This window comes from Pempheris klunzingeri, chromosome 2 (assembly GCF_042242105.1).
Source record: "Pempheris klunzingeri isolate RE-2024b chromosome 2, fPemKlu1.hap1, whole genome shotgun sequence".
Taxonomy (NCBI): Eukaryota; Metazoa; Chordata; class Actinopteri; order Acropomatiformes; family Pempheridae; genus Pempheris; species Pempheris klunzingeri.
Window position 1 is genome coordinate 2,165,267 of NC_092013.1, and position 71,080 is coordinate 2,236,346.

At 44.1% G+C, this 71,080-nt stretch overlaps 3 protein-coding genes across 5 annotated transcripts; all 3 read right to left on the reverse strand.

The window, feature by feature from the left end:
* Window positions 1–9,137: 9,137 nt before the first annotated feature.
* On the reverse strand, window positions 9,138–26,093 carry LOC139212797 (DDB1- and CUL4-associated factor 1-like). Its single transcript, XM_070843333.1, has 29 exons — window positions 25,649–26,093; window positions 25,445–25,521; window positions 25,178–25,251; window positions 24,724–24,837; window positions 24,424–24,561; window positions 22,955–23,581; window positions 22,143–22,244; window positions 20,910–21,068; window positions 20,419–20,598; window positions 20,222–20,331; window positions 19,483–19,582; window positions 19,224–19,393; window positions 18,982–19,106; window positions 18,807–18,883; window positions 18,232–18,387; window positions 17,814–17,969; window positions 16,572–17,273; window positions 14,969–15,246; window positions 14,601–14,799; window positions 13,780–13,862; window positions 13,609–13,693; window positions 13,118–13,351; window positions 12,519–12,612; window positions 12,322–12,426; window positions 12,035–12,108; window positions 11,158–11,253; window positions 10,706–10,867; window positions 9,976–10,102; window positions 9,138–9,430 (listed from the first exon to the last, which is right to left on the reverse strand). The coding sequence occupies exons 1-29, from the start codon at window positions 25,840–25,842 to the stop codon at window positions 9,363–9,365; spliced, it is 4,866 nt and encodes a 1,621-aa protein (XP_070699434.1). The 5' UTR covers window positions 25,843–26,093; the 3' UTR covers window positions 9,138–9,362.
* A 1,780-nt stretch (window positions 26,094–27,873) lies between these two features.
* Window positions 27,874–43,072, reverse strand: smpd4 (sphingomyelin phosphodiesterase 4). Of its 3 annotated transcripts, none has more exons than XM_070847103.1 (20): window positions 42,995–43,072; window positions 42,529–42,621; window positions 41,780–41,866; window positions 40,193–40,329; window positions 39,998–40,073; window positions 39,801–39,909; window positions 38,959–39,011; window positions 38,585–38,736; window positions 38,316–38,448; window positions 37,628–37,699; window positions 34,706–34,795; window positions 33,194–33,348; window positions 32,499–32,589; window positions 32,135–32,232; window positions 31,858–32,021; window positions 31,173–31,378; window positions 30,786–31,016; window positions 30,262–30,393; window positions 30,021–30,149; window positions 27,874–28,943 (listed from the first exon to the last, which is right to left on the reverse strand). In XM_070847103.1, the coding sequence occupies exons 2-20, from the start codon at window positions 42,565–42,567 to the stop codon at window positions 28,623–28,625; spliced, it is 2,475 nt and encodes an 824-aa protein (XP_070703204.1). In that variant the 5' UTR covers window positions 42,568–42,621; window positions 42,995–43,072; the 3' UTR covers window positions 27,874–28,622. The 3 variants fall into 3 exon arrangements, with proteins under 3 accessions (XP_070703204.1, XP_070703197.1, XP_070703212.1); XM_070847096.1 differs by having other exon boundaries at window positions 34,658–34,795; XM_070847111.1 differs by lacking the exon at window positions 34,706–34,795.
* A 2,084-nt stretch (window positions 43,073–45,156) lies between these two features.
* On the reverse strand, window positions 45,157–65,648 carry LOC139211254 (semaphorin-3D). Its single transcript, XM_070841544.1, has 14 exons — window positions 65,607–65,648; window positions 65,084–65,174; window positions 63,483–63,611; window positions 62,548–62,690; window positions 62,219–62,333; window positions 61,821–61,890; window positions 60,419–60,563; window positions 58,687–58,909; window positions 53,239–53,327; window positions 51,642–51,683; window positions 50,942–51,099; window positions 48,262–48,326; window positions 46,576–46,736; window positions 45,157–46,165 (listed from the first exon to the last, which is right to left on the reverse strand). Exons 2-14 carry the CDS (start codon window positions 65,160–65,162, stop codon window positions 45,680–45,682), a joined length of 1,905 nt encoding a protein of 634 aa, XP_070697645.1. The 5' UTR covers window positions 65,163–65,174; window positions 65,607–65,648; the 3' UTR covers window positions 45,157–45,679.
* Between the last annotated feature and the right edge of the window lie 5,432 nt (window positions 65,649–71,080).

A 71,080-nucleotide genomic window follows, 5' to 3' on the forward strand; every position in this document is an offset into this window, starting at 1 on the left:
TCTGAACGTCTTCAGCGGTTACTGTTAAAATATGTTACAGCTTAAATACCCCATCCTCTACTTACTGTACAATGAAACCCATCAAACAGTATCATTATTTTTACTTGTCATACATTTATTCATTGTGTCCTACATATTTAATCAGTGTTTAGACTGCTGGAGGACTGTTTTAGCTCTAGTTTTGAGTGTTACAGGGTCTTTGGGTTGTCCTGGGTATTTCACAGGTTGTAAAATGTTACTGTAAAGTTCATGCATCATTTAAAATTTGAAAGTGTGTTGGTAATCTTATATTCATGAACAATGTCGGTGTGGTGTTTGGGCCCCTATTCTGAAGCTCCAGGTAGCTTGTGGTGGTTTCCCATTTCACACAGTTCCATTATTTCATATATGACTGTGTGTCTATATTTTAATGTTCTGTGAATAAAAACTGAAGTGACTAAATATAGTCCAGCACAACAGCACTAACTGTGACCTCGAGAATATCTCTCTTATGAAGTAAACCTGGTCATTCTTAGTTTGTAAAGAACATGGATCACATTATCACACTGCTTGAGGCAATTCAAAGGCTACCTCCGTCTTTTAGATTGATTTTAAAAAAGTTGTTTCACTCATTTGTAAAGCTGTAAATGACCTTCCTCAACCACACATCGAAGATTTCCTTTCATATTATGTCGACATAATATGAAATAATATAATGATCCACATTAAACAAATCACTGTCGTTATAAAATTCAGCGTCTCTGCAGTCAGTCACATTCATTAAGTCACAGAAGTCTCAGGCGTCAAGTTACCTAACAAAACAATGAGTGTTTTAGTTTTGGGAAAAGGAGAGAAATTGGGAATCGCCACCAGCAGATAACGTGCGTCGATGTGTCGGAATCGGCACAAGGAGGGCAGTTTACAGCATCACAAAACCAAAACAAATCTGATCTATGGAGAAAACCTGCTGCAGGTGCTACAAGCCGGCTCTGCAGACGACCCAGCGGGTGCAGAGGAGAGAACATGCAGCTCACAACAAAAAGGAGGATAGAGAAGCACGAGGGTGGATGTAGAGATGCCAGAAAACGTCAGCAGTGTTACAAAACAGGCCTACAAGTGTGTGTGGAAAGGAGTGTGTACAGTACGAGGGGTGGGGTGACTGATGGAGAGACTCGGAGAGAGAATAATTGAATGGTGGATCATTGGCTAATGGCTCCTAATCCACCAGCTCTCATCTGAAGACGTTCGCCATCATCATTACTCTGCAATATTGGTTGATAAATCACTGCTGCCCTGCTGAAGAGTCTCCTGCACTGTCCATTAACACACACCTGATGCACACAGTATATCCACCCATTTCACCGCAGCCACAGGAAGCAGCCTCTCCACTCAACCTGCTCAGCCTTATATTTACAGATGACAGCTACTGTGAGACTCTATAATACTGAGACACTGACAGATGCTGTCAGAGTCCCACAGACTGGTCAGATTAGACCGCTGATGACAGAGAACATGAGGCGGGAGGTATAGAAAGGCCCACTCTCCGGTGCCTCACACAGCACAGTGACATTTCTCAAAGGGAATACTAAAGAGGTTTTACAAGATTATTGCAGAGGCAGCACAGAGAAAACACCATCAAAGTCCCCACAGGCGCCCCCCCCACCCCCCCTCCCTTTAGAAGTATTACAGGGGAAGACGACCAGGATCTCATCACTAACCACCACACAGTCCACAGAAGCACCGGGATGAACCACAGTTACCAAATGAGCTTAAAACAAGCATTCAATGCTCCATCTATCAGGTCCGTGTGTCCTGTGCACAAACACACACTGGTGTACTCACCCACTCCTATTTTCTCGTCCTCCGTCGGCGTCCACATGATGTCCCGATGTGCAAAGAGCAAAATCCCCAAGAAAGTAAAATCACCCGGTGCGTCGCTTCATGGAAATCCTACGGAGGTTACCACCAGAGAGAGGGGGGGGGGGGACAGGGGAGGAGGACCGGAGAGGAAAAGTTTACTTGGATTGTTCAGGATGATGGGAGAGGGAGAGAGGTAATGTCGACGTGGAACAGGCTGAAGTTGTTTTAAACGCTGGGAAAACCACACGGTGTCTCACATCGTGTCGGGTTTGGAGTGACGCATGGCGCGATGTGTGTGTCCATCTCTGCGGAGGATCCTACAACAGCACTGCACAGGAGACAGCACACCAGGAGGAATCTGGGGTTGTTTTTTTTGGGGGGGGGGGGGGTATTATAAAGTACAATGAGTTCAAGGCAATCGGCTCTGCAGCTCCCTACGCCGACAGTGCTGCTGTGGGTTGTTGGGTTTTTTTTTTTTTTTTTAACGCGCAGTGGACGCACGGCTCCGGTCAGATTCCTGCAGCAGCGTTTCAGCTAATGTACAAACTCCGAGTCCATAAGAGGAAAGCACATCATCATCAGCACCACGGTTCATCCGTCAAGTTCAGCCCAGCCCAGGATCCCCTCTCAGTCAGTGCAGCATCTCTCAGCCTCTCCGGCTCCCTGCTTTGCTTGTTTTCCTATTTACATGTACGCACGCACGTCCCCCGCTGTGCCGTGTTCCTCCTCTTCATATATCTCTGATTCGTGCCCGTTGTCAAACTTGTTGTGAGCAGATAAATAAGCCAGTCCGTCCGCTCCCGCCTGAGTTCGGTGTCGGTATGAACCGACCGACCGGGAGAGTCGTGCGCAGCAGCAGCAGCAGCAGCAGGGAAGCCTACATCAGTTTAAGAGGATCATGGGGAGCCGACAGACAGAGAGGGTGACACGGCCAAGAGAGGGAGATCAAGAGTGTGTGTGTGTGTGTGTGTGTGTGTGTGTGTGTGTGTGTGTGGTCTGTTACGCCACCTGATCGTTAAAGGTTATCATTGGTGACATGACGCGCGTAAAATTGCAGTTAAAGTGGATACGTCATTGTACAGTATGGGTGATTTACACAGAAACACACAGGGATGCATGTTCAACACACACACACACACACACACACACACACACTGTACTGTACAAAGCCATATAATCCACAATAAACACACACACACACACACACACACACACACACACACACACACACACACACACACACACCAGTATATGACTCATGGAGAGATCACCAGTCCGCAACATGACACCACAGTGACATCCCTTCTCTCATGTGGTCACAGTGATTTACAGTATGACACTGGTGTGTGTGTGTGTGCGTGTGTGCGTGTGTAGATATTCCGCAAAGAAAAGCACCAGAAGTATTTGTTGTGTGTATTGTGCCCCCATGTGTATGTTCTGGGCCAGCACAGTATTTCACACCATCATTAGACTCCAGATGTTGTTCCTCTGGTTATATCATATACATGTACACATATGCAAATAATTAATTTAAATAAATAAATAAATAATGGCTGGCTGCAGGGTTTAATCCTGGTGAAATACACTGAAATTAATCGATCACTGGCTAATATTTATTGGATGTTTAGCTGATGAATCCCATTAAGTTTAATCAGAATAATGGAGCTAGTGAAGAAGTTTCTGGAAGACCAAGTTAAATGGAAAAGTTCAAGAGCAAAGGGAGGAAGTTTGAAAAACTTTTTCCTTCAGAGGTATGATGAAGCTAATTAGCTCGAGTCAATTAGCTACAGTTAGCTAATCTGTAACTAGCCTACATAGCTCGTTACTCTTTCAATAACAGTCAGCAGTACGGTTATATTAGAGAGAAGGAGGCAAAGATGGCGTTTCAAAGCTCAGAGAATATTAGATTTGTATGTCAGAGAAGATGTGATGAGATATTCCTATTGCTGCCTTCCTTCAAGTCCACTTAAAGTCAGCAGGCTAACGTTTGCTAACATTAGCTAATCTTATCAAACAGTAGCTGACATTAGCTAACGTTAGCTAGCATTAGCTAACGTTAGCGAACATTAGCTGACATTAACTAGCATTAGCTAAGGTTAGCGAACATTAGCTGACATTAGCTAGCATTAGCTAACGTTAGCGAACATTAGCTGACATTAGCTAACGTTAGCAAACTTTAGCTAGCATTAGCTAACGTTAGCGAACATTAGCTGACATTAGCTAACGTTAGCAAACTTTAGCTAACATTAGCTAACATTAACAACGTTAGTTTACATTAACGTTAGTTAACGTCAGCTAACATTATCTACTTTAAGTCAAAGCTCCCATTCAACAGGTTATAAATTGGAGCTCTGTTGCTAGGCGACAGAGCGGAAACGGCCACTTCCTACATTAACTGTTTATTACACTAAATAAATAAATCTGTGATCGTGAGTGACGTGGTGAATTTACCTTTCTCCTCCCTTCCACAGCAGACTGTGGGACTGCTGGCTGCAGGTAAAGCACAGGTGTCACTAACGGTGAGCGATCAGGTGAACGTCAGCTCTGGTGGACAGACACACAGACACAGAGAGAGACAGAGAGAGAGAGAGACAGACAGACAGACAGACACACACACACACACACACACACACACACACACACACACACACACACACACACACACACACACACACACACAGCAAGCATGAACAAGTATATTTTTTAATAATTTTTTTTAAACAGTGAATCTGACTAAAATGTGGGCTGATCATTATTATATACATGTGGTGGGTGGATATGACCGTGTGGGAGTGAATACAGTATAAACAGCATTTTAATATCTGTGTTTGATGATGATGATATTCTGAACAGCTGTTCATGAAGTACAGAACACAGTTTAAAAAGAAACAGGCACAGTGTGTGTTTAGTGTTATGGAGTGCAGTCATTGTTGGCCATTAATGTAGGAGCAATTTATTTATTGTCAGTATGTAGCTGGTGTGCTAATAGAGTTTAGTGCTGCTGCTTTAGTTACATCAGATCTGACAGTAGTGTTGTTGTTGGTCATCAAGTTTCTTGTTTAACGTTTTTTTCTTGCATAACTGATTTTTTTTTTTTTTGCGGGGGGGGGGGGGTCATTGTAAATTGTGTAATAAGTGGGTAGACGCACCTGAAAAAATAAAGCCACACGCCACCAAGAATGGCCCCCAAATTTCTTTCTGCTTCGTGCATCACTCGCCCACAGGGCACCCATGGGTGGCTCTGATCTGATTTCCCTCTTGACGAATGGCCACTAAAAACTAAAGTTATGAAGCACAGCTGTGATCGATAACGTCACTTATGGCCGGACTCCAATCTGGTTTGAATTTAGGTTCATATCAGGCTTCCTAGCACTGCTCACAGAGCACCTGTCTGTCTGTCTGTCTGTCTGTCTGTGTGTCCCATAGAGGATAAAATGATCATGTAGTGAAGTTAAACCACCATGTTTGATCCCCTGCGACATCATTACCGCCATCAGAATTGGGAAAGCGTCCTTTAACAGCCTTTACAGCTGTTGTCTCCACCTCCAGTCCTTTTATAATCATCTCCTCCGCACGCTCACATTGGAGAGTGTGGCCTGCTGGGAAGGAGCAGTCGTGATTGTTTCCAAATAATTCCCAAAGTGAGCGAACACCAACGCGCTCTTAGAATAATCGAATGAAATAAATGTCCAAAAAAATCAGCGTTATGAGCCACAGCAAGTCCGAGTATCAAAGCAGAGCCTGTGACTGTGAAAAGCTTTTTATTTAGCACGACTCTGTAGCTTTATGTACATGTGTTCTTTACAGGCCTCCATTCAGCAGCCAGAAGAAAAGAGTTTCAAACACTGAGAGAGAAAACAACAAACGCACACAAACAAAAAAAGCCTTAGTATTCTGGTGTGGTCACAGCGGCGGGGAGAAGGACAGGAAGGAGGAACAAATGAAACAGAAAAGAGGAGGAAGTAGCAGGCGAGGGGAGAGGAAGAGATTGAGAGTTGCTTGAGAGCGAGGGACCTTTCCAAAGAATAATAACTCAGACATCTTGACACCGTGGGCCAACGGCGGAGACCTCAGAGCGGTTCATCACAGAGAGGAGAAGAAACAGACGTCTAAACTCTAAACAGAATCCTATAGGATGATAAACAGGCAACAAACAGAGAGCTCCACCTGCACAGACTGTTAAGGAGAGAACAGGCTGGTGGCCCTTTATGTCAGTAACAGCAGTGATACTGTAGTAAAGTGTGGAAACATCAGGGTGTGAAGAACTTAAAACTAAGAGTAAAACTCAGGACACCCAAGTCAAAAGTCTGCAGACTCTCTCAGGATTTATCCTCATATCTAAATTGTTTCTGTAAATGTGAACCTTTAAAGATACCTGGCTCTCAGAGCGGCAACGCTCCAAACGTGTGATAATCATATGGACCATGATGCATTGCTACTCAACCGTGTGTAGTTAATAAAACGAGCTCAAGCGCGAACATCAACGGCTGTAAACTGAAAAATACACAACAATGCAGCAGTGACATAAACCCAGAAACACTGATAAGAAGTCAGAAGAACTTTAATTCTAAAGTTTGTGGATAAAAGTGGATGATTTTTTTTTTTTTTTTTCCAGTTTTCACTGAATGTGTCTAAAATGTCACATCAGGCTGCACAGAACAAAGCATGTGAGAAAACACCTCCATTAGTCGTTGTAGTTAGAATATAAAGAGACCCTGATGAGGACCCTCGCTTTGTCCACCGCTCCCACACAGGACTCAGTGTGTCTGAAGTGTGTGGTGGTGCTTTATGTTCCTGTGCTCGGTGGATGGTTGTGTGGTCAGAATAACCGTGCAGCACTGACCTCTAGCTACGGACTCAAGTAGGAACACGGCAAGCAGACAGCAGCTCACTGGGGGGGGGGGGGGGGGGGGAAGTGAAGTGAGACTGAAAACAGTTTCATGACTAAAAGTTCTGTCACCTATAAATGGACAGTAAAAACAAACAAACAAGCATTTTAAATACACTTTAAATTAGAGATCCTGGAGGTTTGATGCTGACTTTCCCCATCAGGAGGCTCCTGAGACTGGAAACAAGCTGAAGGGGAAAACATACTGTTATATCATAATGTTGTAACGTAACAGAAAATATTGGTTTTCAGAAAACAGATTTTGTTTTAAACAAATCACACAAAAAAAACACTGATTTTCCAGGACTTGATGCAATAATTCAGTCCCTGACTTCCATCTGGACAAGTCTTTTATTAAATCCCTCCGCCTGTGGACGCTCTGCATGTACTTCCACTTCCTGTCGTGACGCCCGTCAACACAACACACTTAATTAAATCTGTTGGGTCAAAAAGAATCCTGTGATGGCGAGGCAGCAGCTTTATCTTACGATCACTATTATGAGACAAAGCGACAAGAAGGGAGAAGTGTCTTTTATTATTAAAGTAGCACTTAACTAAAGTTTCATTCAACATTTACAGTTTAGACAGATTTAGAGACAATACAATCTGTTGGAAAACTAGAGTTTCTATGGCTCTGAAACGCTGCTGTGGCATGAAACTCTTTTAAAACTTCTCATGAAGCACAAGTTTAGGATGTAAATGGCGCATGAGGCCTTTCAGGCTTGTGACGTTAGAGGATTTCATCCAACAGCAGCAGCAGCAGCAGCAGCAGCAGCCTGGCTCAGCACCAGGACCATCGTTAGGAAAGAAACCAAAAAACACACACACACACACACACACACACACACACAACACTCCCCAAACAGCTGCGACACATTTTCAACAGAGTCAAAAACAGCCTCAAGTTGCTCGTCAAGTTTGTAGCTTGTGTCAAGTTGGAACAGCACGTGTCATTTACCACATGGGCTGTTAATGTGTGGGGAGGACAGGAGCCGACTGCTCAGTGCCATCAAACAGAAGAACTCTACTAAAACAAACAGAACTTTCCCACCTTGTGTTTGAAGCCGTGCAGCTGCTCAGAATGAAATGACTGTCAGATTATATCAAATATAAATGTAACAACGTTCTTCTGAAAAACCTGAAAAATGTAATAAACGGTCACCTTTGCTGTTTATTCCTTCATAAGGGGGGGTGGACATTTCAATAACTGTATGAAATAATAACTAATTGAAGTTTAAGTCAGTGAACTATGAAGAATTAAGACATGAGAGCCGAACATGAACACGTCTGCAGCAACAAGAACTAGAACATAACATCGTTTATTCCATTACTGTATGTGAGCCACAGTATCAGCTGCTCCAAACTGGGGATTTATCCTCTGAGGAAGTGACCTTCTGACCGCTCTGCAGCTGCTCTGTCCCCACATAATCGGCACTTTAAGGCTTTTTGATTTTCACCAAAAGTGCACCAATAACTTAAAGGATTTCCAGCCGTCTGAGAGGCTCGACCTAAAGATACGGGGGCTAAAAGCATGGAACCCAACAACTCCTTCCATTTCCCCAAAGAAATCTTTTCAGAAATAAATTAAATAAAAAAAAAGAAAAAGACAGAATAACTTAAACCGGGACATTTGCAAACACAAATGAGGTTCTAGTAAAATAGTAAAGTGTGATTTTGTTGGTTTTGAGGGGAAATCAGAAACACGTGTGGTTCACAGGGAGTCGAGCTTCAGTGCAACACGAAGGTTAACGACAGGGGGAGACAGCAGATAAACAGAAGAGCTACTGTCTCCTCATTATGTGAGAGTATTTCTAATATCTGTGAGTCAAAGAGAGGCTTTTCTAGGACTCCATGGGGGGGTGGGGGGGACCCATCGATCCACAGCCAGACATCGTTTGTGATCATCTTTAAATCTGCGCCTGACGTTTTGGCTTCACGTGCTCGCTGAGTGTCGGCTGTGTTTTAAATGAGTAATTTTTATTGCTGCAAAGAGAGGGAGGGGCTAAATCCATTTCTGTAGGAACATTTGGGAATATTTGACCATTTGAAAATAAAAAAAACACCTCAAACTGTTCTCCACGGCAGTTTTACTAGAAAGAGCGGCCAGCGGATAAAGCACCTTTTAACTTATGGCTCCGAGTGCAGTGAAGTTCAGATTAGACCTGAATTACTCGTCTGATTTTTGGGGAAAACCGTAAACTGGAGTTGACGTAAGCTGACGCTCTTTGGTGGTTCGGCCGGTCGTGTTCCATGAGCTCGACGTGAGGAGACAGAAGAGTTGGTCAATTACAAAATGTCTCTCTTTCAACACAAGAAAGACTTTTCATTCAAAGTCTGCTCCGTCTCTCCTACGGACACAAAGCAGGAAGCCGGACTGAATGAAAAGTCAGCGGATTCATCGGAGCCTTAATGATCTTTGGGAAATATTTATTCATCATCACTGTCTTCTCTCCAAAGTTTAGAATATAAAGAGGGAACATCACAGGTTGTTCTGCGGGCCTCCAGGACGCCCATGTGCATATCAGTGTGTTCACAGTCAGTGTGCCTCGTTCACAGAGGAGAAAAGATGGTTTCAAAAAAAGAAAAAAGTCCCTGTTGAGGTTCACATTGTCAGCAGAGGAGCATCTCCTCCCGGTCAGGAGAACCACCGGTCGGTCAGCGCCTGGAGGAGCCGGCTTTCATCGTCTGACTCCTCTGGGTAGTCTGCAGGAGGTAAAGATGACATTCACAAAAAAAACACTTTAGATTTGCACACACTTTAGATTCGAGGTCTCTGGTCCTCATGACCGACTAGAAGACACAAGAAACAGCCTGAAGAAGAAGAAGACGACTAATGTTACAGAAAGTATTGCTGCATTATAGCCTGCTGCACCCGTCACTACTGATCACTTCATCATCGTTACTCAACTCATGGACAACCGTGCAATAATCCATAGGATGTTTCCATCCCATCCCACCCTGCTGTTGTTCCTTTGGAATTCTTGTATTCTGTGTATATAATGTTTCTTTGTTTATATATTATGTTTATTTAATTTTTTATTTCTTTAACTGTGTGCTTTGTCTGTTTCTCCTTGAGCTGCAGTAACAGCAAACTGTCCCCACTGAGGGATCAATACAAGTTTATAGTAAGTTTATAATAATAGCGCCCCCTGTTGGTCGTCACATCAAACCCCTTCCATATTAGATGAACACACAGGGCCGGCCGGCAGGTGTTTGAGGGTGAAACAGTGCTAAACTCTGATACTTACTGTATTCAGGGTCAGATGATTCAGACCTGTAATCACTGACTCTGTATGAGCGGTTCGAGTCTTCTGACTCGTCATCATTGTCATCACTGTTGTCTTCGTCGCTGTTGCTGCCAAGAAGATCTGCAATCTGGGAGGAGGAGGAGGAGGAGGAGGAGGAAGAAACGTTACTGGGGAACCAGCTGTGACACTGGAAAGCACAGCACAGGAATGGTCCAGTAGATTTGTGGTCATCTTGCTGTTTCTATCATTAGGGCCTCAACTCATTATCAGCATCACAAGCAGACACGGAAAGCAAGACCCGACTCGCTTTGTGGTTTGTTTTCTCTCTTTCACAGGACGTAAACAGAAACCTGACACCATCAGACGGGACTTGAGGCACGTTTCCATGTGGTCCTGGATCAGCAGCCTCATCCACGACCAAGCATCGACACCAACCTCAGAAAAACCCCACAAACTGACTGAATCCCTCAGAAAACATTTGGTCCTTTAGGACTTTCACAGTGTGACTGACATCAGTGGTTTTCAGCTAGAAACTAACCAGGAAATTCTATCTGTTCAATGAAAAGTCCAAACGGTGCTGCAGAATACAAAGGTGATCCCTTCTTTTCCTAATCATAATCATGTTAAGAGGAACACACCCTTTAAATGACTCTAAGTTCTTTGTAGAAAATGTGTGTAAACCCGATGGAGAAGAAGCAGATGGGAAAAGCTCGTCCCGTCAGACCTGTACCTCTTCATCTGTGGGGGAGTGGGGCTGCTCCCCGTTCTCCGGGTCCCCGTTATTACCCAGCTCCTCGATGAGCGGGTCTGTGTCTAGATCGTCGTCGTCGTCATCGTCATCGTCGTCGTCATCCGTGTCCGAGGAGTCATCGTCGTCCTGGTCTTCGTCATCCTGGAAGAGCATCAAACGCATTAAAGACAAAGCGGATCATCGTGATCTTACTTCTAAGAATTATCATCATTCATTTAAATATTTCTGTGTGAACCTAAATTAAGACTTAAGCTTTCACTGGAAGCTGGTTAGTGCGGTTAAAAAAAGCTGTTACTCATTAAGTAAATCAGGAACCAGGAGCCCTGAATCATGATTTTCATGCCAGACACAAAGAAGCTACTGCAACTGTTGAAATAAACGTCCTGCTCTGAGGCAGATAATAAAACCCACCCCTCCTGAGTTCGTCTCACCTGATCGTCTTCGTCGTCGTCTCCCTCCTCGGCCAGTTTCTGTCGTCCCACCTCGTACAGACGACACACGGTGTCCAGGCTCACGGTGTCCTGGTTCTACAGAGGGGAAAAGACAAACACTTCAAATCTTCAAATGTGCCTCCAGTGATGTTTCCTTTTCCTATCAAATCAAGACCAGACCATGACAAACAAAAACATATCTGGTAAACTCACTCATTTTCATGAAAACCATTAAAAAACTATTCTAAACATAAAACAACTGATCGATTAGTTGATCAGCAGAATCCATTTGAAGAAGTGATAATAACAGATTAGTCCTGAAGTCCTGTTTTCTGACACAAGATTCCCAAATTCCAGCTTTGCTGCTTTTCTTCATCTAATGTGATAAACTGATTTTCTTTTTAGGTTTGGCCAAATAATCATTATCATTACAGATTAGTTGCAGCCTTTACAGAACAGAAAATCAGCTCTTGTGTGACTTATTATTATTATTAACTGTAGATACAGTAGTTGAACTGGTGTTCATCAATACATCCCAACTCTGTGCCGCTGGGATAAAAGCTTGAGTGTTTCATCACCTGCTGCTCACAAACATCCTTCAACATGTTTAAAAGTCTTGTGTTTTGTAAGACAGTAAACACTCTTTGTGTCCTTTACTAATAATCTTTGAAAACAAGAATTTAAAGTCTTTTAGTTGAGACTGAAGACGTTTTACTGTTTAAACAGACCGTGACGATCTTTATCTGATGCTGTATCTGTTTTTCAGAAATAGGTGTTCAAATCTGTCCTCCAGCTGATCAAACACTCTGAAAGAAACCCACGGTGGCTTCAGAGGGTGTCCACCGTTCAGACCATGAACACTGGCGACATGAAGTACCTCAATGACGGCCAGGTAGCAGTCTTTGGTGTCAGTGCACAGGTCAAAGATGTTCCTCTTTACATCCACTGTGGCTGAGAAAAACAAAAACAAAACAAGCTTTGAGTTATAAACTAAAGCCAAGAGGAAATAGAAATAACATCCCTACGAGCAAACGGTGCGTTAAGTCTCCAAACAGGCCTTTAAAATAAAGAAAAATCACAGGAGGTCACGTTCAGAGCCTAGACAACCCCGCACCGGCTGACCAATGAGCTTTGGGTCTGCAGTAAACAGGAAGTGCAGCCTACCGATGGGCTTGTAGTCTGTGGCATCGAAGGTTCTGAAGGACGAGCCGAAGGGACTCTTCATCTGCTGGTCCATGGCGTCGTCCTCCTCGTCGGCTTGCAGCATCGCTGTGCGAGGGGACACAGAGCAGAACGGGTGAGTCACCGTGGAGCGGCGGAGCGCCTTAAAGAGGCCCGTCTGTCACGCCGAGAGCCCGTACCTCCGTACATGATGGTGGCGTTGCTGTTGAACACCACCCTGCACTGGTCCAGGGCGGGGACCGTGTGCAGCAGGTGGAAGGTCCTCAGGTCCCACTGACACCTGCCGTCAAGGCCGACAACACACGGCAGCACAGATACAAACTGACTGGCCACGCTGCTGCATCTCTTCAAGATTAACCAACTGATGATGCACATTTGGATTTACAATGTGATGCTAAATAGAAAAAATCATTAGTTCCAAATGTGCTCGTGTGATGGAAGGACTGCCTAACAAAGGAAAACAGCACAGTAAATGTTCAGACATGTAAATTTTGACAACTGAGCTTTGTTTCACTCCGGTTTTTGTACAAAAAACACCAAATGAGATAAAAGAATCATCAGTGAGCTTTAGAGGTGCTGGTAGATGGATTCTGTTATTGTTTCCCCTTGTTTGCAGCCTTTATGCTAACCTACGCTAACTGGATACTACAACTCCTTTCAACGTAGATTCCTTCACAACAAGCAGGCCAATAGGCACCCCGGGATAAAACAGAGGATCCACTAACAGACCAAGAACCAAGAACGGTTTTAAAAAAGCAGTTCAGGGTTCAGAGGATACGATCTCGGTGTTGACGATGACCTCCAGGCCGTTAGGATGGAAAACGCCGCTGATGTTCATGTTGAACTTGTCAAACTTATGGATCGCCCGTGACGCCCGCACGTCCCACAGCACCCCGTCGTTTAGCACCAGGTCGTCGGTGGGGTTGAAGGTGGCACAGTTCCTCTTGTAGTTGTTGGCCAGGGCGGGGTCGTTCAGGGTCAGAGTCTTCTGGCCCGTCTGGATGTCGTAGATCTGCCACAGAGGGGGTATAAAAATGTTACGTGGGAGTTTTGGATCCTTCTTTTATGATTTTCTTTGATGAAATTAGTAAAATACTTGGTACTACTGAGAGTTAGAGGTTGTAGCGGGTCACAAAGGACAAACTTCAATCTGAAATGTGAGTAGATGCACTGGGGACATTAAAGGATGTGATGCTGGAGAGCAGTGGACTGAAGGAAGCAGGACGTCCACAGGTGTTGAGTTGTGACGAAATGTTTCGGGTCACGTACGTGTGCGACTTGGTCCTTGGTGCCGATGACTCTGTCCTGAGAGAGTTTACTGAACTCCACGTAGTGGTCGTCTACAAATGAGTTCCTGGGAGAAAAGGCAGACACTTAAAACACCGCAGTGAACAACGGTGTGTGTGTGTGTGTGTGTGTGTGTGTGTGAGAGAGCTTTACTTCATATTAAAGACACCATCCATACTCCAGAGAGCAGACAGGGGGACACTCCAAGAAGCAGAGGTGAGCAGCAATTTCCCATCCTGTGAAACACACACAAGTTTTATTATGCATTTCACATTGGAAGAAGAACGAAGCCAGAATCTGAAAAGTCCAGCCGTTCCCTCTCAGTCCAGAGGAAAACGAAGTTAGCAGCTGTGAGCCTTTGGCTAACGTTACAGTCAGCAGGCGGCTAAGCTACTAGCAACATCCAGCATGGCCGCTCACCGCCTGCTGTCATGATACATCTACATACACGACCCATGGATGTATCGTCAGGTCTGATAATAACGTTACGTCCATGACGCAAGCTCACGAACCGCTGCAACACATTCAGATATTACAGGAGCAGCTTCTGTCCATCTCTGAAAGTCAATACTGACTCGTGTTTTAGTCGTTCTGGAGCTGCAACAGAAACTTTATCTGCAGAACTTCCATCGGCATCTGAATGTAGACATACACGCATGTCTACGTTCAGAGAAGGAGCAGAAGTCTAGTTCCCTCTCACATCACTTGAATTACAGCATGCTGACACCAAAAATAACCTGCCTACTCGGCTTTAAATCATGTGATTTCACAAACTTTTCACTAAAAACAAGGGAGGAAATATTAGCAATCAATTTCCAGATGTCTCTGACTGGAAAACACGAGACAGAATTCAGACACAAATCATATTCATGAGTCACATTTATCAAATAATATTCAATCAAAAAGATAACGTATCCTCTTCTAGGGAGGGATGAATGATCAGTGTGTGTGTGTGTGTGTGTGTGTAAACTCACCCTGGAGGGTTCGAGGTGTGTGATGGCCGATGTGTGGCAGGTGTAGTTGGCCTCCTCCTCTCCAGAGAAGATGTTGTAGAACTTGAGGTGACCGGAGCAGGTTCCCAGCATCAGGAAGCGCTCGCGGGCCGAGAAGGCACAGCAGGTGAAGCCGCTCTCGTCTCCGTCACCCTCATGGAAGACGGACATCGGACGAAACCTAGAGGGACATTTAGTAAAAAAGGTGAGAGAGAGAGAGAGAGAGAGAGACCAGTAGATGAACAGGATGTTATAATAATACTTTCCATTTTGAAAAGACACATTTTACTTGGACAAACATTAAAAACATGGATCCCTGGGACCTGCTGGTGTCACAACGTGTCTGTTACCTGCTAAATATTAGATGTCTATCCAGGCAGCCTCTGTCCACGCCTCCGTACTTCGGGTACAGCACCCTGCTCCCCAGGCGGGCGGTGAAGTTGGGCGATGCCTGTCGCCTCTGCTTGGGCTCAGGGCAGCGGTGGGGCGTGAAAAGGGAAAAGGGGGGGCAGGTGGTGACAGGATTGGGGCAGCGGGCGTGTTGTTCCCTCAGGTACTCTGTGATGATGCTGTCGAGGGTCGGGGGGGAAGGAAGGTGGCGCTCCAGCTGCTTCTTCATGGCTGGAGTCTGACGGAGGGAGAGCACAGGGTGTCTACATGTAACAGCAAGCTGAATATAAGACTTCTGAACACCAAAGATTCATTAAATTCAAGGCCAATTTTGCAATCGAATGAGAAAATAAAGTCTCACAAATACATCTGCTGTCAGCTCAATAACTGGTTGAGTTAAAGAACATTTGTCCAAATGTTTATTAGTGGAAGGAAACATATAACCAAACCAAACCATAACAGGATAACAGAGACGTCTGAATTCAACTCTGAACTAAAGATTAAATGTACAGATGTTTTACACTTGGAGTGGATTTAACACCAGAGGCCTGTAGCATTCGATACATAAATATTTAAGACCTTTACAAACAGTATTTAAGCCTATTTCATACGTCTTAAGGCCTTTTATCAGCAAATGTGAATTTAATGACTTTTTAAGGCCCCGTGTGTTCTGAGTCACTCTGCATGTCCCCTCCATCAGGCATGTTTGTATGGATGAGTAATATATTTCCCATCCTTTGATTTTTGTGGAACAGGTCTGTCATGGCAGCTGTCTCACTGTTTCCCAACGTACAGCTTTTAGCAGTGAAGGAAACAAACTGAATGCAAAGAATACAAACAGAAAAACACTACTGTTTCAGGTGTACTCTGCCTCTGAAGTGCTACTCGTGGCTCCAAAGTTTTTTTTAAACGTCAGTATTTTGTAGATGCTGGGGGGTGAGGAGAGGCCACACTGACACTCTTCTCACTCCATAGATACAGACTCTTTCAATGTCTCCATTCCATTATGTGTCCCACTGAGCCATGAGCACCGGCTCATCTCAATGGAGCAAAGCCATCAATACGCTTATTTTCACATGATGTCAGCATCATTAGTTGTGCAGGTATTTGGTTACTAAATGACAAGTTAAGAGATAGAAACACTCTTAGGATTCATCCAACGGGGGTCGAGACATTTCACTCATAAAACCACAAACATCAACCTGCTGGTCAGAAGATCACTGAGGTCAGAAGGATTCATCGAATTCACAAATATTTCAAAAGGGCAGCTGGTAATGTGGCTGCAACTAAGGATTTTAAACTAATTATCTTCTTTATTGATGAAGCTGTTCATTGTTTCTCCAGCTGATAAAATATGGAAGAAGTAGATACCCAACATCAGCGCTCAGAGCCAAAGGTCGTCTATTCTGAAGCTGTCTGTCTTCAAGATTTACCAGGATATGAAATAGAAAAAGTGGAAATAATGTGCAGCATTCTTTGCTTGTTTTGATTAAGTGATGGTAAAACATGTTGCAGATACATTTTGTGTCCGTCCACGAATGAATAAAATAATAAAATTAATACCTGTATGAAAGCACCGTGGTCAGACTTCTGCCTCAGAGCGCGAAGCTTTTTCCCTGAGCTGCAATGGGCCACCGGACGCTCCCGTGTGAACAAAATCCGGCCAACCAGGTGTGAGCCCTGCCCGTGAGATGTGGGATGAGGAGGAGGAGGAGGAAGAGGAGGAAGAGGAGGAAGAGGGGGAGGGGGGAGCGCAGAGGTAGAAGAAGATGAGCATGAACCGTGAGGACCGACGAGGGAACGAGAGGCAGGGGTAGTGGAGGAGGAGGAGGAGGAGGAGGAGGAGGCTACAGCAGCTACAGAGGACACTGGTGAGGATCCAACGTGGCCCGCAACACGAGCCGCGATGCCCCCAGCTAACCGACAAGTCCTGGGAATCATGGGAGAGGAGGAGGGAGGGGTGATGCAGGAGGAAGAGCTGGGACAGACGGGTCCTACGGGTAAATTCGCCTCTTTAACGAGCGTGTGCGCCGTGTCGTGGAGCCCTTTCGACACGAGGTGGTTTCGGATCAGCATGAGGAGCTCCTTCTCTGAAAAGGTGATCCGTGACTGGGCGACCACGTTGGCCCTCTGCAGGCGAGCCAACGACACGTCGGTGCCCATGAGCAGAGGCTTTCCCGACACCCGCTCGGTCAGCTCGGCGGCATATCTGCAGAAACGGACGTGCTCGCTTCGTTTGTCCTGCAGCACTGGCTCCTTCATCAGCTGGGGGGGGGTGTGAAAAGAACCAAAACACTTAGTACACTTTCAGTTCATCAAATATGGAAATAAACCTTTTTAAACTGTAACAACATAAAAGTTTTATGTCTTTTAACCTGCGTCTGGATTCACATCTGCCCCATGTGAGGCAGATTTCTTTCCTTCGCTTCAGTTCATGGAAAATGGTGAGAATGAATGTATGTAACAACTGTCCCACTCTGTAGCTTTAGTCTTGATCTTAGTTTAGCATGTTAGCATGCTAATGTTGGCTAATTAGCAGTAAACAGAGAGAACAACTGGCAGATGGGGTTTTTGGTCACAAACCAAAGAACTGGACAAAATGAAATTTAGACTTGATGGCAGATTGGTGCATGATGAAAGGTAAAAGGATGATCAAATCAATTCATCCTCAGGGGAACATGAACAGCATGCTAACTTTAAAGGCAATCCAATGGCAGACGGACTGCAGCTAATCATTTTCAACAAGACGTTGTGTATTCAGCTTCAGTGTTTGTGTTTGTTACCGTGTCCCGATCTTGTGCTCACCTGCTGAATGTGGCTGCTGGTGAAGAGCGGCAGTTTGCTGATAATTTGTCTGATCGCTGAACTGCGAGAGAGTCCAACCAGAGCTTTGCAAGCCAGAGCGCGGATCAGGTCTGCATCAGTGATGGGCATCTTCACCGACAGCAGAGACAGAAGCACCTGGGCGACACAGATATGGGAGTGTGGGGTGGGCCGTGACACGAGGGACACGGGACGTTTTACCTCTTTTTTTTTAAATGTTTCATTAAAAGGAGACGAAATCTGGATTCAGGCTGCTGGTGAGGAGTAAATAAAGCAGCTTATGGCACCAAATGTATATTGTTGCACATAAAAACACCCTCACTTTTTGTCTTGAGGCCGCTACTGTTCTACAATCCTAAAAATCAACCATAAAACCATGTAATTCTCCTTCCATGCTTACCTTAATACCATTGTTGTTCTGCACCATTTGCCACATGTGTGCCAGCACTCGGTTGTGGGGCTGCTGGGGGTGGAGGGACGGCCTAAGGGGTGCGACAGCAAAAGCGCCCACGGTGTTCAGGCTCTGGTCTGGAGCGCACACGCAGTTTATAATCACCTGCGGCGGGACAGGGGAGAGAAGACGGGAGAGTTCAGGTTAGCAGACAAGAAAACAAGTTTGTTATGGAAGGATCTCCCTCAGAAATCTTCATGAGAACATTGTTTTTAGACTCCGTGGCACCGTTCACAGTGTCAACAAATCTTTTTCCACTTGTGTGAATGTGTCATGCTCATTTTACCATCCACAATGTGCACAGACAACATAATGTATCAAGACTGGGAGTCTGCAGCCATGCTAGCAGGTCTGAGACGCTATACTTAAATGCTAAATGCTAACATCTGCATGTGAAGACGCTGATGTTTTCACCATCGTAGTTTAGTGTGTTTTAGTATGCAAATATTTGTTAATCAGCCTTCAGCACAGAGAACAACTGAGGCTGATGGAAACGTCACCCCTGATTAAAGCCGTCTGCTTACTTGTAGTGCAGACTTCTGGATCTCTGCGTCATTGACAAACACCTCGCCCTCTGCGACGCCCAGGATGATGCTCATACCTGCGACAGGTGTTAGAGACACGTCAACGCAAAATCCATACAGAAGACGTGAAAAGGTTGAACCTCGACTGAAAGTGAAAACTGGGAGTTCTACTGACCCACAGTGGAAACGGGTGACCTGGTCTCGTCGAGAACTTCTACCGTGTCTGCAAGCACCAGCTGGACTTTAGGAACCACCATGAGGATGGCCAGGATGTCCAAGGTATAACGCACGGTGTCACTCCTGGAGAGCCAGACAGGTCCAAAGACAGGGAGACAGAAAAGGGGAGAAAGGGCACAGTTCCATATCAATGGTGTCAACAGATAGGTCCTTTGCCTGTACCTGTGTGTGCAGCTTTACCTGCCGTAGTAAGTCCTCCAGTCGCAGGCTGTGGATATGAGCTGCAGCATTAAAGGGACACATGACAATTTATAGAAAACCTCCACCGGTTCCCAGTGGAGCTGCGGAGGTCCACACTCGATGAGAAACTCCATCATCTCAATAACCTGCTCTCTGGTGTACGTGTACGCCTGGAAACAGGGAAAGAGGAAACAAACACACTTTAGTCTTTTCCAGATCCTCCTTCTTTCAACAGGATGATGATAAAAACACCACATACCTTGTAAAATGGCTGCTGGGGAACAACGGTGCCTCCGTCCGACGTGTGCAGCGACTGCTTGACCTGTTCAGCCTTTACTGCCAGGTGGGCCTCAAAGTACCTTAACAAAGTAAAAGCATTAGTGTTCAGTGTGTTTTATACATGCTGCTGCTTAAACATGTTCACAGCTGAAGAACCTGCAGGTTGTCTTAATGCAGTACTGAGGAAGACTTAACAGCATCAGCATGAAGTAAATGAAACATTGAAGGAGTTCTGATAAAAAGCAGGACCACAAGGACTCTTCACCTCCAGTTGGGATGCATTTGTTCATTCATGCTTTCCATTTATTACTTAACTAATGCCTCCATACCCAACTTGTTGCCCAGCAGCCTTTTATCAAAGCCAAATGCTCCCAAACAATAAGTCTTTCTCTCCTCTGTTGGCCAGGAACTGTCACTTTTCATTTGTCCTCTTTGTTTTTTGACACCCTGAGTGTCCCAGATCGATTCTTCATTATTCAACATGCCACGCTCACACCAACAACTGCTCAGTTATTATATTTAATAATCAGATCTGCCAATTCCACTATAGAATAAACACAGCACACGTCTGTCTTGTCTGCTTCTCTTCTCTTCCCTGCGTCCAGATTTAGGGCATTGTTACTTTAAAAACACAGCAGCGGCAGTAAAACTGGGGGGTATCACCCATCACTCCGGCCCGTCCACCCATCTATCAATCCATCCATGAATGCATGCAGTACCTTCGCAGGGCCATGCAGGTGTGTTTGGCCGTCTGTCGGCTGGAGAACACCTGGTCATCGCTCATTATGGACACCTCATTCTCCGTGTTGAGGATCTCCAACGTACTGACCTACAGGGAGAGGGGGAGGCTCATCAGAGTGCCGTTAACATGTTTTAGCTTTAACGTAGTGTGAGGAGGAAAGATCTCAGTGCTGACCAAGTTGATGAGCCTGCGCAGGCCGTCCTGGAGGTCGAAGAGCTGCAGCACCGCTCTGAAGGAGAAAGAAATGGAGAAGAACATGGTGGCGTGGCAGACGCCCGAGGCGTGGGATGACTCCAGCAGCCACAGCGCGTAGGACACCATGTCGGACAGCACACCGTCTGGGAGCGTGCACACCTACACACACACACACACACAGTAGAGAGGATACAAAGCTCAGGGTGTGCTTCTAAAACTGAGGGTTTCATCGGTGTAGAGTGGAGCTTAAAACCTTTACTACTATATAAAATGGAAAACATCAAATGAACCCAACAAAACCCTTTTGCTGTTAACTTACTTTGTTATAGTTGAGTTTAATTTATTTTGTCTTCATCACTTTCTTGACTAATTGTAATAACTAACTTACTGCTTAAAGAAAACCTGTAATACTCAGACCAGGTGTGTGTGTGTGTGTGTGTGTGTGTGTGTGTGTGTGTGTGTGCACTAACCCTCTCCATTGCATCCTGATTGTACGCCAGGTAGTACAAGCAGAGTGAAAGTCCCGTCGCTGCCATAGACGGCCTCGGGATCTCCAGGAGCTTTTGTACTCCTCCATGAGCAATGAACTCTGCTGCAAACTTCTTATGGAGGAGCAGCGAGGCCAGATACTGAAAAGAAGAGAAGCACTTCTAACTTTGACTCTATTAAGAGAAACAGCAAACCAACGTGTAATAAATGTGCCTGCTTTGATCCCAAGCTTCGCTTAGCAGAGGTCCTGCTGAGCTTAAATAACTTTCTAAGACCTTTTCAGTACCACGTAGAGTGCAGCTGAAGACCTTTTACACAGTCCTAACAGTCATGTGGCGATGTGACCTTGAGAATTAATGCTTTTGTTCCTGGAAATAGCCTGGTCCCAAACATCCAGCTGTTAGCAGTGAGTGGGAATAAATTTAAAAAAAGGCTACAGGTTAAGAAAAGGTTACCAGAGGCCGAGCAATCAGCCGGCATGAGTAACAATAAACTACTGTGGACCCAGAAAAGCAGCACTGGTGGATCAATTAATGTGAATTAATGGATTAATTCAAGCGTACGAGCTGCAGCTTATGTTACTGTGCCTCCTGTCACAGCTACGTTAGCTAACAGTGACTAACGTTAGCATGAAAGGTAAGACTTTTTACTTTCTTCTGCCCAGTCACATTACAAAGTGGACAAAGAAGAGAAGAGAAGAGAAGAGAAGAGGAGCCACTGAGCAGAAGCTTAATCTGAATGGAGGTCAGCGGGGCGGCACCCCCAGAGGTTTATCTTATCCCTCACACACACACACACACGCTCCTGTGTGGGGAGGGGGACGGTGACAATTAGATAAACGAGTGCTTGGCTGGTTGAGGGCTCAATCAGTACTCAAAGTAAATATAAAATACTGGAGGATAGTTTGATTTTCACCTGAACAGAACAGGAAACACACTTCTTACTGCTGTTTTTGAGGCTGAACTGATGCAAACAAACTTCATAACAGTTAAAGTGTTTCCTTTATGTTCCTCCATCAGGGTCTGATGGAGGAAGCCTTCTTCGTCTTCCTTCAATTTACGCGCATTAAAAGTGTTAAACAAATACAGCAGCAGACATCTGACTGTTTACTGACTTCCTGCAGGACTCTTTCTTTTAGAAATGTGATTACAGTCTGCATTACTTCAGAAAATGTCCTGCTGTTTTCAGAGGCCTTTTGAAGAGCGCAGTCTTACCAGGAGGGCGTCAAAGGTGAGCTGGACGTTTTTGGTCCGCCTGAGGTCTATGTAGTTCATCAGCAGCGAGCGGGTGTCCAGCTGCATGAAGACGGCAAGCAACTGCAGAGGAGAGACAGATTATCGGACCCGCGGCTGGTTTAAGAAGAGGGAGTAAAAGGAGAGGTTAAAAGACGGAGGGACGAAGACACTCAAAGAACCTGCTGCAGGTTCAGACCAGCTGGTTGTGGGGAGGAACACTGCAGCATCTCATACAGCGCAGCTGCAACTATTAATCCATATGTTATCAACTATTATATCTTTGGGTTGTGGACATTTGAGGACAAAGGTCTTTTTTTTTGGCCCAAACCCAAAGATACTCAGTTTATTATCATAGAGAAGCAAAGAAACAAGAAAATATTCACATGTAAGAAGCTGGTAGTTCAGATTTTTTTCCAAAAAAGACTGCTCAAACCGATTAATCTCTGACAGAAACAGCTGGCATTTCATTTTATAGTAGGATGTTCATTAATTTTAGAGTAAAATGACTCTACACTGGACCAAATCGGCCAGTAGCGTCGCTAATTTTGCGCTCCGGCATTTAACGGAGCTGTTCAGACTCTCCATACGCCCCCCAAGGTGTCTAATCATGTGTTTGAGTTGATGGACAGGATGTTTCAGTCCCTGGGAGTGGACACTCATTTCCTGTTTGTTCAAATGGTTTGAGTTCAACACATGAACGCATCTTTTAAGGATTCATTTGAACTGAAGACAGCTTCATATTGTTGTAGGGATCCACAAAGAGCGGGTTGCGGTCCCGCCTGGAGCCTCACCTCCTGGTAGTCCCCGAGCGGCGTCAGATACTGGAGGATGAGCCTCTGCTCCATGGACGGGCTGAGCGGTGACAGGCGGTAGTCGGAGCCGATCACCATGGAGCTCATCTCAGACCAGGAGGTGCTGTTGGCCGGCTGGTCTCTGGGGTCGCTCCTCTCCTCCTCCTCAGTCCTGCAGGAGGAGGAGCTGGGGAAGTTGAGTTTCTGCTTCGCCTTCCTCCCGTTCTCCTTTACTGCCCGTCTCTTCCCTCCTCCTCTCCCCCCCTGCCTGTCCTCCGTCTCCCTGGAGGCAGGGTCCGGGCTCGCTTGGTAAACAAAGTCTGGAAGCAGCCGGGTCGAGCTGGATCCACCACTGCCGCCGCTGCTGCTGCTGCCGCCGCCGGTTTTCTGGGCAGAGCCGAGCAGCGACGGAGGCTTGGAAGTGGCCTTTGATGCTGGCCTGCCGCTCTCTTCCTCCCCCTCGCCCTCCCCCTCCGCCTCGCCTTGCTGGTCAGTTGAGATGTTTGAGGTCTGGGTTGTTTCAACCTGAGAGTCCTGAGGTAGATTCTGGGGCGTCTTGGAGGGACTAAAGTGACTCTTGGCCTCCTCAGCCTGCAGCTCATGCAGGCGGCGAATCATCATCGGTACCTGGACGTGTGGAGGAAACAGGTGATGCTGTTAGAGTTTTCTCAGACTGTCGGTGGAGGGGGGTCACAATAAAAAAGATGAGGTTCTGTTGGCTGCTCCAAAATGGAGGCTTTAATCTAAGGGTGAACGTGCTTTTGCCACCAGGACCCCTTGGAGACAAGGCTCACCACTAAGCTCTTTAAAAATCACTTCTTATCGCACATTTTTACACATTTCATGTTTGTCTTTTATGTTGCTCTCTATTGCTTTTCATCTTCATGATTATCATTGTAACTTTTGTTCTTTTATTCAGATAGAAGTTTTATCGTCTTTCATCTCTTCAACCATCACTGAGTTTTTCATCTTAATCTTTAATGCTGCTTTTGTTTGGCCTCACTGTTCGACACTCTGCTGTTATTTTGCTCTCCGATAAAATAAAATAAAGTTATTATAATAATCTCATAGCCACCGTTAACTCCACACGTTCTACAATAAATAAAACACTTGTGGTCCCAGACAATGTAAAGTTACACATACATACAAGCATATAAACATGACTTTTGGTATTTTCACATCCGGTTTTCTTCACTAATTGTATTTGACTGCATTTTCGTCGATTCATTTCTCCCTCTTGGTGTCTCATGTTTTTCTCAAAGGAGAACAGACAGCAGTCAAACATGTTGTAGAGGACAAAAAACACGGGATCATGAGAGTGTAAATAACCTCTGTTTGAAACCTTTTCGGACGTCAACGCTGAGAAATCTTCCAGAAACGTGAAACCTCCAGCAGCATCTAACACACAAACCTTTAATGTTTATCAGTGCGTGCGTGTGTGTGTGTGTGTGTGTGTGTGTGAGACCCACCAGCTGAGCGTTCTCCTCTCTGTAGCTGGCCGCCACTTCCTGGTTGCTCATGGCTCTCGCCAGCAGGCCCGTGGCGTAGACGCACAGCGGGCGCTCTGCTTCGCGAGCCCAGGCGAACAGCTTCTCCACCAGACCTTCCTGTCACACACAGCACCGAGCCGATTATCAGAAGTATGTAGGAGCGTAAAGTAAAACCGACTTAAAACAGATATTTATGTTCAAATCACTTGTCTCAGATTAACACATCATCCATCTGCTCCCTCACTGTACGCCGTTCTTTATCTTTTTTTAAAGTTTCACCTTCTCCTGGAAGACGACGGCCGTCTCCAGGCCCGGCATGATGTTCTGCAGCAGGCGACAGGCCGCCGTGTTGAGGCTCAGCTCCCTGCTGGTCATTATGTACGTGTCCAACAGCTGGAAAACAGACATAAGACAGATAATCAAAGAGATTCAACCACCTTTAACCATTTGAGATGAGAGGATTAAATGCTGCCTCGTTGTAAATTATCGATTCAATACATTGATTAATTGCAATTAATCGAAAATAAAGGATAGATATGTGCTACAGATGTCAGCAAGTAACAACGAATACTAAGAAATGATTAACTGATTAGCTGATCGTCTTTATCCCTTCAGAATATTTTGATAAATCACATTCTGATTAATTGAGAAAATAAACTGGTAATAAAACTAATGGTTAGATGTTCATTATCCAACACGTCGCAGGATTAAAACACCGATCACCAGAGCTCACCGCGTTCGTGAAGTCATCGTTCATGAAGAGCATCTTCAGGAGTTGGCCCAGCATGCAGTCCGGGTCCGCCCGTCCTGCAGAGTCATACAGGAGTCAGAAACCAAGGAGAGAGAAGCTTCAGGTGAACCCTGAGCAGGCTACAAGAGCTAAAAGACGAGGATCCTGTCATGACACTCGCGTCAGGTACACAAATACTACTGTGTCTCTTTGAGCTGTTACAGAAGAACACAAGACAGAATGGTTCTGAGAGTGTAAAGGTATGACGACCTGGATGGCGGTCATCAAACGGATCGGGGTCTGCTTTGTGATAGTCTGCCGTCTCCCGTTCAATCAGCTCGGATATTCTGCAGAAAACACAGAGGAGAGACAGAAACACACTCAGAGGGTTTGACAAGAAGCTCCGTCTTCAAGTAACATTAAGAGAAAAGCTTTAAAACAAGAAAAACAGCTAAACTTAGCTAAACTGCTAACTTGGTAAGGATGGACACCAGTTGCTCCGTGGTGCCCTGCTGCGCTTCCTCCCATTCGTCCAGCAGCGCAGCCAGATCCGCCTTGGCGTCCACGGACATGGCCACCGCCATGGCCGCCGACACGGCCGCAGACAGGGCGGACGACAGGACGGCCGACACGGCAGCCGGCGGTTCCTCTTCTGGGGGGGAAGACATTGCTGCCTGGGAGACAGAAGGAGGAGAAGAGAACAGGAGAACAGGAGACGAAGAAAGATCAACGCTTCAACCATCAGTCAGCATGGAACCATGTGTGCATGCGTCCCAGGTGAGTTTCCTGATCATGTGACTTTGCACACAGAATTTCACCTTTTACAATAAACAGAGTTTTGCTGGAAAATAACTGCTGTATACAACATGTTGTTTTATAGCTGAAGAATCTATTATTCTTCTTCTTTTAGTTTGGTCTCATGTAATATCCAACAGTGGGTTCTTTTATGTGATTATACAGACATTTGCCATATTTGTGCATATTTCTTTTCGGCTGCTTGTTTTATCATGTTAGTTAGTTGTTATATTTTGGTTTTCTTAGATTTTTCCACTGCTCTTCTTTTAAATACTTCTTTTTTTATACAGCACTCTATTTTTTATATATATTTATTGTGCCTCAAACTGAGACCTGAAAGCGTAAATGTGTGCTGGTGTGACAATAAAGTTCCTTGAATCATGATGTAAATTGATATTTGTCCATGTAGATGTCTTTATTGATATTACATTAATCATTCCACACATGTGAGCCAGCTTTGCTCTTGTGATTCAACAGTATGGTGACTCCATCACATTGTGCTGCACAGCAACACATAAATGAACCTTAAGGCAGAAAGCTGCAGGGACAATTGGTCAATTAGAGGTGCAGCAAGAAAACAACCACCACAGTAGGAGTTGGAGGTGTTGTACAGAGAGCAACAACCCTGAGGATGGAGGACAGAGGCTTCACTTTCACCTGTTACCCCTCTGTTATTCTGTTTATTTTACAGGAGCTCGTCCTCGTTGGCTGATCCGTGTTTGCAGATACTCACCAGCAGCTGTCTGAGTGTGGCCCGCCGCTGAGACATCCCAGAGGAGGCTGTCTCAGACACTGTAAGAGGTTACGAGGGGCTGAAAACGCCTCTGTTCGGCCGTGAGTCCGCACCAACAGGTGTCCTCTGGCCGGGACAGCTGCCTCATCAGAGGACACTTGAGCTCAGCTAACGCGGCAAGAAGGGGGACAGTTAGCAAACTTAGCTAACCCGCCTAAATTCACGCCGCTTCCCTCAGTTCGTCCGCCGCTTCTCGGGGCGTTAAGCCAGACACACGCGTCCCTCCCTCCGGTACAAGTGGCGGTGAGTGAAGAGGAGCTCGGTGCGGGCTGGAGCAGCAGCGTGTTGACAGCCAGCCGCCTCATGTCAGACACACAAACAGCTCGAGCTTCAGCTAGCAACTTGTTTTAAACACTCACCTGGCGGTTAGCTTCCTCTTCGGCGGGCCTCTCGACTCAACGCGTCCTTGGAAGAAAATCCGCTATTTTTTTTTTTTTTTGCCGGAGAACAAAAACAGAAAAAACCGCTGACATTAAACGTTTTAAGAAAAAAAAAAGTTTCACGTTTATTTTCAAACTTCTCCCGGCGGCCGCACGCTACGTCATCGAACGACAGTCGACGTTAGATGACGAAAGAGGGCGAACCTCCTCATGGGAAATGTAGTTCACAAACCAAAAAATTAGTTTTCATATATTTTTATTGTTTTGTTTAGTTGGGTTAATGTTGTACATGTAATCCAAATCTATTTTCTCCCCAAACAAGTGGTCTTTTTTTTGTCTTCTTTGGATAAAAACTAGTTTCCAGGTACAAAAATGAACGTTTCATGGCCAAGCACAGTCAGAGTAGGTTACTGAAATCTGGAGAAACTCAAAAGCAATAAAATCAAACCTTCTGTTATTGATTGATGATATTGATGTTACTGTTATTATTAAATGAAGCGATTATTATTAATGTGAGCTATGTGGAGAGCTGAGTGCTATTAGTCAGAATATAGTTCTGCTTTTGTTCATTTCAACAGTTTGTGCATGTGACAAAGTTAAAATGCAGATTAATGATCTTCTTTAACTAATGTCGAGTGTACCTTCAATACCTTCAATACGGCTTAAAAAACCTCCATAGTGTCTAAGACTGATGCACTGCCCATCAATAACTTATGCCAAGAGAACGTCTAACAAGTGCAAACTGTTTATTGAGTCTTTTGGACACAAACACATTCAGCTCTCAGCACTCTGAATGTTTTGGCCTTTCAGATGCTTGTGAAAAGAAAAAAAAACAAACCAAACAATTGCCCCGACAACAGAGCAGCAGCAGCACTGTGCTTATTTACAAGGTTACATGAACCACATTTAAAAACAGTTCAGCATCAGTTAAGAATCATATCAAAAGAGCTGCCAGTCCGTCGTTTGCTCTGCTGCCAGAAGGGTTCGAACACGTCCGGCTTCAAAACGCCGTCCCTTTACAAAGTTCAGAAGAAGACCTCTCAGACCGGGGTAGACCACATCACCCCAGACCTCATGAGTGCAGCAGGATTATTCCCTCATCAACGTCCGCTTGGCTGCAGGGGGTCACCGACTGAAATATATCTCAGTAGATCTCCATCACAGATCAATACTGATGATGAGCTAAAAGTTATGACGTGTTCATTTGAACACGGAGCTGCAGCACTTTAATCAGGTTAGTTGTTTGAAGGAAGAAACGACACCTCTGGGCTGTGATGGAGACTTTTGAAGAGGTTTCTGATGTTACACAAGCCAAATGATTGAGAAGATACTGGGCAGATTATTTGGCATTTATAAAAAGAATCAATTATGACCTCTGGATCAGTAACTAAACACAGTTTTCACACATTTATTGGAAAACATTCAAAGCTGGAACTGCTAAAATTCAGGGTGTGTGTTTTCCCAGACCCCGGTGGCTCGGCTAGTGTGTTTTCAGTTTGTCTCCGAACAGCGTCACCACGAGTCCGTACAGGAGCCCCCCAGTGAGGAGCAGCAGAGTGCTGGACACGGGGCCGAACGCCAGGAGGGCTCCCAGCATGTAGAAGAGCAGCAGCAGCAGGAGCGTCTTGTAACTGGCCAGCGGCCGCAGGCTCAGCCTCGGCTGTCTGTTCCTCTCCAGCGCCCGCCGGGACACCGGGCTCTGCTTTAGTTTCACGGCGGATTCTGGATCTGCCAGGTAGCGCCGACCCAGGCGGCCCAGGAAGTCTGGACGGGAGCAGAGAGCATTCATGTGGCCTCCGAACTGCAGGAGGAGAGAAACATCGGAGGTTTAATTACTACCAGAGGTTTAGTCTGTGGTGGATTTAATCACCGTTTATTAACAGAACGTGTCCAGAAGCTTCAGTTTTTAAGGAAAAAGACAATCGAACCAAACCTTAACTGTCTGTTGTGAACATTTTGACCTGGTCGTGTCTCCACCAAACATGTTTGCTGTGCTTTAAGGTCACAGTTGTTCATTTTGAGACTCATTAAGTCTGTGACATCTTTTAAATCTCATCTTAACACAAAGCTGTCGGTCATGTTTTTATCTAAACTGTTCCTATTCATCTCATTTTTATTCTTGTGGTTGTTTTTACTTCCTATGTGCTCGTGTGCTTTGGTTTTATTCTCATTTTACATTTTAACCATCTTGTCTGGTTTTGTTTTGTAAAGCACTTTGAACATTGTTCAGAAAAGTGCTGCATACATGAAGTTTATATGATAAAGTATGACTTTACTGTTGGTTATCTACACATCTAACAGTTGTGGCTCAACATTTGGAGTTAAACTCTCCCTTTAGCCAGCTGTAGGAGCCAAACGCTCCATTGTGTTCAGCAGCGTGTGGCTAACTCAGCCTCTCTGCTGCTGAGTGCTGAGCTGATCCAGTAGCTTTCAGTAGGTTTAACAGAGTTTTGTCTGGGCGGCGACAGTGAAACGGGTCAATCAGCTGACGGACGCTAAAGCGCTGCGGGACACTACAAGCTGAGGTGATGATCATCTCTGGGTTTGGCACCACGAGTGACCCTTTTCTCATCACGCCCAGTCACACTGGTAAAGGCAGAGTAGGAAACTTATTTCAGAAGAATTATCTGTGGCTGTCACAGGACCTGACCTACCTGTCTGTCTGTCTGTCTGTCTGTCCACCTACGTACCTGTCTGCCTGTGCACTCACTGACTCAAGGGATTTTTTTTGTTGCTGGGATACTTTTAAAAATCTTGTTTACTTCTGCTTGTTTCTTTAACTCTGCGGACTTTAACATCAAATATCTTATAATAAGCATCTTTTTTCTTAATATCATGAATATTATTCTACCATTAGTGGCTAACAGACACCACGTACCCTCTCATTAACCAGAGAAGAGATCCTGTAGAACAGCCTGACCAGCAGGGCGTTCTCATAGCTCCTAATGGGCTGGAGCTCCGGGTCTCCTTGGTAGTGGATGTCGAACCTGCGCAGTCCACTTATGATCTGCACACACACACACACACACACACACACACACAATGTCAAGGTGTTAAGTCTTTGCCCACAGTTGTAATATCTGCCCTCTTTCTCTGGGAGAATCATCTGAAGTACAAACCTGCCTCCTGCCCAGGTCAGTCAGAATGAGTCCGTTCTCTCCCTGGACGCAGTCTGGCAGCTGCTTGCAGTTGCCATCATCCTGAGAGGAGCCCAGGTTGGATATGAGCTGCGTCAGCTGCCCCTGGTTCAGCTACAGAACACAGAAATGTTCAAATCAACCACGTGAACACTGGTGACGGGATGATTTTGCATGAATGAGGGACAGAACAGTTCCCCCTGGAAGGTGAAAACAACACAGGGAACTGACGTGACCAAATTAAATATTCTGTATTTGGGCCACACTACATTTATTCAGGTGATCTAGCTGGCAGTCATGACTTCTAATGTTCCTGTTCTCATGAAAATGTTTTCTATTCAATTTGATCCTCATTGTCTCCTCAGGATGAAATATAATCACTTTGGTTTATGACCCACAGAGCTCATGATATTCCATGAAAAAAGCAATAAACTAAACTGTCTATACCGAATGTTTCCTGGGAGGAACTCAAACACAGGAAAAGTAAAGAGCCGAACTAATCCCACCTTGAAGATCTGGCACAAGTTCTCCAAAGCTCTGTCCAGGAATTCGTGGGTCTTCTTCAGACACTCCCCGCTCTCCTCTGGCTCGGCCCCGGAGAACGTGTTGATGGGGTCGGAGGAGCTCATCCCAAACCAGGACAGGAACGAGTTATTGGCCGCCACCTCGCTGGAGTGATCCGATATCCTCTTGGCCGTCTGTCTGGCTTGTGCAATTATTTGGATCAACTTCATGACCTGAAAAACGGAGATATGATTTAGAGTCAGGGTCACTTCAGGACGACTTCCCGCTGTAGTACGAATGTTATGAACCATCAGCCAACGTTTGGGCGGAGACGCAGACCAACGAGGCTTAAATCTCACAGAAAAACCCTTTGCGATGACTGAACTTACCGCGCCTCGGAGCTCGGTCCCAAACATCTGCTTGTACTGGCAGTCCTGGCCTTCCAGAGCATAGACGTGGCTCTTCACCTTGAACACCATGTCCGTCACCACGCGTTGCCGCGACGACAGGTAGCTGCCCCCTTGGCTCGGCGTCAGGTAGCCGCGGGGCTGCCGGTGGTGGAGGACGTGCTCTGGCTCCAGGAACAACTGCTCTCCTGGTGACCAAAGGTTTTTTTTAATCGAAATGTCAAAGGGGTTGAGAGGAAAGATGGAAAAAGAGCCAAAACATCCTTTTTTCCCCCAAAATGACACCTTCTGATTATTTTGTGATTAAACAACATTCCCAACAATTTGACTTTTTTTCTTATGACTAAACAACAAAACCATCAACAGGTCTGGTTTTTACACAGCGTTTGATTTGGCTGATTTATTAAACATTTCACCCTTTAACAAAAAAAATTAATTCCATTTTCTACAGACTGAAGTTTCATCTAACATAAAGACTTGAACACTGTTTTCACTAAGTCAAATAACTTTATTGTCATTATCCTTCGGGTACAATTTAATTTCTCCAGATGTAGTTAAAATAAAACAGCATAACGTTTAAAAACTGCTGGTAAAATCAAATTTAGACATTTAATCTTGTGAACATCAATAAATAGATGCTAAATCTGTGTGTGTGTGCAGTTTTCACCTTTCTGGATCATCTCGGCGAGGTTTGGCTGAGCGAACACTTTGGCCACCCTGAAGACCATCAGTGCGTTTTTGGCATTAACCAGATCCGTCCTCACGGCTCTGTTCAGAAACACCTGGAAGAGCTTCGTGAACATGAGCAGGTTCTCCTGAACAAACGCCTCCCTGCAAAAGAGCAACGTAATGCTACAGCACCACCTTATTTTTAAAACATTTACCTTTTTCATTCATGCAGTCAGGAAAACGAGGGCCGCTCTCTAGAAAACCACTGGACTCACCACTTGTCAGGGACTGTTCTGTTTTGGTCTGGCTGAGGATTGGTCTTCTCGCCCGTGTATCTCCACGGCTGGATGTAGCTCAGCCACGTCTCCAACACCTAAACACAGAGACGATATCATCATTACATGGTCAGAGGGCTCGGCTCAACTCCTCACTCATTTGAGCAACTGCTCGTCGCGACAAATGAGAAATGAAGAGACGATAAAGACACTTTTATATTTCAAATCCCAGCTGGAGAGGAGCCAAAGCAAAGCACAGCACAGGCTCTAACAGCAGAGGACTGTTGGATCTGGCAGCTCCCAGGTTATCAACGCAGGACTGCAAATTAAGTATGAATAAATATTTATTCAGGGTGAGGCCTACCGCTCTGAAAGAGGCGTCGAGAGGCCAGTGACCGAAGCAATGCTGGAGAAACAGGTACAGTTTCTGTTGGACAAAACGCTGGACCACCACTCTGCAGGCAAGAACAACATCAGACGCTTTGAGGATCACAAATCTGTACAAAGGGACCCAAAAGTCTGAGACCACATGGAAAAACTAAACCTGAAGAAAAATCTGTGACTTTGAGGATTCAAAAACGTTTTATATATTATGACATGAAATGTAGAGGAAATATTTAAGATTCTGCAGTATTTGTACATTTCTATAGATTTCCTTCAGTTGCATCCCATCACCCGATGAAGCTGCGTTCAGATGACTCAGGTTCTACTTCCTCTTACATACGATGGTTGACGTCAAATTCTTTAAATTGGATTCGTGGAAACAGAGAAGAATCTTAAATATTTCTTCACATCTTGTATTTTTTTTAATGTTTCTGCATCATCAAACGCTCTGATTATTTCCAGGTTTATGTGAAAATATTTAAGATGTTTAATGTGGTCTCAGACTTTTTGACTCCACATATGTGAACACAGAATTAAACCAAAGCCATTTATTCAGTTAGACCTATTTGAATCTCCGTTTCCCGGCTATTATGATGCTGACAGATGGGAGACTGACACAAACTGGTCAAAGCTGGTCAAAAAGTGTGGAGCATTAAGGTGTATGATGAAGCCGACCTCTTGAACTCCTCCAGCGGGCTGGTGTGAGCGTGCGAGTGGGCCGAGGGCGAGGAGGACAGCTGCTCGGGCTTCAGGCTGTTGGAGAAGGCGTGCAGGTGCTTGACCAGGAGACGCACCACCAGCACGTGCTCCTCTGTCGGGCTGAAGGGTTCCTGAAAAGGCAGCCGGTCACAAAGTGCTACACAAACACACGACGCCCAGTCGTCTCAAGTCAGCTCCCAAAAGCAGCCAATCAAAACGCATCCCAACCCAAAAAGCAGCCAATAACTAGAACAGAGCGTCTTCAGAGCGTCTGCTGTTTAATGGAGCACAGAGGTCTCACGCTGATGAGTCATTTGGTTCTTTTTCAGTGTTGCTGGGAGTGTCAGCACATCAGTCCTGTTTCTAACGTCAGGGAGGGACACTCATCTCTGTACTCCTAACCAGCAGCTTCCTTTGAGTTTATCCCATTAATATTAATCATCCCTAATCGTTTCAACTCTAGGACGGTAGTTAAGGGCTACAGAAATCACCCCAGACAGACGATCCAGACGGTCATTTGATACTTGGTTTGGACAGTGTATTTGAATCGATTAATCATTCATATTTGAATGAAATAGTTATTAAAATGTCAGAATTGAATTCCTCCACAGACTGAAAGGTGGGACCTCAGTGCTCCAGCGGCTGCTGACAGCAAAGCTGCTTTGTCAAAATGATGCACGACTCATCTCCTGGATAATGTCAGCAAGCACAAACTTCACCTCTGTAAAGTACGTTCATCATTAAATTAAAAAACTGTACTGGCATGTAAAATAAAGCTAAATCAAGATGAATCTTTGTAGTAGTTTCTTTTGCTTTACGTAGAGCAACAGTGTCAATAGAGAGAAGCATTTAATTATCAACCACACAAACATTTAAAGCAACAAAGCACACCAGGTTTAGTGTCAAAAAAAAAAAGCATGCCTTTAAAAACAAAAACAGCAAAAGAGCCACAAAAGCTTCACTCCATGATAACTTTTCCTGTCAAGGATACTTCTCTCTCTCTAGAGTAACTTACAGTCAGATTGGAGATTTGGGAAAACAAGACAGTAAGATAGTGTTTCTGTGATAAGGACCAATCACTGCTGCCTGTGTGTGAATAACTGTCCTCTTAAACCCGCCGACACTTTAAAGTCAAAGTCATTAAAAAAGTCAAACTGACTTCAAAGTAAAAACACAAATAGGAAACTACTTCTCTTTAAGAAGTCTTTTGTTGTTGGTCACGTCCATCTTGTTACAAGCCAACCTGTTTTTTTTTTTAGTAAAACTAGAAGCATTCACGTAATAATACTAATGTGCCAAAGCAGGACGAAACATGCAAACTAATCAGCTGTGGCTGAAATCTGCCGGCATCAGGTTGGCGACTGGAGGGACAACGTCTCACCGTGTCTGTCACGAGGAGAGAAGCACCCTTGACTGAGACCTTAACTGACTGAGCTTTACCTCCAGGAGGCCCCAGAGGGGCGGGGGTGAATGAAAAGGTAAAAGTACTTGGTAGGTGTGGAGGGTCCCAGAGCCTGGTGGGGCGTAGGGTTGGCACGGCATGCTGGACATACTGAGGCGGTACTGCAGCAGCGCCAGCTGTTCACCCGTAACCACCAGGAGGGAGAGGAAGATGAGGAAGAGGAAAGACAACGACAAAAGGTGGAGGAGGAACAACAGCGAGGAGAGGGAAAAGTGACAATAAGGGAGGGTGAGGAGGAGGAGGAGGAGGAGGAGGGAAAAGAAAAGGTGGTGAAGGAGAAGGTATACATGAGAACAGGAGAAGTGGAGGCAGCGAAAAAGAGAGAGAGAGAGAGAGAGAGAGAGAGAGAGAGAGAGAGAGAGAGAGAGAGAGAGAGAGAGAGAGAGAGAGAGAGAGAGAGAGAGAGAGAGAGAGAGTGCAACCAGACAGAAACAATTGGCCAAAAACATTCAGGGGGAAAAGAGCAGAAAACAGGAGAGGAGACAAACAAAAAAAGATGTTGACTGCAGGAACACAACGCTGTAACTGCTGGGGGACAATGCAGAGGTCTTTCCTCCACTCCGGACAAGAGGGGTTACATGATGGAGGGATGGGAATCACTGCACACCAGCTCAAACTGCTCAATCACCTTTTCTGTCCTTTAGAAGAAATCAATAGTGATCATTGTCCAGTGTGCTGGAAATACCAGCTGGGACACACCTTTCAAAATAAAATGTGTGATGGAAAAAAAATGTGCCAAAACTCACCATCACAATAGATATTCAACTATTAGTTTGTAGAGCAGCTCAAATGATTCCCATCCCTGATGTTCAACATCCCCAAGTGAACTCAAGACTCTAAAGACTCATCAGTGCCCAGTGAAGTTAATAAAGGCACAAAATACAGGAAGCCTGATCCATATTACACAAACTGCATGTTAACTTCAGAGAAACTTGAGTAGACTGATGGAATCCAACAGTAAATAAATTCATACTGTAACTCAGAGTCTCTCGTTTAAAGCCTCTGCTGCAGTTTGGTGGTTTCAAGCTGAAATTCCCTTCTTGCAGTTTGAGTCCACTCTGACCAGGATGAACACAGAACACAACACGGTGGTTAATGTGTTTAAATGGTGAGTACTTAGTAAAGGAGAGGTGAACTAGAAACATATAGAGATAAATAAAAAAAACAGCAGCGTTTGTGAGCGACGCAGGTCAGCGTGTTACTCGAGGAGCTGAAGGGCGACTTCACAGTGACGGAGCTCAAGTGGTTTAAAGTAGTTTTCATGCTTCAGCAAGATGAATCTTAATTAGAGTTGCAGCGATTGGTAGATCTTCAAATCTTCAAACGGGTGGACTGACAGATAATCAGCCACGAATCTCGATTTCAAGCAAAGACTAAACTGAAGATCGTTGGGTTTTGGACTGTTGGTTGGACAAATCAGGTGCATTTCTCATTGTTTAGACACATTATAGATAAAAATGGTCAGGTTAATAATAATAATAATAATAATAATAATAACTGGTAGCTGCAGCTCCAAACAATAAGCTCCCCATTACTTTAGATGTTGAAGTAACTTCAGATTGCTGCATAAACACTGAGGAAACAGTGTTTGTGGATAAGAAGAAAGGACGTTCTCATTATTACACTAAACATGCAGCAGCTTATGTTTCCAGTGTGTCGTAGGTAAAACAACACCAGCATAAAGTCACTGTGATGGCCTGATGTGAATTAACCATTTTATTAACACATGGTGACATATTTAATCAACGTTTAGACTGATGCAGGATGGCGTGGAACCAGCTAGTTTTAGATTTAGGCTTTAGTCGTGTTTTAGAGTCTTTGGTATTTTATAGGTTGTAGATTTTACTATAAAACGTTAATTTTTAAAATTCACTAAATATATATTAATGAAAAATGCCTTCTTGGTGTCTGGGCCCCTTTTCTCAATATTCTTATTCACATATTTCCATTATGTCTCATATGATCGATATCTATATTTTAAGTTTTGCAACCTGTAACCGCTTGGCTATAAAATGTCATCATGTTATCTCAGCATTTGTTCTGTGAGGTCACAGTGACGTCGACCTTTGACCTGTTCAGTTCATCCTCGGGTCCGAATCAACGTTTGTTCCAAATGTGAAGGAACTCTTTTAAGGCGTTCCTGGGAGGGACGGACGGACGGACGGACACGGGGCTCCTCTTTGCTGTGCACCCTCCTCAGAAACCTTCACCGTGTGGTGGCTTAGTGTTGGTGTTCCCCGCGTGAGCGACACAGAACAGACCAACAGAACAAACACCTGAACGTGCAGCATGCAAAGGACAGGAGAGGAAGCAAAAGCACTACTACCGGGAACACATGCCAGATTCCTTAATGCAGCAACTTTACTCCTGCGGCTACTTTGATGCCATAGACTCTACAGAGGATTTCAAAAGCACACTTCAGATAAACCCCAGAAAATGTGATGCTTCTACAGTGGGGAACATGGAAGCCTGCTGCGCACTCACACTGCAAGCAACTCCAGAAACCTCTCAACTTCAGTCAGCTGATCCACGTGCCTTTGTTTGTCAGTGCCAAACATCTAGCTGCAGCCCAAGTTTCCAACATTTGCCCCCATCGGCAGGAAACGATGTGCTACTGAACATTATGCTACCGATGTCCCCTCGGGGGGGGGGACGGGACGTGTAGACATGTGGCTGCTTGCAGTGGGAACACATTCATGGGTGGAGTTGTCCATCAATAGAGGTAAACAGACAGAACACAGCTCTAGAGGAGAACCTCCTAATAGCAGCACCATTTCCCCACGCTGAGCTTGCTCCGAGACTGGTCATAGATGGTGGTTGGGAGGGGGGAGGGAGGGGGGGAGATGGGGCAGGGTTGTGGTCAGCCAGTCAACAGCCAGCCGTGCGATGCTGCAGTGCAGGGGGGTGGAGGGCAGACGAGGGTGGAGGTGGGGGAATATTTCTCTTACCTTCACCTGAGGAGACTGCAGCTTCTGGTACATCTCCAAGGAGTAGTGATGGAGCCAGACCTCCACAAACATCTTAGAACAAACACACAGACAGACAGACAGACACACACACAGACACACACACAGACACACACACACACACACAGACACACACAGACACAGTATTAGCCTTAATTAACAGTTCAAATACTACAGCCAGCATCTGTTAAAACATAGTAAATGTATTTCTATTTGAGGTTTTTTCTCTAATAAACTTGAAAACATTTCTAGATTCTTTCTCTTCCAGAACATGTCGTGGCTCTCTGACACAATATTCTGCACCACTGACAGGCCAGAGCTTTCAGCACTTCAACACAGGACTGGTGTTGCTGCTAATGTGCACGCTGAACAGCCACTGTAGCGACAGCGTGTCAGATGGCGGGTGGGAAAGCGCAGTGTGAGCTCATCCGGCGCTAAAACAGACCCCCACAGAACATCACAGGTGGGGGGGGCCCTACTTTAAATGCAACAACAAGAAGAACCTCTGGTGTATCTACGTAAACACACACATATATATACCTAATAACAGCCGAATACAGCTCATTTACTGGACTTAAATCAGAATTCATGACGTAATGGTGGTAAAACTGCTTGTTGTGTGACTGCACTGTGTTTCCCTGAGAAGCATTAACCTTCTGTGAACACTTACCTGTAAGAGTGTTTCAGTCCTCCAGATTTCCTGGGCTGCGGGGTCTGCGTTAACTGAGGGCTGATGGAATATGTGATGCTTCAGGAGACTGGGGCTGTGAACGCCATAACCAGCAAAAGAAACACTGGACGATCTGTTGAATGTGAGGTGGAAAGAGGGGGGGGGGCTTATTAGATTTTGTAAAGCTGTTAAACATCTAACACTAACCCTCACATCTTCACACAGACATGACTCCGGTAGCTTTATTGAACCGTTCTGAATATACATACCTTGGTGAAGGTGCGGTGACCGAGCCTCTGGAGTCAGAGAAAGGGGAGGGGGGTACACTTCCTTCACTGGGGAGGAAGTATTTCAGGTAAGTGTCCACGAGCACGAAGTAGGCGCTGTCAGTGGAGCTCCCATGTTGGCCTTGAGGGAAGCTCTGAAACATGAAGAGCGCTCATCATTTATTTCTCTTTAACGGTGTTCTGTATAAAGCATGAAAGGTCGGTCCGCTTTGGGTGGATCGGGGTTTAACAACTAGCTTGAATTCGTCGCAGGAGAATAAAATAAAACCTTTCTGAAGTCTTCCACAGCACACAGATTGGGACAAGCCTCAGCGGACAACAACACACAACCTTAAAAGGGCCTTTGGCAAACTCACCTTTGGTGTGATGAGACAGGAGGCGAAACTGAACATGAAATATTCAAAGGGATCTGCAGAACATTAAGGAATGACACAACCCTCCTGTTGTCCTCACTGTCTGACCGCTAATATTCACAAAGTCTATTGTGCATCGAAGTCACACGGTAAGAACCAGTGACTTCAGTCAAAATGTTCTCCAGCAGGAGGATGTGCTGCTTTTCTCTGTCACATGATTGGAAACTGAATCTTTTAGAGGTTTGATCTCTTTTCAGGAGAGCCTGTGACTGACACTTAGTTCACTACTTTCACACTTCATAGTGGAGATGGTTAATAAAAACATTCTCTGCAGATTAACTAAACATATCAGCAACAACAATAATGATGATAATTACTTCATACAGCAACTCTAATATGTTATTTGATTTACGATTAATAAAGAATTCATAAAATCAATAACAGGTATTACAAACAAAAGACATAAAGAAGCAAAATGTACCAATAAATAAATATAATTTAAAAATATATTAGATAATGTGAGATTGATTAAGAGCAACATCAAATAATAAACTAAACTAAAACAAAGGTGTAATAAAAGGGAAAATTAATTAAAAGCAAGATCATAACGATAATTATTGAACTGCTTCACTATGAAAACAGTAATTAGTTGCAGCTCTACGACTGAATGATATTTTTTGGCACAGATTTGGAGAAAAGGAATCTAATTTAAAGTAAAAGTGAAATGAATGTGACAGCTGGAGTCATTACTCATCACGCTGCACACCCTCTTGTTTTCTAATAAAGGCTTGACGTGACAACTCCTCCCTGCTACCATGAACAAAACCCGGGCGGATGAAGGATACTGAGCGCCAGGTTCAGAGTCAGCACACCGGACAGGGGGAAGTGCAGCTTGTTGTGGAACAGCGGGCAGTCTGGGAGGACCCCCTCCTGGATGCAGGCCTTCACGGGACCCTTCAAACACACCACGGGCCAGAATCTGATTTAATCACACGCTGTCTGTTTACAAGAGACGGCTCCACACACACAAAAACATTCTTACCGGGAGATAATTGACGGGTATTTCATATTTGTACTCTTCTGCTTGAAGTTTATACACAAGTTTCATCATCGGCCCACTGGAAGCAAAGTCAGATGAGAAAAACAACATTTGGCTTGATTCTTTGGACAAAAATGAGCTCTTGGCCGACGTGAACACATTTTGCTGCGATCCCACAGAAGATAAAACGGCGACTACCTGGGGTTCAGAAAGTCCATCACGATGTTGTACTCGTGGTTCCGCGAATGCAGCAGTCGCAGGTTCCAGCCGGAGATGATGCCGTCCAGACTGCCGAACACACTCTCCACCAGCCAGGGGAAGATCAAATGCAGCTCCTGCAGGAAAACACACACACTTACAGTGTAATAATCAACTGGAAACTGATTGTGACACATTGTGTTTTGACAGCTGTGAAAACAGTGCTGGCTGTGGTTGTACTAGAGACATACAGCTAACAAAAATCAACCCAGCAACTGTTGGAGGAAGAAGAATGTAAATACTATTCAAATGATGGACCAATATGTCTGCTGCTGCTTTTAATACATTTCTGAAAATGACTTCTGGGAGGCACAACAAGAGACGATTCAGACCGACTCATCAAGTTAAGACTCGTAATACGAGCTACTCATCAGTAGCACAGTGACATAAATGTAACCGTTATTCTCTAAAACAGGAGACTCCGATGCACAAGAAGAATGTAACGGCAGTTTAACAGGCCGAGTTCGTACAGCATTTCTTTCCTTGCAGAACAGCTCTGACGGGGGGGCGCCCGTAAACACACAACATTTATTTACAATAAAAGTTTGCTTTATAAAATAATTTTTCTTTGATGTGGTTGGAAATATGGCGGGATTTATACCCCATCTTCCCTCCGTCCCTGTGTTCTGATTATTTGTGCGTGATTAAACTTGATGCTTTTAATGCAGGCTGTGTTTTTTTTTTTTTTTTGAGGGTGTAGCAGACGGGATGGGGTTCGTCAGCCTGGTCAGGACGTAGGAGAGAGTGCTGCTCTACAACAGAACAAGATTAAAAGTAATGTATCTGTTAACTCTTGTTAATGGAGTCAGCAGTGGCAACTTACTGCAGATTATAGATCGGAGCTGCTCCCCCCCCCACAGCCGCTACAGACTACAATGCAAGTCACACTCATCCTTTGTGTCACTCAGTGAAGCACCAACAGCACAACAGCTGCACGCACACACAGGACTTCACCTCTCTACAGTGGCAACACCCTCACATGCAACAATAATTAATCACCCTGTGTTATTCTGTATTGTACTGATTGACTTCTGAAAACAACAAAGTGCATAAAGACTTATTTACAACTCCAATATGGATATAAATCTCCCCAATTCATCATAAATCCTGCGTTTCATCTTGGCTTCTGTACACTTCGCTCTGTAATCTCCCTTTCAGACAAAGTGAAGATGTTCAAAGTGAAACTCAGAGGTCACAGCACACGCAGCTGCTGCTCAGCTTCATCCAGTCAGGAGACAAACAGCTGACTGTGTCTGCGAACGTGGCGTCATCTGCAACACCAGTGGCATTCTTTCACAAACAGTTCAAGCCAAATACGCTCATTCAAACTCTATGTGGACACCAATGAGTGACATGATACAACCTGACTAAACCTTTGAATAACATGGGTTATTACAGTGATAATGATCCCAAACCATGTTTTAAAACCACTGCTTCATTATTTCAGCAGCTACGGCTACACAGGATCTATTGTCATCAAACCAGTGTGCTCAGACCAGAGGACGGAGGAGGGTGAGCGGACGGTACCTTTGCCGGGTAGTCATCGATGATCTTCACCAGATCTTGGCATCGCTGGAGGAGAGGCTTGGTGGTCGAATCAGCTTTAAGATTGGCCTGGAGAAAACACAGAAGACTTAACACAACATGATTCAAGTGTTTTCTGGATGTTGATCGAATAAATCCTGGAAAACTACAAGTGTGAGGGGATAAACGCTGATACCAGAAGTCTCCTTGTCGTGCTGCCTTACAGCAGTTGCTCAAGTTACGGTGAGCAGTGTGACATTACATTTAACCCCAAAGAAGAGCGTTGTCATGATAACTAGAGCTAAAGAGGATCAGAAGCCAGATTTTCCTTCTTTCTTTAAGGCAGAACAGGAGAGGTCAGATATCTGGGTTAAAATCTACGCCACACAAATTTCTAATGTGTACAGATGATGTTCAAACTGCGCCTTTCAGAGCCTGCTGTTCTCTACTCTTATACAGCACACCTGTGGTGTCATTAACAAGCTTTAGGTGGCATTTAAGGATGCATTCAGGATCCTGTTCGAGCTCCAGAAGTAAACAGGACTTATGTTTGTGATGTTCCCAGTTTTTATGCTGCATTAGGGACTTTGATTTAAGTTTGTGTGGAGAAAAGCCTGCATGTGTGTAAATCAGCGTGGAAGGACCATAAATATCTCCATTGTTGTCTCTAGTTTTATTTTTCACACTTTTGACATGAACTACTATGTCTGGAATAAAGTTATGATGGTGGTGACATGTAAAGAGAGACTCACCAGCAGGAAGCTGGGCTGCTGCAAAGTTGGAGCAGCCATGAGGGACCTTTTTTTTATTTATTCCTTCCTCTGTACAGTCCGCTTGGATCCCACCTGCGGGAGAAAGACACGCACAAAACTTTCTTCTTCAGTTGGATTTAGCTGGACGCGCTAGCTAGCTTAGCATTACTTTAGTTAGCGCTCTCAGAGGAGGCTTGGCAAAAGAAACAAACGGATGCAACGGAGGCAGGAAGACAACCGCATGTGCTGTTAATCCGAAAACAATGTCTCCTATTGACGGGAAAACTCAGCAGAGAGTCGGTGAACCTGCCCGTCAGCATGAGCGGCCAAGCTAGCGGCGGCTAACGGACTTAGCTAGCAAAGAGCCGAACTGACAGCAACAGCCGCGAATGGCTGCGCGTCTCCCACAAACACGAGCTGCACGCGCCGAATAAACCTTCACACCTTCACCTGAACACTTCTTTACCTTTCTCCCCTGGTCGGTATCTAAAAACGTGTCTGCCTTCCCGGTAACCGTGTTTCCATCAGTGTGTTTCAAACACGGCCGAGCGTGCTGCGGCCGTTAACGTCTTCTTCGTTGGTGTTTTGCTTGGTCGTCATGTTGGTGCACAGTAGCGCCACCTTCTGGAGGGTTATGAAATAAAATAAAATAAAATAAAATAAAATAAAATAAATCAGATAAAATAAATCAGAAAAAATAAATCAGATAAAATAAAATAAAATAAATCAGATAAAATGAGATAAAATAAATCAGATAGAATAAAATGAAATGAGATAAATCAGATAAAAGAAAAGAAAAGAAAATAAGATCAGATAAAATAATAAAATAAAGTAAAATAGAATAAAATAAAATAAATTAGATAAAATAAAATAAAAGAAACCAAATAAAATAAGATAAGATAGAATAATAAAATAAAATAAAAAATGAATATAAAATAAAACAAAACAAAATTATATAAAATAAATAAAATAATGAGAAGAAGAAACAAACCATCCAATACTAATCCACTGTCCCGTCCATTACTTTCTTTTTTCATGATAACTCCACTCTCCACACACTGACTCATCACAATATGTCCTCGCTCTCTGCCTCAAGTTTCTGCATGCGATCACCAAATGTTGCTTTCATATAGTTCACCGTGTGAGGTTCAAATGACTGTTTCCTCCTCTTAAGTTTGTTAAATTTACTTCCTAGATAAGAACAGTGTCCAGTTGTTTCCGCTGACTGACTGAGTTAAATAATAACCAGGACCGGAGTACATATCCCAGTGTGGCAATGTCTTCGTGTTCTCTTAATTTACCTCACATCTATTTCAGAAATGTTCACCATTAAACCTAAATGACAGAAGGCTCAACAGCAGAACTTTGAAATCATTTGATGTTTTTCTGACTTTGAGCTTTAACAGCAGTTATTGGATGCTTAAATCGAACAGTAAACACTCCACATACGGCACTTCTGACTGCTATAACACTAAACCTGCACGTTCTTGGAGTTACTCTAAATATAATTAGAGTTTCTGATATCAATGATATTTTATATCATTATTCAATAACCTGATACGGTCACAGGCGCCTTCCCACAGCATCACTTGTCCAGCTAAAACATGTGCGTGTTGTTTTCTCCATTATCCCTCAAATCCAACCATACAATCCATTCCTAAGAGCTGCAGGAATCCACAGTAGTCATATTAGTAGTAATAGATTATTGATGATATTATAAAGTGTGTATAGTTCTACCTTTGGAAAATAACCTTAAGTTAAACTGACTTATATTGCACAAAAAAAATGCAAACCTTTGAATGTTTTTATGTATTTTTTTATTTTACATCAGTTTGTGGCTTATTCACATACATTATAAAAACATGACATCACTCAGGTCTTGATTTCAAAGCTTATTAGTTGTGAGGTTTAAAAAAAAAACAGTTTTTATTTTGCTTATGAGAAAAACACATTTATATAAACACTGAAAAAGAAAAGTACTAACCTCTAGTATATAAAGAAAAGAAAACTATCAAAAATAGGGTTCTTTGATATACATTGATGTGAATAATAATTATTAGTTACACGGCAGAATTAATAAGCTATACATGATGAATTTTCAAGCAAGGTCCACGTTGTGTGCGTTTCCATTGAGGCCAACATTCAGTCTATTAGGTGTGTGTGAGCCTGTAGATCTTATCCATGTAGATCAGCATTACATCTCAGAACAAACATAAATACACATAGAAAACATTACATGTTTTTTGTTAAACACAGTTAAATGAGTGGCAGTAAATTAGGAAAACACTGAAGTCTCCTGTCGTTAATTTATATTGTGTGTATAGTTTATAGATTCCTGTCTGCGTGTGTGTGTGTGAGAGATCCTGATACATTTATATTTGTTTTCAGTCCATTATAAAGAATTTGCAGTTGTTTTTTTTTTTAAATGATTATTATTTCATGTGAGCTGTCTGGTGTCTAAATAGAAAAGAGAAGGACATAGTAGAAAAACAGCTGCTGAATTAAATTTATAACATTAAGTAAAAGTAAAGAGTCAGTCCCCACTGGTCTCTCTAACACTACAAACTACACTAACTTTAAACTCACATCACTGAACCTAAACAGTTTTTGGTTTGCTTAGCTGGCTAATTAAGCTCGTAAAAGCTGTGAATTAATTAGGATATTTTAGATAAAGGAACAAGTGTTAATGTAAAGGATCGACTAGGAGCCACAACAAATTGTAGCCTGTACTTTACGGTTAATAAGACGACAGAAATATGATCAGACACATCACGTCCCTTTACACTGTGTCTGCTCGTTCCAGATTACACTGAATATTTTACCGTTTACGGGCTTGTAAACTGTCACTGGGCACCGTCTGAGAGCCGGTTTATCATCCACACACCACACTAGTCTGACTTTCTAACTATCTTTGAATTACAAAATAACAGTTTCAATCTTAGCTGAAACTTGGAGCCAACTATGTCCCAAACAATAATGGATATTTCTTATAATAACACTAATTTTATTGTGTCTAAATGTCCAAATATTCAGGGTGAGGATACACTAATCTCTTCAGTCTTTAATGGCAAACACAGCTGCAGCTGACAGCTACAGTGTGCATGTACAGGATCTGTTGTCCATAGGAAGTCTCTCTCCGTTCTCCGGGGGACTAGAGGGGAGTCTCCGGAGGGTTGTTCCTCCTCACCCGGGCTTTCCTGCTCTCCTGTTTCAGCTTCAGCGTGCGGAGTTTCTGCTGCCGGCGCTTCTCGCGGTACCACAGCTGCTCGCAGTAGTCGTCCACGCTCAGACTGTTGGTCCCCACCATGTGCAGGTCTTTGTAGCTCCTCAGAGGGAGCTGCTGAGGATGCTGGGACAGCCACGAGTTCCTGTGCCCCGACAGCTGAGGCGGCGGGTGAGCGGGCGCGGACTGGCCGAGAAACCCGGCGCCCGGCTGGTTGGGGCCGCGGCTCTGCTGGTGGCGGCTCGGGTGGAGGCTGTCGGTGGGGATGATGTGGACGCGGTACCGGGCCAGGACCTGGCTGTAGGAGTGCTCGTGGCTAACGCAGGTGTAGAGGCCGACGTCAGCCGGCTCCAGGCGTTGAACCAGCAACCCTCGCTTCATGTGGAGGGAGCGGGGGTCATCGCTGGGGGGGAGCTGGGAGCGGGAGAGGGAAAGTCACAGAGGTCATTTAGAAGAAAGGATGTTCTGATGTCCTGATAAGTCCAACCTGTGCTGGTTCTTTGTCTAAAAGTGTTCTACTTTTAGAAAACAGAAGCGGCACCTCAGGCTTTCTTTGGTGGTTTCCTGTGATATTTATTAGAGCATGCTGTAATATTTAATATTTATATATATATCTAATAACTAAACACTGAAGTTCAGGTGCAGCATTTGAAGATATCTACGTACAGAGGAACATAAAGCTTTTGTTACTGTAACTATACTGTAGGAATAAAAAGTTAAACACCCCAAAATCTGAGCAAGAAACAAAGAGAGCAAACTGTTCTCCACCACCTGAGTGGACAGTTCATCACCAGCTGATGTTTGCTGAGAGCATCAGGACTCACCTCCCTGCTTCCTTCGTGCGTCTGGCTGAGAGTTTGCTGCTGGCTGTCCGTGTGCTGCACCGTCCACCTGAGCTCAGCCTGCGCCGAGCGAGGGACGCACTCCAGGAAGGTGGCGTTTCCCTCCACGCCGTACACCACCTTCACCTCCACAGAGTCCGAATCTGACAGACAAAAGAGGAAAAAAACAAAATGGACGAGAGATCTTCAGCGTGAGTCTGAAAGAGGAGGGATCATAAACGAGCTCAGACAAAAGCAGATCGACAACATTTGATCTTTTACTTCACTGCCACCAACTTGTCTGGGAAGCAGAGAGAGGTGCAGTTACACAGAAGAGCCCCTAGAGGGCGCTCTCTGATAAAAGGTCTTTTAATGCCTATTCTCAGTCAACACATTACATGTTTGTATCTTAACTGAATACTGTGCTGCACATACTTTATACTAATTGTCTTTGTATACTGTTTTTGCACTTATCTTACACAAACATCTACAGGTTGAAATCAGATGTCAGTCAAACTTCAGATGTTCACCTCAGAGTGATTTTCAGAGGATGAAGCAGTTGTTTGTTATTGTTTTCTGGGGCGTTCACCAAGCAGTTTACTACCATTGTTTTAATTTCCCTCTTCCATTTCCACTCTGCTATTGTAAGCTGCAAACTCAAGAATCTGTATTTACACTACTCACTAAAAGTTAAGGGTTATTCAGCTTTCAGGTGAAATTTCAGGATGAACCTAAAATGCATTCTAACCTTTCCAGGTGAACTTAATGTGACCTTCTCTAAACCTTTGAATGCACATGTCCAACTGTTCAGTGTCTCAGTACTTTCTGCACCAGCTGCTGTTCTCTAACAAGAAGCTTAACAGCAACATTCACAACAGGTTTGATCCATGAATCCACCAATACATTTCCTGCTTCAGGTAGAATTGGTATTTAAACAGTCCTCCTCATCCTGCTGTTCACATTCTGACATCATGAGACCAAGACGACACCTAACAGTTGATCAGCAGCACCTCAACACTGGAGGCTTCAAACAGGAAGTCCTCAGACGGAGGTGTTCACTGAGCTTAGAGGGTCACAGAGTGTCATCAGGAGGTTGGAACAGTGATACAGAGACTGGAAGAGTCACAGAAAGGAGAGGAGTGGACGTCCTTTGGCCACGTCCCAATTTATTGAGACACTGAAATGTTTTGTTGTGGTATACCTACCACTGTTGGTAGATTTTCTTTAAATAAATTGTTTAAGATGAATAAAATCACCATTGCATGCTTCTACTTAAATGCCCTACTTTCATGATATAATATCACTGTAGCATTCACTTTTTACATTTTCCATAAATTTCACCTGAAAGTCGAATATCCCTAACTTTCTGTGAGTAGTGTATATAAATCTGCACACTGACTTTGTGATATTTCCAGTGCTTCACTGCTTTAGATCAAATAATGAACTGCAACATTTTTCTGATGGACACAATCTTAAAACCGAGAAACATCTTGTCCCATCATCTCCAGATGTTTTAGTGCCCGCGATGGCACTTCATAATCCGTGATCGATCACAGAGTGTGTGTGTGTGTGTGTGAGTGGAAATCCTCTGCAGGCACTGACCCAGCAGGCTGCTCCTTATGTAACTGATGGCAGGAAAATATTCTAAACGGAGACAGTTTATTCATATCAGACGGCGGAAATCCTTACCGTCCTCTGTGACCGGGCACTGACTCCACGGGTCGCCGTACTTTACATCCTGTCTCCGCGCCCGCCTGAGACACACACACACACACACACACACACACACACACACACACACACACACACAGAACAGGTCTGTTTTGTATAATCTCATCATTCACTTTACTGTGTTGTCTCTTATTTTAATCTTAATTACTGAATTATCTTCTCTCACTGTGCTTGTTTCCCGTTAAGTCACTGTTGGATCTAACCTCTTTGCTCATCACTCTATCATTATTCACTGCCTGTGGCTCTGCGATGTATGAAAACATGCTAAAAATGTTAATAACGTACCCTCCACTCTGCCTGTGACTGTGTGCAGCAGACAGCAGACTCATCGGTTAAACAACAGCTGACAGCAGCAGATAATGCTGCTGCCTTTAGATAAAGCTGTGGGGCTGCATTAAATCCTCCTCCTCACTGTTGTTACTGGGCTCTTGCCGACTCCTCGGGGGTGAAAATATGAAGCTACTGTGATTATGAATGGGGAAACACGGAGCGAGAACAGGCTGAGAAAATACAGCGTGTTGTTTCAGCCTCGGTAAAGAGTGTTGGCGTGTCTCCTTCTTGGTTCGACCTCCCTCCGTCGGCTTCTGACCCTGCTTCCCTTCCCCGCTCCCCCGTCCCCCCCTTTTCTTCCTTCATGCTCTGTCCATCATAACGCACCTGAAGGTGTCTCTGACCATTTGTCCATCATCCTTTTCTTCACCAGCTCTCACTTATTCCTTCCCTCCTTTCCTCTGCATTACTCATCACATTTACACTCTGATCTCGTCACTTAAAGGACGTTACCTCTCTCTCTCTCTCTCTCTGCTCATTTCTCCTCATCATTCTTTTCTCTCTCTCTAAATCTCTAAGATATCAAATCCAGCTGCTTTTTTTTTTTCTTTTCTTTTCTTAGATGGCATTCCCAAGTACGACAGTGTCTCAACCTGGCTCAGGGGATGCGACAGGCACGAGGTTTTACATAAAAGAGGCCAAACAAGAGCAAAAGACGGCCATGCAGAGTGGATGGCAGCTGTGTGAAGGGAGAGATGCAGTTTTTAACCCCTTACTGCCTGAATTTATTTAGAATTATATAAAAAAATTTATTATTTGTGTTTTTGCATTCAAGCAGATGCTAAATTAAGTGGAGATTGTTAATTTGAATATAGCATAGCATAGACTAGTACAATATAATAATAGTAGAATAAAATATTTATGCATATACGCATAGAATATATATGTATTTATTTATGTATGTATGCATCTATGTATATATAATGTATACACAGAAGATGGGATACAGAGGCCACCTCAGTTGCAGCAAGACCGGAAGAGGTTTGAGGCAACAAGGGGTTAAAGCGTGAACGCCCAGGTGAGCTTACGACCCCCCCACATCAGTGGATTTGGCTGCCCAGACAGCCTCGAACACAGTGGGGGGGCCTCACAGCAATTTATTAAGGTCAGTGCAGGTAAAAAAAATCATAACTTTACAAGTAAAAAAGATTATTAAGTCATAAATTTGTGAAAACAACTAAGAACTTCTCTGAGATTGAAGATCGAGGAAAAACCTTGAAAAAAACAAAGTTCCTGGGCTCCAATCACGAGTTCGTCCTTATTGCTAAATCAATCACAAAGTACAATTGTATTAGGTCATCCATTATGCAGGCATAATACACAGTGAGCCTCCTGTGTCGTAAATTTGTGACTTCAATCTTAGAGAATTTCTAATTCTTATCTTGGATATTTATGACTTTATAATCTCAGAGAATATTCTCTTGTAAATTTATGGCTTTAATCTTGTAATATCACCTCCTTCCCCGAGCTCTGCGATTCTTTTTTCTACCTACTTTTGACTTAATGAAGCAAAGACGATGATCCTGAGCATAAATTCTATTCAAGTGTTAATAAATAAATGAATAAATCAAGTCTTATTGGAGTTTCACTGTTAACATGTAATCTGACATATACAGTGAGAGTCGGATTTTACATCCAGTGTCAACCAACAGTAAAACATGTGAAAGTCATACCATAACTTATAAAAGCCATAACTCATGTAGGCTACAGACTTTTAAATCTCAAAGGGCAGCAACGGTGCCTGTCTGTGGGCAAAACCTAACAAATGTTTCCCCTCATTGGCTCCCCGAACATTTCAGAGTTGATCTTAAGATTTTATTGTTTGTCCGTGAATCACTAGGTGGGCTAGTGTCCTTTTACCCCCTCCTGTCCCGTCCCCCAAACTCTGCTCAGACGCTGCTACTATTATTTCTTCGCTTTTAACTGAGCCACTGTTCTTCATATCTGTCCTGTTGTTTTCATTGTTTCATTCTGATGGTCTTTGGGTCAACTGCTGTGTTTCATGAAAATAAAGTTTTATGAGGAAAGATCACAATTCAATGTTTTATTAGGGCCTAACTATTCAAAACGTGGGTTTTCCAGGATGTCTGGTCACTGTGAAACCAACATAGTGGGGTGGGAGGGGTCAAGTAGAGATATCTCACAAAGTCTGGAAAATCCATCCAACATATTTTAGTGTGGTGGACTGATTGACCTCTGAGCCATCAGTAGTGATGACATGGGTGGAAAAAAATATCTCTCAGTTTCACAGGCAGATGTATCATCCTGATTACCCCCCAGCGTGCCTCCCCTCCCCCAGCCTCTTTACCTCTTGCTGGTGGGGAAGAACCTGGAGCAGGTCTGTCCGTCCCAGGAGCAGTAGGGGTCTCTGGCCAGGCAGCACTCGGCGCAGTCGGTCCCGTATAACTCACACCTCTGGAGCCCCAGCTGGGCCACGCCGAGCTCACTGGACACATACAGCTGTTGCTGTGGAGAGAAAAACATTTCATCACAGTCCCGTAGGTTCACCGTACGTCATACTACTGTTACAGCGAGGAGGAGACACTCTGGTCCATGACAGAAATACAATAACTCCCACTACAGCATGTTTCTTCTTCACATGTCAGAGCAAATTTATCTGAGTATCTTAACAAAAAAATGAAGTCAGAACAAAGTTGGGCCCATTTTTCTTTCCCCTGTTTATGAATATGAACAGAGCTTCACTGAGCAGACTTAGCTGACTTCTTTATGTTTTTTTTTAATGTTTGGAAGCATAATGGTTATTTTTTCTGAGTGACACAAAGGATTTAATCTTGTTCAGTCATAACCAAAGTCACTGTCCCATTCTTCAACCCATCAGATCTACTTTACATGTGTGTGTAACTGCACTGAAAAAGGGGGCCGTAAAAATCTGTGTTTCGCGTTCAACTTTGTGAAGTGTCGTTGGGTACGTCCTCTGAATGAACACACAGGCAGACAGAAAACAGGAGGACGGACAGGAGGACAGACAGGAGGACACGTGGACCTACTCTTTTGGTGGACAGCTCCATGCTCAGGATGGGAGTGGGACTCTGCAAGAGGGAAAACGGATGAAATTAGAAACCAGCTTTCACACACTGAGTGTAATAATACATAAGGACATGGATAGATGTTTATCATTTAGGATGACCGTTGATGTTTTTGTAGGAGACTTCAAGTTAGGTGATAAACCTCATGTGATAAATGGGACTGTTTCACGTCACGTCACGTTGAAAATGCTTATATCTGTCATGCTGGGTGACTGGAAATCGACCAGTTCTGTTGTTTCGGTACGAAGAAGAATCAGGACGTAACTGGACAAAATCCACTCATTTAAAAATCATTAAAGAATGAATTGAAGGAATGAATTAAAACACAAAAGGCATAAAAACACATTCAAATTCCTGAGCATGAAACACTTGAAAGACACACACAGTGACAGACAAAACCAACAGCACCAGTTAGCGTCTGCTGAATCAAAGAAATCCCCCTGAAACCCCAAACCTGACCGACTAATGTAACGGAGCCGGGCGGCACTGCTCTTCAACAAAAGCGATATTTCAGCCTCGCAGAGGTTGAGGAATGCCTCAGAGCTCCGCCAAAGGCTTTCAGGTCACGGCAGCTACTCAGATTAGAAATCTAATGAGGCTCTTTTTTCCTTTCGGAGGGCTGAATTACCTCCCAGATCCATTTTTATAGCTCACTGATGCGTTTCAGCATTTCTCAAAGGGAGTAAATGACCCCTGACCGCTGTGAGCGGAGGGGTCGGACTGAAGGAGGAGGGAGAGATAAAGGAGGATATGATAGAGGGCAGGAGGACAGGTATCTGTACAGTGATCTGGCTATCCTGTGTCCCGTCACAGCCGACAAACGGCGTCTCCACTTTGAAGCCTCCTCCGCCTCAGTCCCAGCCTTCAGTGGACAGAGAGCCATGAAGCAAACACTGCGGCTTATTGTGTCGCTGTACAGTCGATGCCTGCCGGGTTACTCGTGCCCGTGTTTTGGCTGAGGCTGGTGGAAATGGGTTAGTTCCTGTTTGAGTCTCAGTTGTAAGTAAACAGGCAGCGTGCATCTGGTATCCTGTTTGTTTGTGGCTGTTCTGGCATGTTGTGGTTTTCTTCCTTCCCTTCACCTGTGCTCCGCTTGAAAGCTCTCTTAACCTTATTTCCTTATTTTATATTCTCTCTCGCTTCATTTATTTCCTCTCCTCCACATGTTCTCATCTATTTCTGTCTCCTTTTTTTTTGTCTTTCTGGATGTCTCATCTTTTTTCTCCTAGCTGCCCTCCCTGTTGGCTTATTTACATAGAGGACCTTGGGAAATATGTGCCCTGCTATCTGTTTTTTTCTGTTATTCCAGACAAATATGTTCCATTGGAAACAACATGCAAGGCCTCACACAGCACACGGTACACGGCTGACACCAAAAAGAGCTCTGTGGTTTTAACCATAAAAGTCCTGCATGTGTTTGGCTGTGCGGTGGGACCTCTGAGGTTCTGTGGGATAATGTGAACAGAGAAAATATACTACAAAACCCCCTCCTGGTTAAAAGTGTTGCCACTTCATATGTTAAGTTATTCAGGACACTTTATTGACAGCTGTTTCCCACCTGGAAGACGGAGAGCTCCTCCAGAATGATCTCCTCGGTGTCCCAGTTGTCTTTGATGACCGACACGGCCTTCACCACCTTCCCGTCATCTGGGGGAAAAACCCAAAACAGAACATTTACTTATACGTCAGTACACACATAATGTGCACACACTGGTGCACTAGGTCTGGTCTGTTCACTCAGGAATAGTTTTTGAAGTGAAACAGTGGTTCGTTGGTGAAACCTGAATTACAAGTTAAATGGTGAATCCTCTGAGCTCAAGAATGAGAGCGAGGGTGATGAAAAAGATTTGAATGAATTAAAGGTTGGATTAATGGCCCACAGAATGAGTGAATACGTCGGTAAGCGAAAAACAGATGCAGCTTTTGTTGTCATTGTCTCTTTCATACGTTTTTTTCACAAGACAGTCGCACAAATCTTGTAATATTGCACAATATAGGCACGACTGTACTAGTTTCCTGTTATTCTACATTTCTGTGAAACATATTAATCTTGAAAGATTCACCAATTTTGAAAAGCTCTCATGAACAATATTAAGGGATTTCAGCTGCTTTCCCTGGAGGATCAGCTTTACACCAGCTTCCTGATGCAGCTTTTTTTTAGCATAATTTTCACCATGTGTCCGTCTCCTCCTCGTAGAACCGCCTCAGCGCTCCCCAGATCGCCTACATCGCTGCACAGTTGCCTTATGGGGCGTGTTTAGGGACGAGACAGTGGCAGTAGTAGTGGTAGTGAGCTGTGATTGCTGCATCAGTAAGCTGGAAATATGGCCAACGTGAGATACCAGGGGTCTGGGTGACTAAGCATTCAGTTGCCGTGGTGACAGAGGATGTGCACTCTATAGTGGTAACCGTGGTAATGGAGGAATCCAGAAACTAATGAGAGAAACTTCGGGGAGGTTTTATGGGAATTTGTCCACTAGAACGACTGTTACAGTGAATCTACACACCACATGCACGGTACGTACATTCACTCAGCATGTACTGTACTAAAACACACACACACACACACACACAATGCCAGGATGCTCCCAGGGAACCTCATTAAGCACACAGAGCTCACTGTGGGAAATCTCCCGTGTGTGTTTGTGTGTGTGTGTGTGTCTTCAGATGAGTCTGTCAAACAAGCCCGCCCTACATGGACTAATGGTGTTCGGGGACGTCTGTGACCTTTGTAACGTTTTATTTCAGGGTCAAGATAAAATCTGGTAGCGCTGCGCTTGCGCTCGTCTCACAGCACAAAGAGTCTCGACCCAATAAGGCAAAAATAGTTGAGGAGCGACCACAAATCAAGAGTCAACTCAGGCTTGAAAAGGGCCTCAGAAAGCTGCTGTACGTGTCTGTACTACATGAAACATCTCCAAAATATGTAGCCTGTAAAAACACTTTACTCAGTGTTTATTCTGCAGCCAGCTGTGAGTTCAGCGACATTTTGACGCCAACTTTTCTGTCAGTCAAGGCTAACATGTTGCTAATACAACAGTATAAGTTATATAAGTATAACGGTTAAATTACTGTCGGGCTACTGTGGTGTTTTACTTTCCTTCTTTTACTCTGTGTGTGTTTATACTTACTAGATTAACTACTGTGTTTTTACTTCCTATGGGGACTGAATATCTATCCTTTTTTGTTATACTTACTTACTTTAAAAACTTAATTCGGATTGGTCAGTCATTCTGCAGCCTGTTATTTCTGTATCACAGATGGATAACAGACTGTTGCTACGGGCATCGTTCTGATGGTGGAAGCCATAACATCTTTTTTTAAATCAATGAAACCATTTTAAGTCAGTACTCTGTTTCTTTAGTATGAAGCCGCCTCATAAGCAGCTTCGCTTCACATCGAGGGTCCTGCATCACCCCATCTAGACATGTTTGCTCGCTTTACTCAGAGTTCAGTCTGTTAAACTTCTAAAATTGAGAGACTCTCCAGTGTCCGGTCCAACGTGCACTGATGTTTTGAGAGGCAGATTCTGATCTGATTGCAGCTTAATTTCTTATCAAACATTATCTATTTGTAATTTGTGATTGCTGCCATTGAGCTTGTTGAATACTGTCACAGCTGAACGGCTGTCTTCACCCTTAGCTGTGGACGTACACACACAGTGAGGGTAGAAGATGTAGATGGTGCAAACTGATGATGTTGTAGATTTTTATTTTGTGATGAAGATCCATCACTTTGGGCCCAAACAACCTGATTCAGACTGGAAATGAACTTTTGTCCTGAAGAAACACGTAAACACACACTCCAGTCCCTCCAGTCCAGCCAGTCCTGTACTGGTGGCCTCTCAGGACTCCACTGGAGCCACGGGGAGTTAATGTTTCTTTCCAAGCACACAGTAATGAGTGATGGATGTGTGACAGGGTTATAGCAATTCTCCCTTTTCCTGCTTTAAATACCTTCCTAAACATTTTTTTAACATTCAGCCTGAACTTTCACACTCTCGTGTGAAGGCCACCAGGTTTCCACATCTGACTTCTAATTAGCACGTCAGTTATGACCTTGTAGTTAATATTTAAGACCTTCAGTTAGTGGAGGTCTGGGTTCAACACTCTGGGAAGCTCAGATTCATGGATCTGCTCCTCTGCATACCAGACGTCTCTTCAGAGAGTTTCACACAGTTTTGCTCGAAATGAATTTAGAATTTAGAAACTTACAACAGAGGAGGTGATTTCTTTTTTCTTTGGATTACACAAAGTGCTTCAAAAACACAAAGACACAAATGCACACTTGGGAAGAAACAGGAAATCACACGAGTGTAAACTTTCGTGAAACTGTGTCACTGAGCTGCTTCTCAAGTCCAAAGGGTCCCAAAGTTTAGGGCCTGCTACCTCTAAAGCGAGGAAGAGCCAACAAACCCTCAGAGACCTGCTGCTAATGTACAGCTGCTGTAGATCTCTAATGGAGGCACGTGTCTGACCATGCAGAGCTCTATAAGTCATCATGGATTGGATTCTTAATTTGATTGAGAGCCAGTGAAGAGAAATCAAGATCACATGGTACCTTTTCATCTAGAGCGCAGCAGCAGCATTTTGGGTGACTTGTCAACAACCCAGGGATGCTTTGCTGAGGCAGCTGAAGAGGGAGTTACAACCGTCTCCACGGGATGAAATACAAGCGGTTACTGTCATTTCCAGATTCAGATTCAGGTTTGACTCTGGACCACAGATCGTGGTGTAGAGTACAAATAGTGCAGTGAACGTTAAGCACAAACGAGGTCATTTAAAGAGAAGCAGAACGTCACTCAAAAATGCACCTGGCTTACATACTACCTTTGGTTAAGTTTAAACATAGATGGATGACTTTTGGCAGGCACTTCTTTCTGTTCACAACAGTACTCGTTATTCATCCACCAGACAGTGGTGATTACATAAATGACAAAACCCTTTATTCCTTTTCAGACTTTTGTATCTTCTGCTATAAAAACACAGAAAGTAGATACTTTCCAAACTTTAAGTCCTGTTTAAATTCACAATATATATTCACACGATGACTCTGGAGCTCAGGATGCCACTCCTGCAAAAACCTATATTTCTGATCCATCTCCAAATGAGCCACGGTGGGCAGGAACGAGTCAAACACTTCACATGTTGGTCCAGAGTCAAGACGAGACTGAGCCGGGCAGGAAGTTCCTGAACTGTTTGTAAGCACTGAACTGTAGGAAATGATCTTTCATCCAACGTTTAGGCAGTTAGTTAAAACATTTTGAGGCTGATCTGTGATATATAATTGAATATCATCTGCGTAGGCTTTTAATGGAAGTATTTAAAGATGCCACTTAACGTTTCTAAGATGACAAAACACAGTTAAAACAGCAGCATTAATAGTCAAAACTGACTTAGAAAGCCACAACTCAACCCAGTGGGTGACCTCAGAGTAACCTGCAGACTTTTCAAAGGTATATTTTACCTTTAGAGTAAACCAACGTGATGTGAGCACGTGGCTGAGCAGTATGATATGTAAAAAGAAGGGACATTATCAGAGCACTTAAAAGAGCAGAAAGAGCATTTATCAGGCAGGTAAATGAGCAGTTGATGGGGGGATGAGAGATGTTGGAGAGGAATCCACTTAGAGGAGATGTATGGAGCCATGGGAGCACCTCTGGCCCCTCGGCCTGTCACCAGCAGTTAAATAACCTCCACCATTTATCACACACACACACACACACACACACACACACACACACACGAGCTGTCAAACACACACACACACACACACGAGCACAGCATAGTAAATACCTACATACAGATTCAGGTCATTCACACACACACACACACACACCAGGTTACTGCAACACACATACATACCTGCAGACACACGTGTATATGCTGACACACTGATACACACACACACACACACACACACACACACACACACTTACAGAGACCAGACACACTCAAGAACCCGTTCACCCTGTGCTGAAGTGTTGCTTTGGGATAAAACAGTAAACCTGTCTCCACTCTCCACCTTCACAGTGATAATGAATGAACACAGGATGTTTACACACAACAAACGAACGAATGAACCACATAAAGGACATTTTGCTGCTTTAAAAGATGCTTTAACTCTTTTTTTAGAAAGAATTCTGTCCTGTTGGTTTCCTCTATTTAACCTCCCTATTTTTTCTGTGGAAAAAATAATAACCTTCCTACTTCTGAAAAATAAGATCTTTTAACAAAACTGACTAAACCCTAAGAGACTCTTCTCTCCATCTGGATAAAAGACATTGTTGTATCTGTTTCTCAAGTCATCACTGCGTTCCCTGTTTGTGGAGCCAGAACTGACAACGAGTTATTTTCTTTGGTATGTAAAGTGACATAAATAAAGATAAATCATTAGTGACTGTAAAATGTATTTGTCTTTACTGTCTCACATCGTTGGCTGTGTATCACATCGGCCTCAGTGATGGAGATGCACGTCCCTACTGAGATATTTTGGAAAAACAAACATTTTCCTCTGAGCTTCTGTGTCATCCACATCCACACGGCGTTTTAGGTCACCAAGGGGCTGAGTTTGTTGCTCTTGGGAAACGATGACCTTAATTTGTGCCCATAATTGTTTTGCGTGATAAGCACACACCTCAAACGACTACAGCCAGTTCACATTTGGTTGGCACTGCTGGGTCTAACTACAAGTTTACACCTCGACTTAGCACTCTTACACAACTCCACAGAGAGTCCAGTTTAAAGTTCACCAGAAACAACAGTTTTGGATCATTTTATCTAAATAAGATAAGTTCACTAGGCTCAGAACGCTCTCGTGTATTTTACGCATCAGTGACGTACACTATCGCCACCTACTGGCTCATTTGCTTGGATTCATCATGCTCTCTTGTGGACGGAGATGTTGTGCAAAACAAAATCTGTTTAGAAAAATATCCCTGTATGTGAGAACAAGGTCTTATTTTCTCATCTCCCAATTCCTCCCTCTCTTCCCTCCCCCTCCTCACCTGTGCCCAGGTGTAACACGTCGTACGCTCCATCCTCTGCGTCCACCCTGTCCACCACCACCCTCTTTAGCATGTAGGGGGCGTTGACCTGGGTCAGAATGGGCCTCCCGCCCAGAGGCAGCACGGGCTCCCACATCAGCTGGTGCTGCCGCATGAAGCTCACCACCTCGTCTGGGAAGTCCTTGGTGGACTTGTGGAGCGCGTCGTAGGTCTCACTGGGACACTGAGAGACACATCACAGAAATATAACCAGTCTGAACATCAAATCAAGGTGCCGAAGGTGTCAGACGTTTCTGGTTACAGTTCAAATTTGCCATTAAAGAAAAGTTTCTGGGAGATTATCCAGAACTTTATTACATTTTTATCCTGTTTCTGTCTTACATCTGTACACATTTGTTGATAGTGCTTTGTATTTTATGGTTTCTTTGCTATTACTTGTTTGTATTTGTTTTTAACCACCATTTGTGAGAGGCAGATATGCTGAAAGGACTGATACACCGATTGATGATGATGATGGATGAGCAGAGGAAGAGGAAACGTGCAGCACAGAGAACTGAGTTGAATTAGAGAATATTTTAGACGTGTCAACACTTTGTGTGCGGTGAGTCAGCGATCAGAGGTTGTGACCAAAGTATCTCTTCATTTTACTTTTAATCATTGTGCCTGACCAACACACACACACACACACACACACACACTGACGTGGCTGACCTCTTCTGCAATCAACCACATGATGCAAAACCACTCCACAGAGCAGCGAATTCCCCAACCGGGAGAATGAAATAACACCTGACACACTCAAACACTAAAACCTCGGCCTTCCTGACAGGTTGAAGTTTCCCAGAGGAGTTCACTGCTGTGGTGTTAAATCACCAGACTTTAACCCCCTCACAGCTTCGGCAGCTTGTTTTCATTAGTTGTGTTTGGAGTCTGATCTCATAGTTATTCACACACACATAAATACCATCCTGTCATCAGCGTATTTACAAAGAATTACAGACTGTGAACTTTAATGAGCGACTGAGCGACACCTTACCCTGTCCTCAGGGGGTCTTTTTCACAAACTGCACCTTGCAGGGAGTTTTAAAAGATGCAAGGATTTTAAATATCTCAATTTTGATTTTTAATGCTAAAAGCAACAAAACAACATATTTGAAAAAAACTCAAAAGTGTCTTTGTTGTGCTGCATGATCCACTGACCTCACTTTAATGATGAGATCACATAAAAAGTGCCTTTTTAACCCTTTTTTCCTGTCCCAGCTGTCTGTCCTTTTTCACTCAAACACGTGTCTCTATAAGTGTGATACTCTCGGATTTATTTCAAGTTTAGCTCCAGAGAAAGCAACACAATGCTGTTTTTGAACTGTAGTGGGGGTTAAGCGGAGAAATATAATAAAACCTGGTTACAAACCTCTCTGCATGACTAACTACCACTAGAAATAAGTCTTTTTTTTCTGTGTGACCTCCATCAAGGTGAAGACGGGACAGCGGAAAATGTCTGGCGGGTTGGTTTCCTTTTGTTGTTTCTAGTGTGCACCTCGCTGTGTGTGCATTCCCAAAGTTAGATGAGTTAGTGAAATTAGTTAGTGAAACACTGGTGTGAGTTTTGAAGTTATTTAACTGATAAAATGCTGCAGAAGTGTTAAAATAAGCCTGTTTTACATGTTTGTAGGATATAATAAAGTCTGGGTTTGCAGGTTATGAGAATACCTTGGTGTCTGTATTTACTTACAGTGCCGGGTCTCGGATAGGGGATGCGGCCCTTGTACTCCACCCAGCGATAGTCTGGACCCTCTTTGTGGGCAAACGGCCCGTTGAAGGCAGCTCGGATGGACGCCATGGAGAACACACACACAGCTGAGCCCCGAAATATGGAGCTGTAGGAGGAAGAGGAGAAGTTGATGCTGCGGTAGAGAGGTTCAGTGGGTGAGGTTAGGAGGTGTGAGGGAGAGGGTGAGGAAGAAGAAAGGGAAACAAATAAGGGAGAGGGTGAAGAGAAAAGAAGAACCAATGTATTCAGAGTGTGATGCTGATACTCAAAGCGAGAGAGTGAGAGAGAAAAGGAAAAGATGGGGAGCAGGAACAGAAGAAAGACAATTAAAGAGGACAGAAAACAGGACAGCAAGGAAAGATAAAGTAGGAGGGAAGGAAGGAAGGAGGGATGGGAGGAGAGGAGAGGAGAGAAAGAGGAGGTGGGAGTGCTTTATTGCATCAGGGTTACAATAACACAACCAGCTGGGCCTCTTCACCTCTGACCCTGACACCCACCCTCACCCGACCTCTGGCCCTCCGTCCTGCTGGGCGTGCACGTGCCGGCCGGGCCGTGAGCGTGAGCGTGAGCGTGAGCGTGCATGTAAAGGGGGAGGAGATCCTCCCAGCGCTCTGCTGCTCCTCCCCAGCTCAGTATCTACAGACGATTCCCTCCATCACCAAAGCACACATCGTTCCTTCTCTCTTTTTTTGACTACATTTGATTTGATGTGTGATTTGTTACAGTTTTCAGATGGTGGCTTGTTCTTAACGTTGGATTAAGTTATGCAAATGAAAAACAGGAGAAATATCAGGTCACCTATTTCCATAGATGGTGTGCAACAATGAACACGTGTTGACAGCAGGGTTTAAACATACTGCAGAACTTTTTTAATGTCTTTACAACAGGAGTGTCTGGAGACCATCATACTACGAGAGGAGACCATCCTCTTTGTCTCCTGCTCCATTTCTCAGTAAACGTGTGTGAAAACACACCGTTTAGATTTGGCTCCCTTTATGATGTCATGAGGGGGATCTGTTGATCATGTGACCTCCTAATGCCCCTCAGCAGGCCGACTGAACCCATCTCGCTGTCCACCATTGTTCTCTCCTCTCTAACTCGATGTGCGGAAGACGAGAGCGAAGCAGGTCAAGTGTTCTGCTCCTCTAAAGGTGAGCCAGAGCCAGCGTTAGAGTCTGCTGTGGGAAAACTGTGCTCTTTCTCAACATTAAACCATGTAAACCTGCTCTAGTAGGACCTGCAAATAGGTAACTAAGCACGTCACTGTTAAAGGACAGAATTATAATGAATGTATGCATATATAAAGTTTTCCACTGAATCTAAACATGCAGTAAATATACTGTCCTGCTGAGCGTTTTCTTACCTGGATGTACTGAAGACACCATAGATGGTCGGGTTCTGAGGGTCCTTGGTCTCCAGGACAAAGATGTCCTCTAGAAAAACAGAGGGACTGTTTTAAAATTCAACATTATGAATCAAGTTTTCTGAGAATCTGAGGATGCCTTTAGATCAGGGATGTGAAGTGTGTCAGGTGTGCACAGGTCAGGTGACATTTTTAAACAATGTTGACAAGGATTCAATTATTCAGCCTCGGATTGTTTTCACCATCTGTGTCGTTCATATTAACTGGAAATGTTTGGCTCTCATTCTACATTGTTAAGAACCGACCCGACGCATTTAAATTGCCAAATAAGGACGGGGGATTATTCAGAGAGAGTTTATAGCAAGGAAGGAAGGGAAAGGAGGTGAGGGAGGAGTTACCGAGCTCATCAAACTGTGTGTCGACTCCGGAGGGGCCGGGGACAGAGCAGACCAGCCTGGCTTTCAGGAAGGTGGTCCAGCGGTTGATCAGGCTCCTCTTTCCCCCAACGTCATTCTGGGTGGACGGGGAGAAGACAGAGGTGGAGTGAGAGGATGAGAGGACAAAGAGAAGAAGATGCTCCTATATTTTGCCCAGATTAAACCCAGATTACTACAACTGTCGAGTACAAATCTGAGGTACTTCTACTTCACTCACAGGCTTAACACACAAACCATGAGTGTAAAAGACATCGCTCCTGCCTCCATCACCAGCTCCCATCCCATCGTACCTTGCAGACTCGAGCCACGCGGCTGTACACCCTCTTGTCCCACTGTCCGGCCTCCACCGCCCTCTCCTTGAAGAAGAAGTAGACCTTGTCGTCGTCCGGACTGTGAGTGTCAGGGATGGAGAAGGAGCCCACAAACTCCGGCTCTGAGACGGGGACGGGTCAGTGTTAGCAGTGTGTGACAGTGTGTGTGGTAATCTGTGATAGTCAGTCACTGGGGTCTCCATGGTGATAAATTATTATAGGATTATGGGAGAGAAGTAAAAAGTAAAACAAAAACAGAAAAGCTGTTTGGTGCAGGATGGAGTTAAATCTGAAGTGGAGCTATATGAGGCACTTCTCCACTTTCTACAGTGGATGGCGGCCGGCACGCCCCCAGTTTGGAGCCGCAGGCCTATGTGCTACTGACGGGGGCAGCAGGAAAATGGATCTTACGTTGCCATCAATGGGTCCTTTCGATGGGGGAAGTGAAGCCGTTCTCTCTTTATCTTCCATTGCTTCAAAGCCACCAGACTCCATTAACAAAAACAGCAATTTCACCTTGCAGAACGTGGGAGTTCACTGTGCTACTGCTGCCTCGATCCATGCTTTAACTCATTTTTTACAATTCTGACCCAACCATTTAAAACAAACACGACAAACTAACCGATCGGTGCTCTGCGATGTAAAATTACTGGTTTTGTTGGTGGAGTTTGGTGGCTTTGAAGAGAAGAGAGAGCTGCTTCAGTTCCCTGTTGGAAAGACTGTTTGATGAAAGTGGTGAAAGTATTTTAAATATATGGTCTGATCAAACTGATTTCTTAGGTGACTAAACTACATTTCTCTGCTGCCTCCATCCACAGCAGTTCATCACTTTGTACTCCTGCCTGCTGATTTATACCTCATGCAGTCACACTTGAAATAATCCAAACTGTCCCTTTAACACCGGAGCTTCTCACCATTGAGCCAGTTGTGATCGTAGGCTTCAGTCCGGATGTAGTGTTGACTCCTGCCGTGGACAGACGTACGGAAGATCGCAGCGTTGGCCCCCATGAAATCTACTGAGGTACCTGCATAAAGTTCACCATCTGCAAAAAGGAAGGGAGGAAGGAAGGAGGGAAGGAAAGAAGGGATTAAAATGTTGATTCTCCTACTGAGGGTGGTTACATTAGTCGACCAATGCCAGCTGTGCCAATCCACAGCAACACTTTCATCATAACGGAAAACGGAGTAAAACTGTTCAAATGTGTGCAGCTCTCTCTAGTTTGATCAAACACTAAAGTCACACTGTGAGGAGTCACTTTCTACTGAAACTACTCATTTATCAGTACTCTGCTTCATCACCAGAATAGGACTCCTTCGTTATGAATTCTTTTAAAAGTTTCTTTAGTGTCTTGAGAAGTTTGTTGTGAATTGACAGTATATAGATAAAGATTGACTGATTGATTAAGCACATAGACAGTATCCTCCATGTTGTTTTGGGATCCTGCAACTTTAAATATACATTATATCACATTAAACATTCATATTCATAAACGACTCCAAATAATGTGAGTGTTATCTGAGGTCATTTACAATAAAAGGGTGTCGACGAGGGGAAATACTTTCATAATCGATTATCCAACCGTGACTTTAGGATTTCTTTATTTCTTTGACTAAAATCTCAACATCTTCCTTAAATGGTATTTTTGAATCAAATGTAAAATCCCTCGACACAGAGCAGATCGCCCCCCCGAGGCAATAAAACATTTACAGCACATGTGTTCACTGTACACAGCCATTATTCATCACCTGTGCAATGAAGGAGCCAACAGCTTTTTTAAGTCACGCTCTGGGGCTCCAGGTAATAACTCTGAGCAACGCTTATAAACATCTAAAGGGCCTGTAACTAAATGATGCAATCATCTCCAAACACGGAGAGTAAAAACATTAAATGTGTATTTACATAGTGAACGCAGGCACCGTCAGGACGCTGCTGAGATATAAATACTTACATACACAGTCACGTGTAAATGTAGACGCCTCCCGGGTTTATTGTAATAAAGATGTTTCAAAATAAGATGACTAATATTAGAAAAACACAGAAATATGATGGTGGTTTTATAAGTAGGCGACCTGCGGCATGTTAAACAAACAACTGTTCCTTCAGTAAGACCAAGCAACACGACAGATCAATTCAACAGGCGCTCTGTAAGTCTACCGCTCATCTTCTTAAATATCAGACTCCCAGAAGCAGGCTGGTTTTGGTTTTATGGGATTCTCTTTGTCCAAAGAATCCAAATGTAGTTGATGTGCTTTGTGTCCGTGATGTCGCACGGGGCAACAGCTGACGTCGGCATGTGATGTAACTGAAGCGGACCACACACGCCACAGCTGAACGGACGATCAGCGGCGAGGAATGAGACAGTGGTGGGATTGTACGCTGCAGAACATTAGTGTCACCAGAAATATGAAAACGGCTGTTAGGGAGTGACAGCAAGTGATTTAATATACCCACTGTGTGTGTGTGTGTGTGTGGGTGGACACACAGTATATTATGTGTGGACTGGATGAGACCTACCAGTCAGTCTAGCAGTGAAGGGCTCCCTCGGACTGAAGGGACATTTTCCTCTGCCCGACTCCACTGTTTGAGACAACATGAACGACGGCTCCTAGGGAGAGAGAGGGAGGGAGAGAGAGAGAGAGAGAGACCACACACAAACACAGAATGACAGATAAACAGGAGCACAAAGAGGAAACTGACTCTCTGCTTCCACTTTTTCTGATCTTCTTTTAGAAAACAGGGACTGACTGAGTCTCTGCTGCTTAGAACTGATGTTTTAAACGTGTTGTGAATAAACGTCTGGGGGCAAACCTCTTCGGGGCTGCATGAGAAATGTCTCAGTTTGACATCACTTTGTCTATATGTGGACAATAATCTGCAGGAATAAGAAATCAAATGCAGATTTGTGCTTTAAAATCTAACAAAAACAAACATTCCTTTTCAAACTTAGCACAGGCTACACATAAGGTTCAGCATCTGTGGAATAAGACTGTGACTGTCTTTATTAACTGGACCGATAAATGCTTGACTTCCTCGTTACCTCTGCGTAGTGGCCCAGGTGCAGGTACGTGCACTGTGGATGGAAGGCCCCGGTGCCACAGGCGTAAACGTGGGTCTTATTGAAAGGCTGCAGCAGCCGCACAAAGTTGGCACAGTCTGTCTGGAAATGAACAAAACACAATAGAAACGTGTTAACATTTTGTTTTGATGTTCTATTCTGAGCAGAAAGACGTCTCATTGTACGAATCAAGAGAGATAAGAGAAACACACCTATTGTGCTAACTTAGCTTAGCATAAAGACCGCTGGCCAACAGCGACACAGTCCACCTTACAGCCCCTCTAAAGCTCACCAGTTAACAGTGTTAGAACAACTGTTCATCATTCAGTCACCGGGTGTCACCGAGAAATAGGATTAAACAAATGAGATGTGACATGTAAATAGATGTTTTCCAGATCTGAGATATGTTCGCTCTTTGTACTCTCATATCCATATCTCGTGTTTTAAGGACGAGGGGGACACAGCTGCTAACAGAGAACTGCAAATGACCCAAAGACAGCTGATGGAACCTCATTAAAGAAGAACACTGTGGACATGAACAGGCAGAGATGTTCACTGTGGCACGTTGTGCTGACTTAAAGACGCTTACCTCCAGACTCTTCCCCGCCAGCCTGCAGTGCTCCACATGCTCTCTGGCAGCAGGCCAGTGGATCTGAATCAGAAAGTAAAACACACAGAAACAATTGTCCAGAACTCCGCTGCAACCCTTTGACTCAAACTGTGTTTATGAGGCAGTCAGGAGGGGTTTATTTTTTTATTTTTCACATCACTGAGGCGCTAATGGAGGTGATTCTCTACATTAGAAGCAGCACCTGAAACCACCTGCATCATTTACAGCTGCTCAGGAGGAGCTTTTGAATCTCCGTCTGCAGTTGACTGATAAGGAGCCAGAATAACTGACGCTAACTAACTAACAATGTGTTTTGTAAAGAGTTTTCTTCTTCTCTTTAGGCTGCAGACTGGCCTCCTCTGGTTAACCTTATCAGAAAGGTCAATCTAGACCAGCACAGTACAGTACAGGCTTTCCTCCATCTCCTCTTTCCTCCGTGTGTCTCAATGGCTCACTGTGCGTGATGGCTGGTCCACGCTGTCAGGCCTCAGCAGGTAGATGTGGTCTTTCCCTCCAACTAGCAGCCATCCCTGGTCCTCGTCCAGTAGCAAGGCCTGGTATCCACCGCTGACTCCGCCCTCCCAGAAGACACCTGAACCGTTCCTCAGGTCTGACAGAGAGAGAGGGGAGAAACCTTTCAGCCAAACCTTCATGCGGTCCAGACCTTCGTTTACCCCGCTGAGGTATTTCTATAGTGTGGTATTACGACTTTTCCTTGATTCGAATGATTCTCCCCCTACAGCACACACAGAGCTGCAGCAGCTCATCAGTCAGGCTGCAGAGCTGCTGCCTCTCGTCTCTCTGGGGAGTCGCTGCTAAAGCAGGCAGAAAACGACCTGCACAAGCACAGCAAATTAACCTTGAAACTCTGCCTCGGCCCTGCTGCTCGGCCGCCACGCTGTTTGTTCTGAAAGGCCGTCAGATCGGCCTCCCAGAGCTGTAAATGATAACTGGAGCGAGGAGTTCATTCCACAGCACAATACATCTGAACAGAGAAGATGAATAGTCCTGAAGTAAGAAGAATTACAACACAGTCTGCTTTCTTAATGCTTCACTACTTAGCTGACCTCGTGCTCTCCTCACTTCAGTTCATTTTAAAACTAAAGTGAAACTAAACCACTTTAACATTCAATCAAATGTCTTTTTTCAAGCCAACTTCTGACATGTTAATAGGAAAGTTGTTGTCATGTGATCTGAATATGCAGATTCATCTGTGATGATACAAAACACTTCTTAGAGCAGCTGTCGTCTACTTTGCCATATTTTTGGTCCCATAAAAAAAACCTCTTGTTCTTGTAATGAGCTCCTCCATCTGCAATAAATTAGGCGAATTTGGGTCGACTGCAGGTAAATCCATGAACTCCAGCTGTAGATGTTAACATGAGTAAAAGCAACTAATTAACCTTCAAACTCTTGTAGTTTTCCCGCAGCTGTAACGGCTCTGCGAGTCGTCCGAGTCGACGTGCCTGCGCTGCAGATAATCACCTGAATGAGTGAAGGAAACTAACCATGAAACTGCTCAAGACTCTCGTGACATTCAGACCCTCCCTGCACGTAAAAAAGGCTCCCGGCTTTCATGTGTGCTGAGGCAACTGCTGAGCGTCCCGGTGGCTCAAAAAGGTGGCGAGTCGTGGCTCTGAATGCAGCATTTGTTAGAACTCACCACGAGCAAAAGCCCCATTTAAGAAGAGATAAATCACAGTGCTTTCATGGGGGCTGACAGGGGACACCAGAGTCCTAAGACTAAGCAGCCATGGAAGAAACATCAACAGCACAACTATGCAGGTTTATTTGTACATCCTTTAATCCCACTTAGTCTCACACACACCCATAAGAAATAATAAATGAAGCCATGAATCAAAGTAAATCCTCAGTTTGACGAGGAAAATCTGATTTGAACACACTCATATATTTACACACAGTATATATATATATGTATATATAGTGGGTTCTTCTTCTCTTATTGATGATTAGTCCTGTTTTTCTAACTTAATCTTTATTTAACCAGACAGTCTCGTTGAGATGAAGATCATTTTCTCCAGCAGAAACTTCAGAACAATAATCATTCATGAAAAACACAATCGGCAAGAATTAAAGAAACAGAAAACATCAGATAATGAAGCTTTAAAATCTTTTGCAGCTCATTGCATTTGAAAGGTGCGTAGTACTAGCTCAGGTACTAGTAGATAAGGTAAGTTTCAATAGTAGAACGACGAGTCCATTCAAAGGACGCATGTGAAGGATCAAATGAACCAACTTCTCCTCCTGAAATGAGACGATGTTGATGCATTTAAGCAACTCCACATCCATCCCTGTTGTCAAAATGTGTTTTCCTCAAGGAGGTCGCCTTAAAATGGTTGCTGGAATCATTTCTGCAGTTTCTACAGGTCCATCTTGGACCAGCTCCAACATCGAAGACCTCTACCCTTGAGCACGACGGTTGAGAACCAAAGATGTACTGAAAACATTTAAACTCCTAAAATGATAAAATATGCACTGACATCTGCTATTTGTAAAAAAAATAAATTCCATTAGCTTTGAAATCAGGTGATGCAAAGTGAGAAGTTGTTCCAGACTCCGTGTCTACATGGTCTGAGCTCTGAGTGGGATCGAGCTGGAGACAATAAAAGTAAGGAGGATTTCATTTTATGGACCTGCTGCACTTGGCTGTGTGCTACAGATCCCATCCATCTTGTGAACCAACGATGGGAAATAGACCACACGATGAAAGGAACCTCAGCAGGAGATATCTCAAAGTCCTCTCCCTGAGGGGGACGTGGTGGAAAATATGACATGAAATACCGGAGAGGAGAGGAAACCACATGCTTTACATCACACAGAACCACTGTATGTTCAAATTTGTCATTTTCTTTTCGCCCTGAGGTTTTCCATTAGTTTTCCTGATAACTCGTACAGCCTCCCACATTTTTCACGGCTGCAGTCCTCTAGAAGATGCATTAAAAATGTGTAAAAACACAAGACTTTCCACACCAGAATCCATTCTGATTGTGGGGAGTGAAGCATTTGGAGATAAAGACAAAATGCATTAAAGCACGAGTGCAGTCGGCGGGGGTGCTTTCAGTCAGCCGCATGATGATTATTTGATTAGTCCGAGCTTCGCTGAGTCTGGTTGCAATTCAGTTAAATGGCTGAATGTTGCGTTTCCCTTCAGCCCGAGCTGACGCTGATTGCTTCTGATTGGTCAGCGGCGATCTGGATTTCTGCTGATTGGTCAGTGGCACGAGGTCAAGACCTCCTGATTTAGGTACAGCTTGTAGTTCAGCACTGGTGTGTGTGTGTGTGTGTGTGTGTGTGTGTGTGTGTGTGTGTGTGTGTGTGTGTGTGAGGTCAGGATTAGCTAGGTTGAGAGGTCAGCAGTGTAAGAGGATGTGGTTACAGGTCAGTGAGTCCGTTTGTCTCCTTCTCTTCACCTCGACCGGCCACCCAGTCAGCTCTTACCTAAATGTTGTCACTGTTAAAGTGTGTTTTGTCAGTTTCACAGCTCAACAAACACAAAATATATAGAAAATAATTTCCTAAAGTATCATAAAAGCCCCAGTAGACCAGTTGTCAACCCCCCCAGTGTTTCAGTTTTAGAATAAGTGTATAAAACAAAATGCACAACGACGCATCGAAATGTCATTAAAAGCTCAAATAGTCCGTAAACTGTCTCAGTCTGATTATAAAGGTGTTAAAACAAACCGTAAATCTTAACAGACATCCAGCATGAGTCTGATCGATGAGCCACTCCGTAAAACAGCGAGGGAGGTGGATCAACACATATTGGTAAAGTGTGCTGGGTCTCAAATGGCAGTTTTAGGGAGCTTCCAGATCAGCCCACAGGGATAGAGGAAAATGTTAAGTTTAGATGGTTAGTATCTTATTGAGAGTTTAGTCAGGTTAGTATTTATCAGTAAGCATTTTTTAGGTTGTGTTTATTGATCTTGTTCAACAATAAACTTTTTCTACCATGTTTTTGTCTCCTGTCAAGTCATGAGTCCGTTTTCTGGTTGTACCAAACAGATGGAAGATTAATAAACAGCTTGTGTGGACAAGATCTCCGTGTCTGACTGTGAATCCCTTCTTTCTTCCCTCGTGTCTGTTTTGAGTGTATAAACGGCCGCAGACAGTAAACGATTTTTGATTTTCTATTTTTAAAATCATGTGATCAGTGAAATCTGCACAGTGTGATTCATCCACAAGCACCAACACGTAACGAGGCCAAAGTGACTGAATAAGCCAGTATTTACAGTCCACTGACGAGGTGATTCAACTGGATTAGATCCTTCACTGTGAGCGAGTGTGTGTGCACATTAATAAAGGAGCTTTTATCTTTTAACCAGTTCATTTATCTCAGTGAGGTGTAACAGTTAGCTAGTGATGAACATACACAACATAAAGAAACACTCACTGCACATTTAATCACTCACACATTAGAAGACAAGTTAATAAACATCATGAAAACAGCAGTGAACTAGAATTATTATCCCTTTTCCTTTTATTCCACATTTGTTCATCTCGTCATCATTCCCTCCACCTTTACTACGAACAGTAGAGACACTGTGAGTGAAACTCTTGACGAGGGTTAATGATCGGTGGCGTGCTACGACGGTCTGAAGGCAGCCGGGCGACTTACTGCTGATTGATTCAGTCACGTCTTGTTACAGTTTAATCAACAGGATCATTTCCACCAACCTCTCAGAGAGCTGAGACTAAACTGAGCGTGAATGTCCGTGTGTGTGTGTGTGTGTGTGTGTGTGTGTGTGTGTAGCGTGTGAGAAGACGGACAGCGTCTTGGATAATGGCAAACATTTGTTAAAGATTTCGGGCAGAACAGATGAGCTGT

Excerpts from the sequence above, each read along its gene's own strand:
- LOC139212797 (XM_070843333.1), bottom strand. The coding sequence starts at position 25,842 with ATGTCTTCCCCCCCAGAAGAGGAACCGCCGGCTGCCGTGTCGGCCGTC. Across the intron at positions 13,863-14,600 it reads CACACCTCGAACCCTCCAGG|GATGGGAAATTGCTGCTCAC; the intron begins GTGAGTTTACAC and ends TGTGTTTCACAG. Across the intron at positions 13,352-13,608 it reads CCAAGGACCAAGTCGCACAC|ATCTACGACATCCAGACGGG; the intron begins GTACGTGACCCG and ends CCTCTGTGGCAG.
- smpd4 (XM_070847096.1), bottom strand. The coding sequence starts at position 42,567 with ATGGCTGCTCCAACTTTGCAGCAGCCCAGCTTCCTGCTG. Across the intron at positions 37,700-38,315 it reads GGACTGAAACACTCTTACAG|ATGTTTGTGGAGGTCTGGCT; the intron begins GTAAGTGTTCAC and ends GTTTGTTCTAAG. Across the intron at positions 28,944-30,020 it reads CTTCTCTGGTTAATGAGAGG|TTCGGAGGCCACATGAATGC; the intron begins GTACGTGGTGTC and ends CTCCTCCTGCAG.
- LOC139211254 (XM_070841544.1), bottom strand. The coding sequence starts at position 65,162 with ATGTTGTCTCAAACAGTGGAGTCGGGCAGAGGAAAATGTCCCTTCAGT. Across the intron at positions 63,612-65,083 it reads CTTCACTGCTAGACTGACTG|ATGGTGAACTTTATGCAGGT; the intron begins GTAGGTCTCATC and ends TCCTTTTTGCAG. Across the intron at positions 62,334-62,547 it reads GCGTGGCTCGAGTCTGCAAG|AATGACGTTGGGGGAAAGAG; the intron begins GTACGATGGGAT and ends CCGTCCACCCAG.